This window comes from Dermacentor silvarum, chromosome 10 (genome assembly GCF_013339745.2).
Source record: "Dermacentor silvarum isolate Dsil-2018 chromosome 10, BIME_Dsil_1.4, whole genome shotgun sequence".
NCBI lineage: Eukaryota > Metazoa > Arthropoda > Arachnida > Ixodida > Ixodidae > Dermacentor > Dermacentor silvarum.
Window position 1 is genome coordinate 53503719 of NC_051163.1, and position 72089 is coordinate 53575807.

The 72089-nt window shown below is 47.0% G+C and overlaps 2 protein-coding genes across 2 annotated transcripts; one reads left to right on the plus strand and one right to left on the minus strand.

The window, feature by feature from the left end:
* Positions 1-7020: 7020 nt before the first annotated feature.
* On the plus strand, positions 7021-8421 carry LOC119431537 (chitinase-3-like protein 1). Its single transcript, XM_037699019.1, has one exon. It carries the CDS (start codon positions 7021-7023, stop codon positions 8419-8421), a length of 1401 nt encoding a protein of 466 aa, XP_037554947.1.
* Positions 8422-11973: 3552 nt separating this feature from the next.
* On the minus strand, positions 11974-45574 carry LOC119431538 (mediator of DNA damage checkpoint protein 1). The gene is made up of 18 exons (XM_049657907.1): positions 45266-45574; positions 43733-43802; positions 41425-41477; positions 41256-41348; positions 38354-38449; positions 36087-36155; positions 35257-35394; positions 30610-32406; positions 29248-30554; positions 28226-29135; positions 27641-27771; positions 26911-27469; positions 25655-25834; positions 23823-23891; positions 21240-21339; positions 20272-20427; positions 17874-17899; positions 11974-12543 (listed from the first exon to the last, which is right to left on the minus strand). Exons 1-18 carry the CDS (start codon positions 45338-45340, stop codon positions 12364-12366), a joined length of 6009 nt encoding a protein of 2002 aa, XP_049513864.1. The 5' UTR covers positions 45341-45574; the 3' UTR covers positions 11974-12363.
* Between the last annotated feature and the right edge of the window lie 26515 nt (positions 45575-72089).

Below are 72089 nucleotides of genomic sequence, written 5' to 3' on the forward strand. Positions count from 1 at the left end.
GGGAAGAGTAAACAAACACTAACATCTCATCACAAAAGCAAAGTAAGACTATCTACACCACAGAGTGTTAAACTTGACTTATTTTCCTGCTTTTTTTCTCCCCATTAGAGCAAATGCAATAGTGTCACACATGGAAGCTACTATGTTTCGGCATCTGTTCAAAAAAAAAAAAAAAAACACCGTCATACACTGCCAGAATACTTGGTGCAGTGGCACACATGCAGAGGCTCCGCCCTAGCTTTCCCTTCATGTACACGAGTATAGCGACCATTGCAAATGTGCCTCAACCAACCACTTTCACGAGCTCTCTCTTCACAATCAGTAACGTATTCAACCAAGTAGAACCACGTGGCACAAACTTCTCGCCCCCACAGAGTAAATGGTTCGCGTACTTGTAGAAGTCAGCGTAGAGCTGCCTTCGCCGGTTGACCACCAGGTAGCGCCAAGCGACGCCACCGACGGCGCCCAGGGTTAGGCAGATGGCAATGTGCTTCCGAAGGTGGTTCTTCAGAAGACCGTGGAACTGCGGTCGTGCCAGCTGCGACATGGTGCCACACACTGAAAAAGGAGAGAGAAGTTGATAGAAAAGTGGCGCAATTGTTATGGCTTGAACGGATTTCTGACACCCATTACTGTCGCTATCAAAGGATGAGGACTCCCAACTTCGGTGCCCTACAAATATCGATATTTAAAATTTAGCGAGTGTTAATAAGTTAAGCCCTGCAATGCTCAAACACAGTTACACATTTAAAAAAAAAATGGGACAAGTTGTCCCCCTGTATTTCTGGCCATGGAGAGTACATTTGTACAAAATAAATAAAAGCAATGAAATACTATTTGAGTTAGAACTTGATTAGTATAATGTTGAACTATCCCATAGCTAAAACTTCACTACAGCATTCCGAAAACGCAACTATGGGCGTTGCATAGTTTCCCGCACTTATATCTACATTTTGACGCATCGAGTTCGGCGTAGAGTACATAATACGCCGGGCGCTACAGGGTTAATAGCGGGTGACCACGCTATTCGTGCCCGACTGCTACCGTGAATAACATCGCATACTTGCTTCGACTCACTGCATTTGTGCCAAAGAGGGGGGGCACGTGATCTCAATTTAAGGAACGCAAGATCAATGTGCGACTCTCGCAGGCGATATATACATATACATAACAGCAGTATACGAATAGACTAAACTCAACGCACGGTTCTACCCACGACGATCAATTGCTTTGCCGCGACTCGGAAGTGGTTAGGCCTCGAACACAAACACAGCAGCCAGTCCCCGCTCGTGCAAAATCACCCTCGCTTGGACTTTGGCAACCGTTGTAACTGCTGCACTAAACCAGAATGATCGAAACAAGCACGTTGCTGACCTTCAGAGTCACCCCCGGTAACGCACAAGGTGCTAACGTATGAAGTTAGTAAAACATAGGCGGACAAGGTTAGGTTATGCTGCAGCAGTTCGAAGTCCCAGCAAATTATTTGGCAACGATTTAACCGCTAATTTACCTCAGACAAGAATTTCCTAAGCAAGACGTGCACCGGACCGAAGATGAAACACCACTCCGGCAAATGGCTTCCCAGCTCCGATAGCAGGTCCGCATATTCGTTCACTTTTAATCTGTGTTAGTTGACACTACCTGCTTTATAAACCTATATTCATATTGTGAGTTTTTATTTTTAACTAGTACCACTTTTTACTGTATAAATAAGCACGCACCTTTGTTTTTGGTATTGTTTTTCTCTTTATTGCGCGACACTTGTGTCGGGCGGCCGAGGCGCCTTTTTTGAAAACGAAGATTTTCGAAGGGTCATTGCGTTTCGTTCTTCGCGGCTTTGTGGGCGACACAAATTGTTACATTCTGCCCACAACACGTTTGTTTTTAGAGTTGCCTCGGCGACCTATTCAAATTACTCTAACGAATGCACTGTAAGTTCAGTACAATCTTAATTAATTCTTCTTCCTCCTTGGAGACGCTTGTCGGTTGCGAGACTGGCCCGAGGTACACTCCTTTAGCCAGCCACTCTGCGCTGGAAAAGGGAAAGAGGAGCATGATGGGTGACGACGACGACATTATAGGAGGATGTAAAACAGATAACAAGCAATTAGGTCTACTCGAAGCTTACCTAATGCGTTGGCATTCCTTCACGCGGACATGGGTCAATGTAGATGCGGGATTAGTTGGCACTCTGTCGGTCCATGACAATTTATTTTGCGCTGTGATCGAATACGCATGCCTCGAGGGGCGATGTTCTGCTTACGTTCTGCGTTGCACTGGCTGCATCCTCCCACTTTCGGTTTCGCGCGCGCTCTGATAGCCGAATTTCGATCGTCGTGCTACATACAGTTCCGCGGACAATCGCATCTTTCCAGATCCAAAAGTTGGTGTGGCTTGCACTCGCTTCAATTTCCCCAGTTACGATGAGACCGCTGAAACTAAATGTTCAAAAGCTAATTAATATACTTTTGTTAATTAGCGACTAATTACCACTTATCACCGTCACCCCGTGGTCGCCACCATTGAGGGAACCGTTCTTTTATTTCAAAGCGGCTATTTTAAATATGTCTTCGTAGAATTGCAATTTTTTTAACAGATATGCAAGTGCTACTTAGCTGGGCAGAACCAAGGTAATGTTGTTTGCCGTGGCTTGGGCGAATTAAAATAAGTCAGACATTTTTTTTTTCGTTTTTGCATTTCGCCTAATTACATAATTAGCTATTGAAAAGTGTATCGGCTACGTTATGTATGCGCGCTGCCTTCACCGGCAAGAATGTGTGCCGAACATTTCGAGCCCAGCTTTACAGCAAAAACGACGCTTGAGCAATTGTTAGAATGACCAATTTTGAGTTAATTTTAGCTCTGTATACTTGATGAGCAAGTCTATTTGACCACAGCGCACAATAATGTCAGAGGGACCGACAGAGTAGGTACCACAAAGCGCTGTGGTGTCTACGCTGTGGTGTTACAGCGCTTTGTGGGGTTTCTATACTCTGTCGGTCCCTGTCAATTTATTGTGCGCTGTGATCAAATACACATGCATAACCAACTAGCTCACCTGTTCGTCCTGAGCAAATTCATTGCTGAGCAAGTTCCAGCAGCTTCATCTCTCTACAAGTTCGCTCAATGACTGCATCTTTTACAAAAAAAAAAAAAAAAAAGTCGTGCTTTAACTGAATATACGAGGCTCACAATAAGCTACTACTAGCATTTTTCACACGAGGAGGACCGGACTTTCATCTGTATAATGCTCGTACTCAGATGTGTGATGTACGTGTTGCGGTGTGCCTCCTCTTACTGACGTAATAGTTCAGCGGAAACACGCTAGGTGGAGAGAGGTAAATAAATGGCAAATGAGACATCCACCCAATCGTAGCAATTGCTACAAAGGAAACCCGTACGGGTTCCTCGAAAGAAAAGCCTCGCAGTTGAAGAAAAATTCGTCCTGGTCCGGGACTCGAACCCGGGACCACCGCCTTTCCGGGGCAGCCGCTCCACCATCTGAGCTAACCAGGCGGCTAGCAGATGGCAGGGCGAAGTCGAATTTATCAACAACTCGCAGCAAGTGTTTGACGTAATAGTTCAGCGGAAACCTGCTAGGTGGAGAGAGCATTTCTGCCGTCGCCGTGATGTTCCGTATAAAGTCCAGGGGCGATACTAGTAGTAAGTGGTTCGTTGGGAAAGGGAAAGGTTGACGCTATCTTCTGCGTATGCTGTATGTGCGAGTGAAAGCGTGCGAGGGTGGGCCGACGATGGCGGCTCAATCTCGCGCGCGCAAGGGGGGAAAGCGAGGAGGAAGCGCGCCGTCTTCCGTCGTGCGCAGGGCACCGGGGGGAGGAGAGGGAGGGGGTGTTCTACTCCGGCGGTGGCTTCATATGGCGCGGGAGATGTCCTCTGGGAGCTCCTCTGGGAGTTGTCTAAGTATGCGTAAGCATTAATTGTGCCACTTGCTCATCTCCACGCAGCCCGGTGCCGTTGTGAAACTTGATCGGACCAGTATAAACGACAGAGCTGCGGCGACGCGAACTGTTGTGGACAGCGGGACAAGGTGAATCGATGATGCAAGCAAACTACTGCAGGCGGCGGCGCCAGGTGCGCTGATGACGTTCCGTTCATTATAAGCCGTTGTATCTCTTTAGCACCTTACCCATCCGCGCCGAACCATTATGAACCGTGATCAAGTGTACTCCGGCGGCGGCTGCGTATGGCGCGGCCACGGGTGCCCTATCTTGAAAGCGATCTGCGATGGGGACACAGTGCGCCAAGTGCTGTGTTCTCGCCGGTTATTTCACGTTGAAGCGAGAGGCAGCACGAAGGTGAATCCGCAGGCTGCAACGGGTCTTATCTTAAATGCAATCGTCTTACGTAACGGACGGACGGACGGGCATCCTCGTTGATTAGGCAATGCTTATGCTTATGCATTTAAATAATAAATTAGTAAGGACAGGAGAGGGCACGTTTGGTTCCAAATAAGATGCTTTTATCTACGACTACGATAACGCTCTGGGTTGCGCTCACGACACGACACGACAGGCATATTAGCGAAAGGCGCCGTAAACACTTCACGCATGTCGTCTCAGCTGAAGTGGGCTTCTCCGCACACTAACTCTTATTGCGAAAAAGCCAGCTTTCAAGGCGTCTCTGCACTCGAGTGGACACGTTCGGAAACCGCCTCGAGGTCCTCACGTGGGGGCTGCCACCTTTGCACAGCTTCTCACAAGCTTCGCCCGCTGCTGTGGTATACATAAATAATATAAATGCGGCCGTAATATGAGGCCTTTTTAATGAAAAAATATGTTATGCACCTAAAGAAGGCACAACGAAAACACATAAGATTCATATTTAGTAAGTATCGAAGACAAGATTCTTCTAGCTCATTGATGCAACAAAATAATATTCCCTAGTTAGAAACACGAAGGAAGTTTAGCCATATAATATTCTTACATAAGATTTTCTCCAGCAAAATTATAATAAATTTATCCCATTGTATAAACCAGCTCCAGCAAAAAAAAAAAAATGGAAGACGCTTAAGCTTCACCTTTAAGAGTAGAACGCGATAGTGTTATCGGGACCCGTTCGCATACGGCAAGTAGGCTTCATTCACTGCAACACTGAACGTGAGATAGCCAGCTTACAAAGACCAAGCTTACACCAATCCCCTTAAAGTCGGCTTCACTGTTAAACTGAAATGCATTGCTGGAAAGACGTTTTTCCAGGGGCAATATAAGTGGTCTTATATTAAAATGTGAAGGCCCTAGCACCTTTTGTTATTATTTTATTAATTGTTTGCTATTGCCCCGACGCGCGCAGGTCTAGTAGAAATGCTGGAAAAGGGGTTTGTGTTTGAGTTTCCTCGTAGCAGAATTAGGTTTTCTCGTACATTCAAATTACAATCCGACGCCGAATGGTAAAGTCGCACTTTACCATTTTTCTGACGGATTTTACTGTGAGAAATTCAACTTTTTGTTCACCCAAACCTTGCAACACGTGGAGGGCCTGCGCGGTCGATGTGGTTGGATGATTTTCTCCGCCACCCGCGATCACACGCCGGTTGCCGACGCCGGATTTTCTGCGACACGGGGCCCTAAACGCTATCGCGTTAAAACGCGAAGAAAACGCGAAGTAAACACCATCGCCCATTAGCAACCGTGTTTGCACGTAGTACAAGCTTTTATAGAGCGCAGCTCTTAGGCGCCCGTTCCTGGGTTGAGCGCCGGCGTAACCGCGCGTTCGTCGTCGCCTTCGTCCACAGCTGGCTCCGATGCCGCTCATCATGCCAGCGTTCCCATATACTGCCCCTCCCTCTGCGAAGGCGCTGACAGCACTGGCTCACTGCCAGTCGGTGCGGTGATATCGCTCTAAAATTCGATCTTTAATTGCCTCAATATGGCGCGAAATGAAATCACGTATCGAGCTACGCTCAAATTTTGCATTATAGGGAGTATCGTAATCGTCGGACATTTTCCCCTGAATCTCTCCGTTTTAATATTGCTTATATCGCAAGAATTGGGTTGAAGATGAATATGCAGAAGACAAAGATAATGTTCAATAGCCTGGCAAGGGAACAAGAATTCAGGATCGCCAGTCAGCCTCTAGAGTCTGTAAAGGAATATGTTTATCTAGGTCAACTACTCACAGGGGACCCTGATCATGAGAAAGAAATTTACAGAAGAATAAAATTGGGTTGGAGTGCATACGGCAGGCATTGCCAAATCCTGACTGGGAGCTTACCACTGTCGTTGAAAAGAAAAGTGTACAATCATTGCATTCTACCGGTGCTAACATATGGGGCAGAAACTTGGAGGTTAACAAAGAAGCTCGAGAACAAGTTAAGGACCGCACAAAGAGCGATGGAGCGAAAAATCTTAGGAGTAACGTTAAGAGACAGGAAGAGAGCGGTGTGGATCAGAGAACAAACGGGGGTAGACGATATTCTAGTTGACATTAAGCGGAAGAAATGGAGCTGGGCAGGCCATGTAATGCGTAGGATGGGTAACCGGTGGACCATTAGGGTTACAGAATGGATACCAAGAGAAGGGAAGCGCAGTCGAGGACGGCAGAAAGTCAGGTGGGATGATGAGGTTAGGAAATTCGCAGGCGCAAGTTGGAATACGCTAGCGCAAGACAGGGGTAATTGGAGATCGCAGGGAGAGGCCTTCGTCCTGCAGTGGACATAAATATAGGCTGATGATGATGATGATGATGATATCGCAAGAAACCTGTCATGAGCGCCGGAATCATCACTATCCAAGACGAAGGCGCCAACAGCCTCGTGTCTCGCGAGTCACGAGGTGCGTGAAGCCGGCGCAGCGCGTGGCAGGGAACAGTATCGCCACGTTCGACGCCCCAGGCAGTTGCTCAGGCATTTGCTCGATTCGATTCTCTGGCGATCGCGGCTCAATCCCCAGAAGAGACTTATAGGCATCGCCTCCGCTCCATCCAAGGGTTAGCACTCGCGTACCAGTCTACGCGTCTCCACCTGCCACCGGCGACATCGGGTCCCTCGTCCTGCGAACCACCATGGAAGATTCCAGAACCTCCCGCGAACAGCGCAACGCGGCGCGGAGGGCCGCGGAAGAGGAGTCCAGCTTGCGCTACCGGCTGCGCCACCAGAACTTCTGCCTCGCGGTCTTCCTGTTCTTCGCCGTGCTCACGGTGACGTGCGCCTGCGGAGCCATCGTCTACGCCGTGGTCGAGCACTTCTGGACGCCCCTACAAGACGTCGACGAAACGCGCTCCGCGGACACCGGAGCTTCTTCGGCCGGAGGCAGCAGCTCGGTGCTCGGGTCCCCCGCCGCCGAGATCGTCATGCAGCGGCTGCCGGACGCCAAGGAAGCGAGCCGCGGCGGCGCAGTCTTCTGCTTCGTCAACCACAGCGTCTCCTCGGGGTCTCCGCACCGGTTCTACGTGGACAACGTGACGGCCGCCCTCTGCGACACGCTCGTCTTCGTCTCCGTCGCCCTGCTGCCCCAGGTGAGCGGACTGATCTTCAGGCAACCGACCCGCGACGCCGAAGCGCTCCAGGTCTTGGTCTCCCTCGCCGGACCGTCGTCGGAAGCGTGGGCTTGCGTGGGCGGCGAGCCCTCGGACAGCGCCGACTTCGAGTGGCTAATGGCCGACCGCAAAATGAGGGCGGCTTTCGTCCACAACGCCGTGGCCTGGTCGCGCCGCATGGGCGTCGCGGGCCTGCTGCTCTACTGGAAGTATCCACGCCGCCAGAGCCGCTCCGGCTACAACAGCTTCGTCAACACCATGCGCGCCGCGTTCGAGAGGGACTCGCTTCGCCTGAGCGTGGTGGTGCCCTGGGCCACGACCGCGCGGCGGGACGGCTACGTCGTCCGGTCGCTGTACAGTCACCTGGACTTTGTCGTCGTGGACACGCACCGCACGGTGGACCCGCGCGCGTTCCCGGTGACCACGTGCCAGACCCCCATGCGAGCGGCGCTCAGGGCGCAGAACCACGGACAGGTCGGCCTCTCCTCGCTGCTTGACGACCTCTCGATGGACGCCGAGCACTTTCTCGCCAAGACGGTTATGAGCGTCTCGCTCTCGGCCGTCACGTTCACCCTGCGAAGACCGTGGCTCAGGCGCGCGCGGCCCGGAATGAGCGCCGTGGGTCCCGGCCGTCCCTTCGGCCGCACCAACCAGTCGGGCCTGGCCAGCTACTGCGACGTGGCGCGGGCGCTCTCCCAGAATGCGTCGTGGCGGCGGGAGACGCACGCGTTCTCTCGCTGCTCCCTGGCCCGTCTGGGAGATCAGTGGTATGGTGTCGAGGACCGCGGCAGCCTGCGCGCCAAGAAGTCCGTGGTCCGCAGGACGGCGGGGCTGGCCGTCTGGGACCTCCCCATGGACGACTTCGCCGGCGAGCTGGGGCCCGCGTGGCCTCTGCTTCGCGTTGCCCACGAAGTGGTGCACGGCTGATCGTTGAACCTGCTGGCCCGGCGCCATTGACGGGTGCTTGCTGGAAGGCGTGCCAGCCAGACACGCCTCCGGGCTACGGTGCGACTGCCGCTCCACCCATCAACGATTATAGTTTTTTTGTTTAAATGTTACCCACGTTTACTTACGAGTGAATTAAAATGAAATTATTATCGAATTCTTGTCGAAATTCTTCTCGTATGCTCCAGCGCGCTTTATGGTCTCCGGTATAGCTCATCCTATAGCTGCCATGTTGCAGCGACAAGCAGCGTGCCGCAGCCGAGCAATCCGGAAGCACGTCGCAGTGAAGTGGGTCGTAGTAAAAGAGGAGCTTTCCTGGCACGCAGTACACCGGCCGTGGCTTCGCAGATTTTAATCTATAAATCCGTGGGCATGTCTCCAGAAACACTGGTGCAATGTTGCATTTCATGTAGAGATTTCTGTGAATATAGTTCAAGTATCGGAAACGTTTGCAGTGCAAGAGCAACACAGGCACAAAGAACACATGGGACGACAGACGAGCGCACACTACCAACAAAGGTTTATTGACCACCACACCTGTTTATACTGCATTCATCTGACAGCTGCACAGAAGGTGTGCTGATACAGCTAGGCTGAACCTAATAAAGATATGTCTTTCAGCCTCTATTACTCGGCGGGTGAGTCTATGATCACTTCTGCTGACAACAGTACACGGATCAAATAGAACATGGACAGGAACTGCAGTGCATTGCTAACCAACCATCACGGGCCGTTTTCTTTATGTTGATCACGTATTCATTCAACCTTTCATTCAAACGTCTGCCTGTCTGCCCTATGTATTGCTTTCCACATGACAGTGGAATACTGTGAACTACATTAGTAGTACACCGAACCAATGGATCTGTGTGCTGCTTATTGCAGCCTCGTTGATCAAGAAGGTTCCTCTGATGGCAGAGCTTTACTGAGCTTATGTGGTGCCGAAAACACAACATTCACTTTCGAGTGGCCTGCAATCTTAAATCAACTGCAATCTGCAATGTTTAATTTAATCAACCCAAAGAAAACGGCACTGAGATGGTTGGTTAGCAATGCACTGCAGTTCCTGTCCATGTGAGATTCTTTTTGATCTGTGTACTGTTGGCAGCAGAAGTGATCACAGACTCACCCACGAGACAATAGAGGCTGAAATGATAGCTTTATTAAGTTCAGCCTATGTCAGCACACCTTCTGTGCACCTGTCAGATGAAGAGCTGTCCTTTCTTTGAAGATATTGTGCGCATGTGCAACGGTGATGAACGCGCAGTATAAACACGTGTGATGGTCAATAAACCTTTGTTGGTAGTTCGCGCTCGTCTGTCGTCCCATGTGTTCTTTTGTGTCCGTGTTGGTCTTGCGCTGCAAAACGTTTCCGATGTGCAACCAACAGGCCCAAATCACCACAATTTTGTAGGTCAAATAATCGGTGATCTCATTTCTAAAGGTACCCTGGGGTTCTTTTTGGGAGGGGTTCTGCAGTTACTACGGTGGCCATATTGCACGATTTTTTCTTTCGTCTTCAGGAAAGTGACTTTGCGGAAATACCTTATTTCTTCGGTTCGTTTAGTGCTTAATAGCGAATTATACTGCTTCTATGTTGTCTTTGATTTCGTGTTCTTTCTTGGCCCTCCTGCATGTAAAAACACCATGCATATATAAAATAAAACAAACACACAAACAAATAAATAAATGTAAATCATTGCCTGGGGCCCAACTTCGATTTCTGCATTATAATTTTACACGTGAAACTTGGAAATACTCTCATCAGTCTGTTCAACCGATTTGTGCGTTTCCTTCTCTACACTAAGAATAAAAAAATAATTAACAAAGAAAAAAAAATTTCGATTTTTACTAAAGAAAATTGCCTTAATACAAGAAACGGATTATTTTTGATTTCTATTTATGGCCAGAGACAGATTTCTTGATGTTACCATAATTGGTCACCGTACAGTGCAAAATTTGTCAATATACTGTGAGCACGAGATTTGTTCGTCTTTTTGCCATCTTCAATTGACATTGGTATGGTAAAGTGTAAAATGGGTCATCAATAATGCGAGCGCAAGGAGACTTGTTCCGTCTCTTTGCGATATCTTCAAAATTAGTACGGTAAGGTTTATGAATAAGGTACAGCTGCAATCAGGGGCAACTCGTGCTGCTCAATGTATGGATATACAAACTCTTTGAGTGGATATTTGGTTGCGTCGCATAGTGCCAGGTGTCTTGGCGCCAGATGTCTTGTCATGGGGTGGTCACGTCTCCTATTGTTCTACGTAGCGTGCTCATCTATACGATCTGTTACAACAGAATCCCAGAATTTCTCTTTCGTACCACATGGAATCTGCAATTATGGAGTAAATGTTACTCTCAAAAATTTCTAACAGTTTTCTGTAAAATTGCCATTCTTTTTCCCTCGCTTTTTTCACACCAAATTACCGCCGTGGTTGCTTAGTGGCTATGGTGTTGGGCTGCGAAGCACGAAGTCGCGGGATCAAATCCCGGCCACGGCGGCTGCATTTTGATGGGGGTGAAATGCGAAAACACCTGTGTAATTACTTAGGTGCACGTTAAAGAACCCCAAGTGGTCCAAAATTACCGGAGCCCCCCACTACGGCGTGCCTCCTAATCAACTCGTGGTTGCGCATGGCTGTCAGTACAGATGAAAGTTGGCAGAAACAATTTCTTTGTTCCCATGTACTTGGAACCAGTGAAATATTGCCAGTGGCATCCGTACAACGAATGCAGTGGCGTAAAATGTACGGACGGAGCAATCCTTGTTTTGAAGCTCCTAAACGATTCAAGCGCTCGCAGGCAAGTGAGAAGTTACTTCCCAGGTTCCCACAGCCCACGGGCGCTTTGTCTTTTATGCCGCATACTCCTCCAGGCGACATGTGGAAACTACGTCAGTACCAAACCACACGTCACATTGGTTCAAGGTTCAAGCTCTTGTCCGAGTCCAATTACTCTTTACGGAGATAGCGGGTTATGGTAAACATGGGAGAGAGTAAAAACACTGGTGGCTACATTTCGAGACGTTTTGTCCAGCAACAGCGCACGAAATGTTCATGTGTTAGGTGTTCTTGACGAAGCAGTAAAACAAAAGGGATCACAAATGGTTGATTGCACCGCTGCCTACGCTTTACACCAGCAGATAAGTAGAATATGTTTAGTCACTGCAGTAACAGTTCAGTGTATAGCGGAACTCTCCACAAAATGGCACCACCAACACGGCAGCTCATGTTTATGTGCCCATGGTAAACCATCATTCCGTGAATGGTAATTAAGTATGCGGACAAGCTAGAACACAAAAACACCACCAATTAGTGGCACGGTCAACAGGCCCCTTTAGATTGCCCTGCACTGCTCTCGCGAGGTTTACCTTCGGTCCGCTCGGAACCCATTCCATTCACGTGGCTCCACGGGTAGCTTTATGTGTAGATGAACATTCACCTCATTGCCAGTTGTCTATTGATCACTTGCATTTTTCTCCCCGTTTTCTTCCCCTCCCATCCATTGCAATAAATGTATGTGACAAAAATAAATTTTTTGTAAAACAGATTTATTGGGATCCTTTGACTATGCATGACAGCGCATGCGGTGTCAAGAGATAAAAACATCAGTCTAAAAAAAAGAAAAGCACAACAAACAAAAATTTCAATCAATGCTATGTGGCTAATATAATGTGATGGCATGATAGACTTGTCATTAAAACAAAACTGGGCATTATGTTACAGCAGAAGGCAATTTTATACAATATATACAAGAAATGCCAACGGTAACTGTCCGTGAGAATGTACAGTAAAGCTACCCGTCTATAAAAATTTTAAAAGAAAAAAAAAAAACAAACACGACACGAACGAACGAAAGAAAGAAAGAAAAACGCCAAAGAAGATGATGTCGAAGCACCTGCTCCCACCCCGCTTTTGGCTTTTACTCCAGGCGGTGCGCTTCAATGTCGAGTTTGTGCTGAAGCAGTCCCGAGAGCACAAACTCCGCGGCGACAACTGGAACGCCGTTGTTTCGTGCGCGTGCACAAGCTTTCAGGTCCTCCTTGCATGAGACTACAACAGTCGTGCTGGTCGAACTACGAGCCGGCAAGTTGTCCAGGTACTGGTAAAAAAAAAAGGGGGCAAGAAAGAGAACAACCAATGAGCTTTATTGACACATTTACATCACGCAGAAATCATTTCGGAATATGAAACACGAAGTGGAGAACAACAGGTCATGTAAAGAGAAACCAAGTAAATTTTCATCATTTCAGACGAACCTTATTTATGGATATACGGCCGAACCTTGTTTTGCGACGTTATGTCCGACGAAAAATACCTTCATTATCTATCTGATAATTGCCGTAAGCATATATTCATTGCACCCGTTATCAGCAAGAAACAATAAGTTTACTGCATTAACTCCAATAATTTGTTTCATCTGTGTTTGTTATATTGAGGTTTGATTGTACTTGGCACAACCTAAGAAATATACCCAGCAAACGAACAAACAAGACCAGGTAACCAGGCAGCCTAGCAAATGTCATATGATATCACTAACGTACCACCATTCCACGTGATTTCAGACAGTTCATGAAGGAGGTTTTGAAAGAATACATTACCAGTATGAATAGAAATTCATTCAGAATTAAATTATGCGGTTTTACATGCCAAAACGACGATCTGATGATGAGGCACGCCATAGTAGGGGACTCTGGAATAATTTCATAGTAGGGGACTCTGGAATAATTTGGACCACCTGGGGTTCATTAACATGCACTTAAGTATAAGTACACGGGTGTTTTCGCATTTCGCCCCCATCGAAATGCGGCTGCCGTAGCCGGGATAGCATAGCCAATTGCGAATAAATGAAATTTTCAAATAACGAGCTGAATTATGTCCTATGTGATTTGGTCTTTGAATTGAACAATCACTAGTATTCGTTAACATGAATAGTTTTTGTATAGTTTTCAAATACTTCAGAACATCAACTGTGCGCAATGAAACACCAAACTGCAGTAAAAGTAGGACAAGTTTCATGCCCTTGGGTATAGTATAAGCATAAAACACGAGAATTCACGTAGCCGAGCATGCTACATAGCTTAGGGAGCAGGACTTTGTACAGTGATCATGTGCAATCTCCGAAGGTTCCTGCACATGCCGACAAACTGCTTATTTGTGCCCAATTTGCGCTATTAGCAAACAGCGCTTCATAATGTGTAATGTAATGATAGAAACTTGCTAATGTTATGGATACTTGGACGAGGACATGAACATTGCTTTATGTTAAATGTGAAAATGGCTGTTTATTCGAAAACAACTATAAGTATTCAATAACAATAAGTTTACTGCATTAGCTCCAATAATTTGTTTCATATGTGTTTGTTATATTAAGGTTTAATTGTACTTGGCACAACATAAGAAATATAGCCAGCAAACAAACAAGACCAGGTAACCAGGCAGCCTAGCAATGTCCTATGATATCACTAACGTACCACCATTCCATGTGGTTTCAGACAGTTCGTGAAGGAGGTTTTGATTACCAGTATGAACAGAAATTAATTTAGAATTGATTAAATTATTAGGTTTTACAAGCCAAAACGCCGATCTGATTATAAGGCACGCCATAGTAGGGGACTGGATATATCAAGCATTGAACACCCGTTCATAGCCACATTCGATATATTGCACGCGACGGTGAGCCCCTGCAAGTGCGCTACTAACGGAAACGCGATCACTTCTCGCGTCACTGGAAATACTTGTTTTGGCAGATGCTGCCAAACATTGAATCTGAAGGGAAGTAAATGCCATGGAGAAAGAACGAGCAGGGTGCTCTCAGTTTTGCTCGCAATGCATACGGATGGCTCGTGCGAACTGGCCACTCGTATTGGCAAGAGCAGCTTGCCACTGCTTTAAGAACACAACAGGCCTCCCGGTCTAATACGCGTTACAAAAGAAAGCGTGGATGACTGACTGGCGCCAAGCATGGGATGCCGAATTGGAGATGCTGCACTCTGGCTTTGTCTTCTTGTAGACTAGGGCTTTCCCGCAAATGTCGATTTAGAATTCCGCTAGCTGCCAAAACGAATCTTACCCCAACCTGCACGTTGGACAAATCTTTACACTGCAGTATGAATTTTAACAACACCACCGCATGCCACAACCGCACTTCTCTGAAAGAACACCATAGCGGCAGTGGTGTGCAATACTCATCACCGTGCAATTTTAGGGTCCACGATGAATGCGTTTCACGTGTGCTCGCGCATTTACATGGGAATGGCAATAGACTCTGATGTTCCGCAACCTGAAAGCTACTTTTGAAGCTAACAGCGTATGTGTAGTGTCAGCAATCACTGTCTCGCAGGAGCCGGAGGGGAAGGGCAGAGAACACAGGGTTGCACCGGCCACGACGTGTCGGAGTGCGAAGCGGCAGGCAACGAGAGGTGCGCAGACTTTAGGCGGTCGAGAAGTGAGGACGACTGGTTCCAACAGGAAGTCGGTTCCGAAACTTCACACAGTCTGCCTGGCTTGTTGCCCACATACGAAGGATCGGCTGTTTAAATGGCATATTGTTGGCATTGTAATGGACACGCGGCAGGGCACATTCACGTGCGATTCGCAGTGAAGTGTGCCGATCGTGGCACAGTGCATATCCATACAGGCTAGTTTGCTTTCTCGGTGCATCTATTTCTACTTTTTCTTAAAAAAAAAAGCAAAAAGCAGTTGACGTGCCCAAGGCACACTGCTGTCTCACATCCAGGCGATGCAGGCTTTTAGGGTTAACGTTGCAATTACTACATCAAAGAGCATTCCGCAGCATGAGCGACTTGCAACATTAGTGGGCAAAATTTAAGTCAACTTTTGTGTGTTCAACACAGCATTGGAAAAACAAACCAGTAAGTTCCCTATTTACGATTTCTGGAAACTGTCTCAACGGTGCGAAGATCTCGGATAAGCTTCAGATAGGCATTATCTTATATTTCAGATAGGCATATCTACATTGGAGGTCAGCTAGGAGTATGTACGGCTGCGGTGGTGGAGCAGCCGTGCGACCAAGGCATCACTGATAAATTTTTGTTAAGGAAAGTTAGCAAACAGACCTCTAATATTTGAAGCATGTCAGAACTTGCTTAATACAGTTTCGCTGTCCTTCATTAGTTGGCCAGATTGGCATACATCTGCGAAATATTATTTTTTCCTTGTATCTGGAGTATTTAGGCACAGAAAGGTTCTCAAAACTTGCTGTGATAAGTCTTCGGTTCTTTATCTATGCAATTTAGTCATCCTTTCCCAACATCATTTAACTAGACCTGTGCGGATGCTCTTTAAGTCCATGATGCTGCAGCGAGCTGGTGTGGAAACTTCAAGGCAGCGTTGGCACCCACCAGTAGTTTGTCCTTTCTAAATTGCCAAGTCATCCATCACAGCCAAAGTGGCCATTTTGCTAATGAAGTATAATCTACTAACGCGACAGAAGTTAATACTTGTCCTTCGTGTCCCTTTGATAGGTCACTAATGATACACTAAACCACCTCAAGACTGGCAGATTATTGCAAAAAAGCAGTAAGAAAGAAATTAAGAAAAAAAAGGAGGGGGAGGGGGCAGTGGGGGGTGTTATTTGCAGAGAAAACAGACGTAACTCCATTTTTGAATTCTGCACCCAAATCAAATTGCAGATTTCACTCTCTTTGAAAGTTTCTGTGCATAGAGCCCAAATGTGCAAAGATTGCCATGTTAAGTCCCTAAACACTTTTCAAAGCAATGTTTTTAAAAATTATTTGCGAGCCATTACCTAGTGCCCAGCAGATGCTGCCAAAATACTCGAAGCCACGAGAAGCTGGTACACGAATTTAGGAAGGGCATTCGAACCATTTTTTTTTTTTCACTTTAGAGTGCAGCTCTTAGGCGCCCATTCCTGCGGCGAGCGTCAGCGTAACTGAGTGAATGAGCGCAGCAGATGAAAGATTGAACGCAGAGCACAGCGGGGGATGAAAGACAGCGATAGCGAAGAGAGCACGAGGAGGAAGGCAGAGGAGGGTGCAGTGAAAGCATGAGGCAGAAAGCTGAGAAGGAGGGTATGGCGAATGCGTGAGAAGAAAAGCGTTGTGCCGCACAGGGCGCGCACTGCGGCAACGATGGTTACGAGATGGCGCCAGAGTAGCGCGCGTCATCTAGGAGATCCGTCTGCGGCGGCTGCTGTGAAACGCGCCCATGTGTCACCCACGTATTGCTTCTCACGATTTCCCGATAAGCGAGGCAGTCGCGCCACACTTTGCTCCGTTTGCAACGTGCCGCACGAGACAGACTGTCCGTGCCAGCCAATATATTGCGAAATGAAAACATGTATAGATGTGCATTCAAATTATGCATTAGGGAGTATCATAATCGTCAGCGAAATTTTTTGTGTCTTTACTCCATCTTAAAGCTCTGCTCACCGTGGATTTTGGAAATGTAATGTGCCAAACTGATCTAGACTGACTTAACATTGTTGTTGAGTTCCTTTAATAAAACTTTGCTGCTGTCTAAGAACGAAAATATGAAAATTAAAATTTACATAATGATACAAAAAATTGTGGATTCCATGTTTCAAAGTGACACAGGGCAACGACAAGACTCTGCAGCAGCAGGCTCTGGATTATTATTGACCAGCTGGGGTTCTTTCAAGGCAAACTAAGTTTTGTACCACATAAATAACCCGGTTTCAGATAATGCAAATACAGAATAGCCTTCATCAGAAATTTTACGTTTGAGATAGAGTGCCACAGTGTATGCAAGTTTCCTAAAGGGCGCTATGCCGTCACGGGAATGACGGGATATGTGTCTGCGAATCTTGTGTTGGCTGGTGTTGACGAGGCTTCATCTAAAACGTGGATATGACTACACAAATAATGCGTTCTTGAAATAAAATCTGCATAAAAAGCTTTCATTCACCCATATTACATCTCTCAATAAAGTTTACTCACCTACAACGCAGGATCAAGCGAAGAAAAGCACGAACAGATGACAAGTTGTTTCAAAGTGAGCGAGAATCTTGTCTGTCCCCCAACTTTAGCGACCAGCTGACACTTTTTACGTTTCATATAATTTTACATCCAATAATAACTCCTCAAATTTAAACAGAACACGTTTTTGTGCAATAATAAGGAAATGAATCTTTGTGACAGACGGAACGGTGCTAGCCAGGCGCGTCTTCAAGGCATCCTGGTTCTCCAAGAGCGATGCCAATCTGAAGTCACAATGTACCGGCATTCCCCTAGCATACCACAGCGCAGCAGCGCCAGATTTCCCTCTAGGTAATGTAATGAGAAACTCTATGCCTGTGGCATGCTGAACATCTTGGAGGCCATGGTCTGGAATTCGTGCCATATCTGCTAATTACCAAATGCATGCGCCATCTGCTTGGGTGTGACTTAAAGGTATGGAAGAGAGATGCATGGAAATTAAATGGCTTACCTTGCCACCAGCACACATCACAATTTCTGAAAAAGAAACAGTATGCCAAAATCAGGTTCACAACATCGCAGGAAGAACAACGTTCATATGTTAACAAAGGGACTTAGACTAAGAGTTGTTGTGGCCCAGAAATTGGCTATAACAATGTCACATCCAACGCGAAAATACTTCAGCTGTACCCGATGTTTGTTATAAGCGTAGATTCACTACACTGCTGATATTGCAGAGAAACATTTTAGATTTACTGTTATATCCGATAACTTGTGACATCTGTGTTTGTTATATCGAGGTGCAACTGCACAGGCTTTAGCCGTGCCTACCGAGATTGGTGTAGCATACCAGCTGTCCTAAATAAATGTTTCTAAGAATTAAAAAATAATGTGGGGCTTTACGTGAACAGCACTGAAGTGCTCAAGTTAGCCATGAGTATATTTTCATTGTGTACAGATGACTATTTAGTTTAGTTAGGTAACCTTTAATGAACTTATCTAATCGTTAAGGTGTCAGCGCTGAAGTTGCGAAGAATCTCAAGATGCGACTGATAACAGCAACCTAGTTCCAGTGTGGTTCTTTTTCAGACAAAAAAGAAAGCCTGTAAAATTTAATAAGGACTGTGGAAATTGCAGCACTCTCAAACAAGATATGTCAAATGCGGGCCTGGCTTATCGCAGCGATAAATAAATAGGTGATCGCGCTATTTTCCCAGACCAAGTCAGTAACTTTCTGCACGCATCTTCGGTCCTTATTAAAAGCAAAGCACTGGCTTTGAACGTGCTTACAATGTACAGCGTATTAGATGACAAGGTTTACGTTTGGAGATTGCTGCTATCACTGGCGCACAGATGCACTGTCACGTGATATTAAAACTTGAGCTTTCTTTTTTCGTCGGTAAGAAAAAGGAGCACGCAAGATCTAGGTCGACTTAAGTGCTGTTATTGGTCGTTTCTCGACATCTTTCACAACTTTAGCGTTTTGGCACTGACACGTTCGAAGAAATTCATGCCTTTCGTGGTGTGAAGCCTTTGGAGGATGGTGAACTTCCCTCTGTGCATGTTTTACGGAAATAAGTTGCACAAGTTAAGTGAATCTGAATGTAACTTTCGACGCTGAGCAGGATTATATGTCGCCTTCAGACGACCAGCTAACATCTTCATATGTGAGAGCACTGAAGAAGAATGTGATGAGGAACTTCACGAGAAAGAATTCTTGGAGCCAGCATAGCGCTGTCTGGAATGCGAAAATAGGATGTGATAATCGCGATGTTGATGCGACCTCGCAATTCTGGCAAAGCCTCCAAGATCAGCATTTGTAATTTAATCTGAAGCGTAGTGCTGCGACCGAGACGAGGCCTCGGGGATTACGTGTAATCTCTGAGGCCATACTTGATGTCTCATTGAGGTTGCCAGACGAGATGATGGCGGCAGAATCCGCGTACGCTACAGTCACGGCCGGAGTTGGGATAATCGAATGTAGAGCTGGTGGCTGTCCGAAATATTGGTCGTCTTTACACATTAAGCTTACGGAGCCATTGGCGGTGCCGCGAAGCTGTCAGAATTACCGAGCATGTCCGGATTATCGGTGTCCGATTTATCGGTCGGCGACTGTACAGATTAAAATTTCGATTCTGAGGTCATGTGCCCAGCCTTCGCACTAATTCAGCATACCGATAGCTTTGCCGTAACCACAGGTACCAATTTCCATGCCTCAGAGCAAGTGGGCTAAAATTAAAATTTTCCCGTTGTTTCCCCAACTCATCCAGAGCTGACGAATTCCCAAAAATTCTGTTTACCTTGAAGGTAGACACCCTATTAATGTTTTCAACAACCTTTCTTGAACTTTTGCCTCCTACGCATAACTTTTTAATGATATTTGAGTACAAAACAAACTTGCTACATTTCCTGCAGCTGTTGTCATATTTGATGCCATTAAAGATTTGCAAATAAGATATAATGACATTAACCTTGACCGAGTGGTACAGGTATAATGTTTAAGTCGCACTGTTTCTGGCTCCACCAGTGGCTCTCAAAATGGTGGAATACGGCAAGAGTGTGTTTTGATGCACCAGTTAAGGCAATTATTCACCCGTATTTTCGTATGCATTTCTACTTGCAACAAAGTATTCTTAAGCATTTGTTACCAATCGTAACAAGCACAGAACACAAAAACAGGTGTTTAAGTGTCGACTACATTCCTGGGGTGAGAGAACGACATAGACATCTGATGTCCACTGTATTACACATTACCTTGTGCAGTGCCCCATTTTAAAATGTAGTAAGAAACTGGTTTTTCAGAATGATTTTCTATGAAATTATCACAATCTAAATGTTTGGCAAAAGTGAAAGACATAACACACTTTGGGCTTTAAGAGGGTATTTCAAACAAACCAACAAACAAATACCTTTCATGTCACTGGGAGATGGCAGGACACGTGGGGTGGCATGGACGCTCCATCCCCGAAGTACGCCACCGGCTGACGCCTTTGCCAATGTGTCCCTGAGGCTGAAGCGCAGGGTCTTCTCAGCCTTCTTGTCGAGCAACATATGGGGCATGTGGTCTGTGAATAGAAAGGGGATATAAACCAGCATGGCGGGAGAATATTAAACACACCAGAGAGCATCTACGTAAAAAAGTTACTTGTGACCATGATTACCATGTGACCACTGACTACCTCCTGCCAAAAACAACTGCTAAATTAAAAAAAGAAATGTGGCTTTTAGAGCACAGCTTAATTAGTCACCAGAAAAAACGTATTCGAGTTTCAAATTCAATACCTTGCAACTCATGCTCTAGGCAAGGCAGAGCAATAAGGTTGGTCTGATTGCATTCCTTGAATCATACAGAAGCCATTATTAGCCTATTTAGCAAAATCTAAGGAACATAATTTGTAAATCCTTACAGAAGATAATTAAAGGAAGATAAACGAAAATGTACCTTATATCCGAAATAAGCACATATACATGTATGCACAAGCTTTCAGCACTATACCTCGAAGAATAAAGATTCTAAAAATTTTTGGTCTATGACCCACATCCCCCTTTAATTGCCACCACTTGGGTTTCCTTAACGTGCACCTAAACCTAAGTACGCAAGCCTTTTTTCGTTATGCTCCCATAAAAATGCGGCCACTGCGGCTGGCATAGAACCCGTGACCTTGAGCTCAGCAGTGAATGACCTTTATAATTGCTAAAATATATATATATATATTTTTGCATGTGTGGAGCATGTGTGCTAGAGCTTCTACAACTTTGAAAATATAAGTCAATACATTTCCTTTTTAAAAGGACAACCGTATTAAGTTAAGGCTTGCACGACAACGTGTGGTCTTGTCATTCGTGGAAAATCTAGCAGGACAAAGCTTCAACTGACCCACAAAGGCTCCGGCCTCCTGGCACTTCTTTATCCAGGCTACGTCGACAATTGGCGTGCCCTTTCCGATGCAGCACAGTGCCTTGACCGTTCTTCGGAACTGTCGATGGAACAGCCAAAAAAAAAAAAAAAAAACAGAAAAAGGAACGGTCAGGTAACAATAAAGCACAGCTTTTTCTGGGTAAAACAGAATAATTTGTTACACAGTGAGGCACTAGCAGTAGACAAAGCAGGGAAGAAATAGGGATGGGATTGCTACCAAGCATAGGTAAACTTACAAAACAAACCAGACATAGCTAGAGTGCTAGATTAAGATATGGTGACACATAAGTGGCTCACACAGGCTAGATGAGTTATTTGTTGCCACACCAATTCAAAATTGGTGCCATTAGTGGTCATCACCTGAAGGCAAGTTCACTCACCCGAGTTGAATTCTGGGGTTTCTTGTGCCTGGGGTTTTACGTGCCAGAACCACGATTTGATTATGAGGCACGCCGTAGTGGGGGACTGCGAATTAATTTTTGCATTCGCCCCCACTGAAATGCGGCCGCCGCGATCTGGGATTTGATCCTGCGACCTCGTTCTTAGCAGCACAACACCATAGCCGCTAAAGCCACCGTGGCGGGTAAATTCACCCACCCGCAGGCGACGGTAAGTTGCCGCACAGTACGAAGTTGTTTACTGAGAAAAGAATGAAACTTGCAGAAATATTTTTACAGCTGTCCCTCGGTAACCTACTGTCACTTGTGAGAAGCCCTTTAACACACCCACTGCAACCTGGGCAACGGGTGGATCAACGTAGTTATACCCCATGTGCGGCTGTAGAAGGGCTTCCCTGTAGTGGGCAAGTGCCACCTTTCTAGAAATAAATGGAGAGCAGAAACAGCACCATTTGTCTCGAGCTCAAGAAGTTTCAAAGGAGCGCGGCTCACCACGGACTTAGCTGTGGAACACTATGCACCGGCGGGAGATGAAGTGCAACTCAACAGTGAGTCGGGAAACACAGCACTTGGGACCGCAAAAGGCGATGCTGCAGTCAACGTGTTAGCCATGGACAAATATGCCAGCGGGCAGATTCCCATAGAGCGCTGCCACTGGCCGATAGCCGACATCAAGAAGGGCGTTTGAATCAGTGCGCTTCTTCCTCTCTTGCTGTTACTGTGTATACTTATTGACGCAGTTTACTGAACAGGTGGAAGTAAGGGAAGACTTGTGTTTTGAATTTCGATGAGAGTTACGTATTTCCAGAAGAAGCCGCCTACCGTCTGCTCATGATCGGCTGCACCAACCCGAATAGGAATGAATCTTTGGCCAAACTGCTTATCGGTGCCGTAGCCGTCGGGTCTCGCTAATTTCAATTGGTTGTGAGCTCTTGAACAGCCTCGAACCATGCGATACTTAAGGTCAGACCACACGTACACTTGCCAGCGTGTGCGCACAATCCTAGCAGCTCTTAGCTTCTAGCAGTTCCTGGCTAAACGCCTTGGCAGACGTCGTTTTGTATCGAGCTATTGACAGCTCTTCGAAATGTGCAGCAGTTTGGACACTATACTATCCGTCGGTCAAGTTGGTGCAGGACAAAGCCAGTCCACACATGAGCGCACGCACTCCAGCCCTGTAGTGCAAATATAGCAAATGCACTACGGTTTCATGTAGCTGTAACTGCTATGTAGCGTAGATACTGCGGCTGCTGCGGGTGCCACGGCGAGCCCGCCCGCTGAGCTCACTGCGGCTTCGCTGAGGACAACTGCATGCTCAGAGTGGTCTCTGGGCAACATGGCTCCAGGCACATCGTGAGCCTGCTCGAGCGCCAACATCCAAATGGAACAGGTCGTCTGCTTGCAGAGTTGCACTACTTCGAGGTGTGCTGTCATCATGGTCGAAGCTTGTTACGAGCGAAAATGAAGACGGCGTTTCGTTTAACTCTAGGAAATTGTGACTGCGATAGAAATTAGTGTGAAAGGAAATGTGCTACTTGCCACTCGGTGCAAGAAAACATAGCCGTGCATAGCTATCTGGTACACTGTAGCAAAGCAACGGGACAAGATACCGTGAACTCAACCATAAGTTGAGAGAAAGCCTCAGAGTGTGGTGCGTTGTAGGCACCAAAATCGGAAGTAACTGCATCTACATGAACATCCAAAATCAAATTTGAACTGGGCACCACAGTGACATTCAGTGGGTGGAGCGTTGTGGGCACGCCCCGCTTCGCTGTAGCCTTCGCAGTGCAAGGCTATCAAGAAAGAATGGGAGGAGCCCCGCAAAGTTGGTCAAAGGCAATCTTTGATTGCCAATAACTGCACTTCTGCTAAATGCATTTAAGCACTTTCTGTTGCAAAGTATTTCTGAAATAGTCTATTTTAACTGCAAATCAATTTCTCGACTTCAATGAATAGTGGTTCAGGGCCCCCTTAAAGGACTTAAATTTGTGTCCAACAGACCCCAAAACTTTTTTTTTTTCAAATAAGACAAGACTTCACTCAGATGCATTTAATATTAGCATCGAATGTGTAAGCAATCTGTGTAAGCAATCAAAACTGTTTCAGCCAGGAAAATGAAGTCGCATGCCAAATGGCTTCTCACCTTGTCGGTGACCAGGTGCGTGCACGTAGAAACATTGGTTGCGATGGTACCACCAAGGTCTCTTACCACCTGCTTTGGAACCAGAAAGGGATGATAACTTTCAACTTCTAGCGCGAGTGACAGCCACAACACAAGAACATTTAAACTAGGAACCAGTGCCCAGCCACTGCCACTGTGCTACAAGGCAGCCGATATGTGCTCTGCAGGTAATGGTGCCATGACCATTAAACTGTACTGAACACAAGAAGAGCATGGAAAGAGCCTCACTGAAAAAGTACTACACTTTTGGGTTGCATGGCAGAATTTTACAAAACGAGCACACTATCACCTAACACCTGCAGTACATTACAGTAAACTTTATATTAAATATCCGACAGCCTCAAACTATTTCCGCTGTTAAATATCTGCTGAAAGTACAGTTGAGCCTCGATATAACAAAGTACACCTAAAATGTCTCCTGCTGATATCAGCATGGAACAAATATATCCTTCTAACAAACACTGAATATATAATGAAGATTGTTTCGTGGCGGATGAGACTTACTACAAGGTTATCCTCATTCCATGAAGTTTCATGGCATAGAACGATTGAAAGTAGAGAAAGCTTGTAGGGATTCATGTCACTGAAAGGCTGGCAGACACAAGTAGGAACAAAATAGTCAGTGCTCGTGTTGCCTTTTTTGTTTCTACTTATGTGTGTTAGCTTGCCTACGCTTTCAGTAATGTGTCACAGCATGGTGCAAGAGCAAGCTTTTTTATTGTTTAAAGTTATCCTGATGGTAAGATAGAGTGATAGGAGAAAACGGAGATTCAACTGCACATTTTGGAATCTACCTGAAGCAGTTAATGAAATGATATTTGCCCATTTCATACCCGAGCCTCTGGCATAAAGGAAACTGGTGCACGTGAGTGCGCCCTTGTGCACTCGTGATATGCAATACTCTTATATTGGCTTGTATTTCTTCCTTTATTCTTCATTTATTTTAAATGTACTGGCAGCTTCTAGGCCAATTCCCTGTTGTATGCATGTGCTATAGTATGGATATCATAATAATCATCAACATGCAGCGATCATTGCAAAGACCTAGTTGGCATTGGCACCATATGTACCGCCTGCTTTTTGGTTAATCCCCTGTTGTGGGTATGTGCTGTAGCATGGAAACCATCATAACATGTGGCGTTCATCCGGAAGAGCTGGTTGACATAGTGCACGAAATGCTGTTGAGAAAGCTTCAAACAAGACAATGCGACTGCAGGTATACAGAAACTTGGAGTGATCAACAAGGACAAAGAAGGAAAGCCTCAGCATGGAACCAACGTTGTTCCTTGAAATTTGTCAAGGGCCCTGACTAAACAGGTCCCCTTGTTTAATTAATTACTACAGCATACAGCCTAAATTTACCAATAGGACACGAAGGAAACAACGCTACAAACAACCAGCCATATGTTCTGTCGCTTTCCACATCTTGTTTGTGAATTTAGGCAGTACTCTACAGTAATCACAAGCCCCAACTATCGCAGATGAAACCATTGTTCACCCCTTGCCAAAGCTTTGGCTACAGGCCCGACGTCTGCCTCGTTCCCCAACTGATGACCACGGTGAGAAAGCTTGTTACATTCCATTTCCTATACGTTCCACATCGTGCAATATGTAGCAGTATGCAGCAAAGGAAGCGCTACAGGGTTAAGTAGAGATCACAGGGAGAGGCCTTCGTTCTGCAGTGGACATGAATAGGCTGATGATGATGATGATAATGCAGCAAAGGATAACCAAATATCACAATCGTAGATATTGTCAACCCCCATGGTGGTATGCAAAAGAGGCATTGGTACCTCTTCTGTGCTTGTGCTGTCGATTCCGGTGAAGAGCACCTTTGGCTTCACCTTCACGGCTTTTTTGGGGGCCAGCGAAGAGTCCGCCTGTTCGTCCCGCCGAGACCTCGCTTTCCGTGGCACTTCAGGCTTGACTTCAGGTGCATCCGCTTTCCTCTTGCCCCGTTTCACTGGTGCTTCCTGCAAGCACACATCAAACTCATTGAGAGAACACGGAAGGGTAACAATAAAAATGGTCTGTACTTTGTCTCACAGATGCCGTGCAGTGCAGCGAAGGGTAGGGCTTGCGTCAGCCAATCAGTAATGAGAGACAGCTTCGTGTTCCCAGAGAACGAAGGAGGGCATGCCCATTGTATGCACACTAATCCTTAGAAGGATCATAAAGCCTTCTATGAAGTTTCTATTCATTTGGCTTCATGAGCAAGGTGATCAGAGGCGGACAGGACAGCAAAGGCGCTCTCTGGTTCTATTCCTTGGTTGGCTGACGAGACCGATGGCTCTCAATACACTGCATGGTTTTGGAGAGCTAGACTGTGGAAAGTTTGTTTAAAAATATATATGTATATATTACAGCTGAAATTTGTATGTACTATAAGTGAGAGCATTCAAGTGCTAACTAAAGGCAGAGTTTTACTGCTACAGTTTTCCTCATGCCAAACAGATGGTGTCCAAAGCACAGTGGACATGTGTTCCCGACTCCTGGAGTCACTCTTCCAGTGCCTTTAGCTCACAAAGCGTGGCTTTATGAAGTTTTGAGGAAGCTGCTGCTCAGACTGCGATTTTAATACCACCAATTAGTGCTGTTATGATGTCACTAGATGATGTACCTCAATTTTTAATGGCAGTAGCCAGCATGTATTGTATCAGGGAGGCAATATGCTGCTTCACCAAGAGAAAGGAGACAGTGTGTCACCCGAGTGCTCTGTGTTATCACGCGTGGTGAAAAAAAATACAGCACGGCATAAGGAGCAAGACACACGGGACAGCAGTCAAAGGATGGCTGCTATCCTCTTCAAGATAGCAGCCAAAGAAAGATCTAATTACCTTAGAGATGAGTCACCTACCGTACTTCCTTCCACTAGTCAATGAAGGCAATAAGAAAAACGCAATGAAAATGAGGCAACTGACGCAATTTCAGCAAGGCAAGCATGAAGAGAGCTAGAAAGAGTAGTACGAGAGGTATCAATGTGGTTTCGGATATACACTAACTCTTCGAACGATATTAAAGGGAAAGAAAGAAAGAGAAGGGAACACACCTCTACCACTTCCTGCTTGACAGCCACTTCCTTCACCGGTGCCTTTTGCCGAGACTTTGGCCCAAGCTTCACTGTTACCTCTTCCAAAGTCTCTTCCTCGTTGCTAGAAGCTTCATCGTCCGACTCGTGCCTTGGTACACCAAAGCTCATCGAGGCGACGTGCCTCTTCCTGTCAATCCTTCGCAGGGAGCACTGCGGAGAAGTCTCTTCCATAATCTTGAGCACAGGCATCACAGAAGTTGGCGGTGGGTCTTCTTTTTTGCCAGTCCGCCGCGCATCCCTCTTTCTTGTTACCGGTGCGAGAGCTGGCATCTTAAACGGTTGACGTCGAGTCGTAGACCCCGAGCTCGAAGCCTCAGCCTCCGAGATATGTTCTTGCTTGAGCTCAGTGACCCTGCGCTTGGGCTTTGAAGAGACTTCTGCAGAGTCATTGTTGTCTAGATGCTCGGTTTCCTCTAGCTGGACTTGTGCAGTTTTCGTGCTGCTGCGCCGGGATGTTCCAGGACTCGGTGGCTCCGTTTTTACGGAAACTTCTAGCGGAACTAGCTGCTGCAGTGCGCTTGAGCAGAGAAAGGTTTGTTGTTCTTGATGGCTTTGAACTTCTTGAGTTCGATGGTTCGGGCGCTTCGGAAGTCTCTTTCACATTGTTGTCCTTGGGGGCGTTCTTGTTGTCACGCTGATTTCGAGTTGGCTTCGCCCCTTTTCTCCCACGCCAGGTTTGCGAGCTCACAGGTTCGGCCTCTGTGCCACTGTTCTCCGAGGGGTCTTCTGTAGCTTCTGGAGTCGGCACGACTTGCTCATTTTGGGACGGTACGGCAGCATTTCTGCCACGCCGAGTTCTCCTAGTTTGCAGGTCGTGATCTGCAGATCCAGGCTCAGGATTGGTTTCCCCTGCGCTGGCAACACTTTTGCTCGCTGCCTCTTGAGACAACTTTGTGCCCTTCCTTCCACTCCTCGACGGTTTAGTACTATGCGCTTCCGACTCAATTTGACTTTCGCCAGGCTCCATGGAGGGAAAGTTCTCCTGGGTTTCAGGTTGCTTTGTGTTTCGCCTTCCCAGTTGAGAACTTCGAGAGGTTTGCGATTGAGGCTCAGTGGAAAGTGACTGCGTTGAGTCATTCAACCTGTTTTGAACAGGTGGCTCACTTTTTTCTTGTGAATGTTTCACTCTTCTCTTTCCCCGCCGAGACGTTTGTGGGCTCTGGGATGATTCCACACTAGTCAAAGAGACATCCACCGCTGCCACATTGTTTGCCTCCTCGTCTTGACCTGAACGTGTCTTCGCGCTAGCTTTTCCACGCCGAGAAGTTCTTACGCCTTGTAACTGTTCTTCAGAGTTTCCAGCTACCGGGCCATCCAAAGCAGTCTTGTCTTCTTCTTCCACATCTTGCTGCAACGACTGCTTCGCAGTTTTTGCACTACGACGGGAAGCCTTTGACAAAGAAGGAACGACATTTCCTTCAGAAGCCGTTAATTTTTCTGGAGTTTCTGATGGTGTTCCATTAATGCTTTCTGTGTCCTGTGCTGAAAGGTGGTCCGTGCCAGATTCGTCTTTTGAAGCAGCCTCATCTACCCGTTTAGCATCTTGCTGTAGCAACTGCCTTGTGCCTCTAGCACCATACCGGGGATGTGGAACGGCTGTTTCTTGAGAAGGTGTTAAGCTCGAGGACGTTTCCAGTGGTGTTCCCTCAATGCTTTCAGTCTCCTGCGCAGAAAGGCGGTCAGCATCAGGCTCCCCTTCCGACTGTTCAGTGTCCTCCACGATTTTGGTATCCACTACCTTAGGCGCTGTCTTTCTACCAACAGTGCCGCGGGGTGGACGTCCATGCCTGGGTTTGTTCGACTGCTGTGGCGACTGTAGCGCCTCTGGCTGCTCAATATCGCCTGGAGAGTCTTCGGCCAATAGCTCAGTTCCTGTAGGTGGCCTTTCTTGTGCCCCTCTTCGAGTGGTCTTGCGGCGTGTAGAAAGCAACTCCTCCGCCGCTTCTGGTCCTTTTCGCTTTCTCGAGGCCACCCCTTCCTTCGGGTCTTTTGACCGGGGAGCTTTTGACGAGCGGGGACGTGGAACGGCTTTTCCTCGAGGTGTTAAACTCTCCGACGTGTCCGATGGTGTTCCGTCAATGCTTTCAGTCTCCTGCGCTGAAAGGCGGTCAGCGTCAGGCTCCCCTTCTGACTGTTCTGTGTCCTCCACGATATTGGTAACCGCAACCCTAGGCACCGTCTTCCTACCAACAGCACCACGGGGCAGACGTCCACGCCTGGGTATGTTCGACTGCTGTGGCGACTCTAGCGCCTCTGGCTGCTCAACATCGCCTAGAGAGTCTTCCACCAGGAGCTCAGTTCCTGTAGGCGGCTCTTCTCGTGCACCTCTTCGAGTGGCCTTGCGCCGTGTTGTAGGCAACTCCTCCACCGCTTCTGGTCCTTTTCGCTTTCTCGTGGTCCACTCCTTCCTTCCGGTCCTTTGACCGTGAAGCTCGAGGTTGTTCTTCGGCTACGTGTTCTGGCTCTGATGTGGCAGGGGCTATGGCTTTGGCTTTGCTTTCATCTGCCAGGTCGGCCACTGTCTCTTCCTGTGCTTCTGCAGCCTCCTTTTCCTCGTGTTGGCCCTCTGTCTTTTCAATGTACGCCTGGCATTCCGCCATCACTTCTGAAAAGGTGGGGAATGGTTCAGAGAAACAGGTGTCAATGGTTCCACTCGTGCAATTGTTGTCGCCGTCGACCAAAGATGGTGTTAGCGAGGCCGTACTCATGACGTCCTCTGCATTCCCGCCTTCCTGGTCGACCAAAAGCCCTCCGTTTGGTGGACACTCTTCATCTTTGTTATCATGAGTGCCCTCACCATTCTCTGCCTCACCCTCAGAGTCAATACCACTAGGCTTCACTGAAGGCTCTTCATTCTCGCCTTTATCTTCACTAGAGTTGGACACAACTTTTGGTTGGCTCGCACTGGCCAGATCGTCCTTCGGAGGTAGAGGAGGAACTTCTGCGACAGCTTTGCCCTTCAGCCCACGCCTTGTTCTGGATCTGCCCACTTTCCCTTTGTCCTCTGCATTCCCGCCTTCCTGGTCTACCAAAAGCCCTCTGTTTGATGGGCACTCTTCATCTTTGTTATCATGAGTGCCCTCACCATTCTCCGCCTCACCCTCAGAGTCATTCTCACTAGGCTTCACTGAAGGCTCTTCATTCTCGCCTTTATCTTCACTAGAGCTGGACACAACTTTTGGCTGGTTCGCACTGGCCAGATCGTCATTCGGAGGTAGAGGAGGAACTTCTGCGACAGCTTTGCCCTTCAGCCCACGCCTTGTTCTGGATCTGCCCGCTTTCCCTTGTGGTTCTTCCGTGGCAGCATCATCTTTGGGAGCGTCTCGTTTGTCGTTAGCTTCCTGTGAAAGCGTACTCTCCTCGAAATCTCCCGATGCAGAAGTCCTTTTCTCCAAGGACAACAGGGACTTCATCCTTGAGCCAGCATTTTGACGCCCACTGCTCCTTCTTGCCGGCGCAGCAGTTTTCTCTATGGAGGCTTCTTTTTCATCACTCGGAGATGCCACTTTCCTCCTGGTTCGAGTCGTTTTTGATGGTGGTTCCTTCCTCCCCTTTCTTCTAGAAACTCTACTGCTTTCTTCCTCGCTTTCGGACGCTGGTTGTCTTCTTCAAGTGTCTTCTCCTTGCGGCTGCAAGCTTGTTCAGACGTCAGAGTGCCAGAAGACTCGCCAGTGTCTGCTGGCATTTCCTTGCTTGTGCAGGCTTCAGCAGCCTGTTTCCCTCCTTGACAGCAGAATCCTGAATTGTACTGTCTTCCTTGTCAGTAGCCGTTGTGTCAACATCTGTAACCTCGCTCATGTGAAGTACGGGCATTTCACCGTCTTCAGTAGTCACTCTGTTTTTATTAGTATCTGCGCTTTCTTGCGGCTCCGCAGGTACCTTTTGTGGGCTGCAAGTGGTTATAATGCTTGAATTCTTGCTGGTATGTTCATCCCCACTTACCGAGAGCTCAGCTAGAGAAGCATCTGAAGTCTTTGCACTCAAATCTCTGCTGTCGTCTGCTTCTTCAATGTACGTTAGTTTCTTAGATGCCTTTGAATGTGAGGCAGCTTGCTGTTGCTGCATCCATTCAGCTCCTGCAGTGCTTTCTTGACTGGGAAGTTCTAGAACAGTGTCACATGTGGGCTTCTTCAGACTCATCCCCCTCCTTGGTCGCTTACCCGACACCTTTCCGATGCTTCCGATAATGGGTGAGCCGCCAATGGCACCGCCAGGTGTCACACAGTCTTCATAGACAGACGCACCGGTCATATTAAAAATGGAAGACGAGCGCCGGGCTGTTACCATGCTTGTGTCCCCATCATCATCTTCGGGATCACTCTCTGGAACAAAGCCAGGGGAAGGTGGTGGAGTCTCATCTATCGTAGTCTTTGGTGATAGTGGTGGTGTCTTGTCATTGTCATCTTCTGCTGCCACTGTTCCTCTCTCTCTACGGTACTTCAGCAGGGCATGAACTTTTAGGGGTGGAGATTCGTCCTTCTGGGTCGGCGCGCAGAACTCCTCCTCCTCCTCGTCATCATCACCGCCGTCGTCGCGGCACGGCTGGGATGCTTCACACAGGACGAAGCTGAGTTCAGACGGACCACACAGGAGGCGCCGGTGTCTCTCTTCTGGTTGAGTGGGAGCACACACGGACTCTTCCACCATGTTGTCTTCTTCTGCGTTGTCATTGAACGACTGTGTGACGGCATTGAGCCTGTCCTGCTCTTCCTGATTCACGTCCGCTGCGTACGGCTGTGTTGCTGCATTCAACCTTTCCTCTTCCTGGTTGACGTCTGTTGCATATGGTTGTGTTACAGCATTCAGCCTCTCCTCCTCTTCCTGGTTGACGTCTCCTGCATATGGCTGAGTCACTGCGTTCAACCTCTCCTCTTCCTCCTGGTTGATGTCTGGTGCGTACGGCTGAGTTACTGCATTCAGCCTCTCATCCTCGTCCTGCTCTGTGTATGCTTGTGTCGGCGCGTTCAGACGCTCGGCCTCCGCAGATGGATCATTTTCGTATGCTTGCGTTGGAGCATTGAGCCGATCTGTTTCATCCATCTCCAGGTCGATTATTTCACCGGGGTTTGAAGAAGGCACTTCGGGACGTTCAGCATTGTCCGTGTAAGGTTGCGTTTCTGCATTCAAACGACTCTCTTGGTCTGCTGTGGCAGGCTTGAAAGTGTCGCCTGCATTCCCGCCACAGGTGGCATCGGAGTACGGCTGTGTCGGGGCACACAGAAACGCATCCGTATCTTTCGCTGCAGGGGCATTAGCACCTACAGGAACCTGCGCAGCCGGAGCTCCCGCTCCAGCACCCTCTTGGTTCGTCTGAGCGTCGCGGTCGGCACCCGCATAAGGCTCGGTCCCTTGCGAGCTGTCGGTCTGAGTGTAGTCGAGCATGGGCATCTCGGGCATGGTGAAGCTTCCGCTGGACTGGTATTCACTGTTGCATGTCTTTGCGTTTTGCGACGACTGTAGAAAGTGAACAAACAAAAGACAAAATGGAAATGCAATTTATGCTCTTTCACATATGCTCCACTTTCTAATTTAAGTGCACTGCTACATTCTGCAGAGCAGAAGAATGCAATGGATTAGTGTAATGCCTAAGCAAAACTGACATTGTCTATGCGAGCTCTGTAGAAATCAAACTGCACGATATTTTACAGTGGTGTACATTTATCATCTTTGTGCATTTTGGTTACTCTAACGGACCCTTTTCATAATAGGAAAACTGGCTTCCCCACAAAGCAGATTATCAAGCTAATGTAGTCATTTTCTGCAATCAATGCATAGGACCCAAGTTTGTCTTAGGATATGTATACATGTGGCTCTCATGATAAAACCATGTACAAGAGCCAAGTGCCAGCATGTGCCAGCCAGAATTTTGTCTTCATTTAAAACAAGACTGGCGCCACCAATGGATGGGCAAAGGTGCAATGCAGAAAATGTACTTGCAAATTATGATAATGGTAATAAATACTTCAATCTGAAGTGATTTGTTCTTGCCTTTTAGTGTTTCCATTAAAGGGAAACTAAAGAGAAAAATAATTTTACCTGTATTAGTAAATAACAAAAAAAAAAGTCTTTTTATACTTGAAAAAAAAAAAAACTTCATAAAAAAAAATGCAAGAACTAAAGACGGCCAATGACTCTGCCCTGTATTTCCCGCACCAAGTTGCCATGATGTTATGGACTGTGGCGTCGTCAGCTCAGGCCTAGTTATGCTTTTTTTATGAATAGTGAAACTACAATGTCATTATAAACTAACCAAGTTCCAATAACTTTTACTGTGCCACAACTGCCCAAATACAAAGAAATACAGTTAAACCTCGATACAACGAAGTCTGTAAAATCGTCAATCAGCTTTGGTGTACTGAAATTCGACCTTTTATGCAAGTAAGTACAGTCGCCAATCGATGCTTGTTTTACACGGAAGGGACCACGAGATCTTCCGAATAATCGGGCAATCGAAAAAAAGGCAAATTTGAATGAGAAGGAAAATTCATTTTCTCGAATTTGAGAGTCGGCGACGAAAGAAGGCGTCATGCTGTGTCAACTATATCTTCACTTCGGCGGTACAAATTAAGCGAGGACAGCCACGCGGGGCGCAAATGCTTCGTCTGCCTCTTGCTTCAACAAGTCTCCGAAATTCGAGATTACGCAACCTCCTGTACTAAGTGCGCTGGAAGACAGCGCACACGATGCCACACAATCTCTGCACGCTCACCCTTTGCACATGCGCTCAGCCGTGTTAACAATCATGTGCAGCCACAGCTGTGCTAAAAAAGGAGACGCTCATCAACTTGCCCCCCACTCCCTCTCTTGCGCTTGATTGCGTTACCGCGACCTCGCTCCCCCCCCCCTCGCTCCCCATTTTTCAATGGTTGAAAAATGTTTTTCAACCATTTGATCATCTGGGTTTGCAGAAGTTTGCATTTATTGTCTCGGTGTTCCTTCGTGGTGGCAGTGAAATTTCGTTATATTGAAATTGTGTATAAACACACTTTGTTATATTGAGGTTCTATGGACAATAAGTTATCAAAAGTGAAATGCTTTGTTACATAGTGAAGTTCTTTATTGCAGTTTATTATACCGAGGTTTAACTGTACTTTAAAACCCATGTCATTACACTGACATACGAGCACTGGGGTTGTGACGCGAAATTTTAAGAAATGGAACTTTAACGGGAGGTTAAACGCAAGAGAGCACGTAGGACAACAGAAGGAAATGAAGACACAGCGCTGTTGATCTACGTGCTCTCAAGCGCTTAAACCTTTAAGACGCTATGTACACGATTGGGTACACCAAGATTGTGCAACAACAGCAAGAGCACTGATTAAAGTAAGGATATTTAAAATGTATCGCATATATCTTGGAACACTTATGATTGGAATTGTGCTGCAATTTTGTGCAACATGCACAAAATGTCAAATGAGTGGGAAGGTAAACGGTCGGATGTTCTTGCTTGGTGTCAGTATGTTGTATGTAGCGGGTTCGCTTCCTTCATTGTTTTTCATGATGTCATGCACCAGGCATAATTTTAAACCTGCTGGATAAGTGCTTTTCAAGCTTTTCAATACACGAAATAGTTCATGTTTTCATATTTGATGTTCCTGTAGTGAGTTTTTGCATGGAGTCCACATTCTGTAAACTTGACGAAACTTACTAAAGAATTCAAAGTTCTTAATCTTTTCAGCAGCAGTACACTTTCTACGATTCTGAAGATGCAAGAAATGTGGGGAAAGTAAGTTTTCCATCAACAGGATAAAGTGGCATCTGAAAGGGTTAACCTCAAGTTATGCAGTACCACGGCCGCTGGATAAAAAAAAAGGTGCGGCCTGCTGCGTCGGGCGCGCTGCTATGGGAGCGAACGTGACGGCCGTAGTTGCATTGTTGGCCGCTTGGCTGTGCCGAACGGCGCTAGCTGAGGGGGATGGAACGCTTCGGCTTGCACCGTGTTCCTGACGCATTTACTATGCCGATGCCAGACAACAGACCCCGGCGTGTGGCGCCGCGGCAGGCCGCACCTTTTTTTTTTATCCAGCGGCCGTGGCAGTACCAACTAGCCCACCAGTCTGTTTTTCGGAACTTTGACCTTTATTTTCTCTTCTAATATTCAGCTTATTATTGTGAAGTTAACGAAAATGTAGTTCTGGAAGAACACTTTATTGGTGTAAAGTGACTGCGTGTTTCTCTTTATCGTCCCTTAAAGGCTTGTGTAGGCGCAAGCAGAAACGAAGCATGCCAATTAGTGCCATGTAGTTTCTGACGGGACAAGAAAGGAAGCTAACCAAATACACTCCAGCAGATTTGTTCACATACCTTAGATGCAGTCTTGTTGGAAACTTCCAACTTGGATTCTACTGCAGCCCCCGTTTCTTCATCAAGTCCGGCTGCTGCAGCAGAAGGCTCCGGCTTATCAGCATTGTCGCACGCCTCGGCATCAACACCCTCCTGATCCTAAACAAAGGAGTTAGAAGAGGACAACAAGATAAAGATGTATCTCATACCCAAAAGTAAGGACATCTGACACCCCACTATCAAATGAAGCAGTTTACAAGTAGCATTAACCTTTTGAGTGCCGAAGTCTTTCATTAATTTCTTGTAAGGCTTTGAACTGATATATATATCTTATATGTCTAATATCTGTTTTGTCACGGTTGTGGACTTGCAAACTTCGTACTGCTTTTTTTTAAAGCTCCAGCTATTCGGCTATCAAAAAAGTCTGGACTTGAATAAAAATTCTGCTTTCAACGGGCAATAGAATTTAAGAGAAAGATTAGCTCGAGAGCTCTTATTTAAATACATAGAAAAGAGCAAGTCATTCTTCTCGACAACTACTGCACCCAATTCGATTAGGTTTGTTGCATTTAAATAAAAAAAGTTGGAATGCTGCAACTGTAGCAAGGGGAATTTTGATTTAGGCCGTTGGTGAGCTGCTTTATCAGGGTTTTAATAGGATACAGGCATAGCTGCTCCAACAATGCTGCCTTTCTTTATTGTGCAATTATCCCCCTTCCACAAATATATAAACAAACAAGCCATGCTGTGCACCATATTGTGAGGCAGACTTGAACTCGTTAAAGCTTGCACACGGCGCGCACGGCACACACATCACTCCAGCATGTACAAAATTGAAAAGGAAATTTTACCTTGGAAACTTCAATGGCTGTCAGAAGGGATTCCGAGCATGTGTCGGAGCCGGTGTCACTCTTGGCACCCTACGAACAAGAAAACACGCAATGGTATATGCGGAAAAAAAAAAAAAAAAACAGAGAGAAACGGGTTGGTTCTGCAAGGCGAATGTGCCAAGTAGGTGCATCAATGACGAAACGAGCTTGAATATGATAGAGTCACCTATATTGCAAATTTTCCAGAGTATGTCAACCTCATGGCTTTCAATGACATACACTTCCAGCCTTAGGCAAGGAGCAGTCGATGCAGTCACCACATTGCTCTGCTGCTGAGGCAGGAAAAGCTGAAGGAGAAAGGGCAGATGATGGAAAGGATCACTGATAGATTAATGAGGTTCAATGTCCCAAAGCAATAGAAGGGCTGCGAGAAACAGACAGATCTGCATTGATTCTGACTGCCTGGGCTTCTTAAGTCTAAACCCAAGTGCTATAAACGGATGCTTGTGTATTCCACTCCCATCGAATAGTGGCTGCAGTGGCTGGGACTTGAACCGGTCACCTTGTGCGCAGCAGCAGAGGGTGGGTGAGGCAAAGGAGTTCAGAGCCCCTCCACAGTGGTCGAACAAGGGTTGCCTCGGGCGGGAGCTTAACATGCAGAGTTTCTTACTAAAATTACCAGAGAAAACTCCGGTGCTGCTATGGTTCAGCTAGCATGGGAATGATTGTTAGTACGTGGATTTGTCTGATCTTCATGCCTGAAGCTTTGTTTAAAGTGCTTTATCTGCATGGAGGAAGGAAAAGCTTAGGAGAGGCTCTGGCCAGCCTGGGTGTGTTGGAGAAGGTGTGGTGAAAGTCACATGCTGTTTTTCACAAAGGAGCACTGGGATTGGTGGTCCAAACATCCTCGTTTCCATAGCAATCGCACCTGTAAAGCTCTCTCTACTCTCAGCCTCCAAAAGTGAGAAGCGTTTTCAGCTCGCGCACAGCACATTCCGTTGGCAAGACAAACTGTGTTTGGAGTGCGGTGTGTGAAACTGCGAGTGCCAGCTAGCAACACAGGCTCTCACGTAATCGCAAGGCGGGTCTTTTCCAGCCTCTTCAATGTGCCACGAAAAAAACATAGGGGCGATGCCTGCTTCAATAAAACTGTTACAGAAGTTCTGTTCCGACGTCTACCAGCAAATGCATGCTCCCGTCAGATCTTCACATTGCAAGTTCGAAGCTCACGCCCATCTGCTTTCAAATACGCGATGCCAGGGCCCCTCCTATTTTGTTTTGTTCCTCCATGTCTGTCTGCTTTTAACAGCCTCAATTTCGAAGCAATTCTATATTTCTAAATGTAGAAAGCAACGAGATTCAACACACAAGTAGGAGTACTGCATATCGTTGCTTTTATAATGCAATAGTTTGTTGAAAATGAACAACTTCTAAAGTTGCAAAACAGTCTGAAGGGGGCAAAACAAGGTTAGGTTTACGCAAATTAATGTACTGCTAACCATCATACCTATGCTGGCTGTACTGCCATGCGTGCAGTTCCCCTAGAGACTAGCACCACAGTTCCCTCTAGTAATTGTTGTAGCAAATTAGGCCTAATGCATCTCTTGCTCGACTGCTGCTGATTACTTCCAAGTCTCCGTTTTCCTGTGAACATGGCCTTTTTTTTTTGATTTGGTGCCCATGTAGAAGTGTTCGTTCTCGTGCATTGTCCCATCTACTTTGCTTGTTTCCCTACTTCGTTACAATGAACCGACTCGTCCAAGTTAAATCTTAAGTACAGAGTAGTCTGCCGTTGAGCTGCTAGCCGCACCCTCACATTACGTTCAGCTGAAAGAGTACGCCCTGACAAGGCAGTGTCCTTCAGTTTCAATTCTCGAAAACTGGACAAATTCCATTCCACGTAACAGATTTTTCTTTCAGAGAAATTTACATAGGCTTTGTTTTGGCAAGTAGGCTTTATTTTATAAATAGATTTGCCAATCCGATAAATAAATATATATGCAATTACTAAAGGTGAAGGAAATGCGGTACAGCAATCTCAACCGCATAGCATCGTAGAGATTCATGTCTACAAGCTTTTTCTTACAGTTGTACCTCCCACAACCTAACTACTTTACCGTTTCTTGGGCTCTCATAACTGTGATGGCAGCTCTTTCGATAAATAGTTTTCAGTTGCATTTTGTGTGTCCTCGGTGCTGGTCAAAAGTGCAGTGAAACTCATGTTCAATGCGGGAAGAGGTATCTCACACCTTCCCAACTACAAATAACCCTACAGATGAACTGCTCACATTGTTTTGGTCATACAAAATGCGGGCCCTGAGACCCGCTATGCAGAACTCCTCGTTGTAGTCCAGGTTGTACTGACAGTTTGGCTTCAGTGTGCGCTGCAAAAGGAGACAAATACAGACCTGTAAAGTGAAGCTCTATTCCTAGGTGGCAGGCTCAAAGTAAACGTCTGAACTCAATAAGACACCTTTTGTGCTGTAAAAATTTCATCAACACAAACAGGATGCCACGGAGTGACACTGAAGAACTAGAAAGACTGCCAAATGTGAGAGTTAACAATCTGCTATTGCATGAACTTGGGCTCAGAAAGACGAGCAACATTCAAATCACAACGATTTCGGTGAGCATGGTTGTCGGTTGTTAAACTAAGCTTATGGGTTAAACTTGTTATTTATGCGGTTAATAGACTAATGAGCACACATACTAGAACAAATTATCACACAAAATAATAGTTACAAAATTATGGGGTGTTGCGTGCCAGAACCACAATACGATTATGAGGCATGCCGTAGTGGGGGACTCCGGATTAATTCTGACCACCTGGGGTTCTTTAACGCACACCCAATGCATGGTAGAAAGGGCGTTCTTGCATTGCAGCCACCGCAGCAGAAATTTGATCCCTTGTCCTCAGGCTTAGCAACACAACACTAAAGCCACTATGCCACAACGAGTTTCTTGCTCGGGCCATAAACATTTGTATTAGATTTTACTGTATTAGTACTTATATCAGTATTAGTTTGTTTGAGCCTACTGTGCTCTAGATGGTGCAAGTGATTGGTCACCAGATATGAATAAATACATTTGTATGAAATTGACGAATACAGTGGACTCTGGAAAAATGAAACTCGCTTGAACAACGTTTAAACTACAATTTTTGGCACGTAAAACCCCAGAGAGAAGATAAAGCAAATTTAAAATATTTTCTGCCAGTATCAGTGCGTAATAAGTAGTATAGTATTTGCTTATATCAAATGCCATATATGAAGGCGTTTTCATGTCGGATGCAACCATGTTATAACAAGGTTCGGATGCCCTGTATCTGGCCCTACATTACAGAGTAACTGCTGGTACTCGCGTACATTCAAGAATGTATGTAGAATACTATTCGAGACATGTGCTCATTCTGATCAGACATGCCTCCTCCGCCATAGAATTGGCGGCAACGTCTACGTAATTTAGGATATTATAGACAAATCTTGCTAAGTGTTAGTCCAGTAAAGAACAAGCACCGGCAAGTAGTATAACGATGACATGTGGCAATATTACACAGTAGGCTCCACTTAAACAGAACTTGAAGAGGGAGAGAAAAATATAGTTCCATTTATCAGAAGTTTCATTTCTGCAAAGGATGCAAAAATCCCGAAAAGTCATTTTATTTCAAGAGCGTCGAGCGTTTTAATTTCTCTGCAGTTAAAAAATGTTATTGCACTTTGCTTGAAAAAAATTGTGCAGCTTCTTTCGCACCAGGCATTTGTTCATGCACTCTCGCTTTTTGACTGTTGCCATCACGATGCATCAAGGAAGGCGAAAAATAGGCAGTGTGAACGACGCAGAGCAGCTGCTAATGCCACGACAGCGCAACTTGCTCCTAGATTGGATTTCCTTGACGTTTGGCATTACCAATTGACATGCTGGTCGATTTACTCATGTTTTCATATGAAGTAAGATGGCCGACGAGGCAGGTGCACTTTAGGATCCAGTTCAGTTTACCGGAGTTCACAAAAAGAAGCGTTCCGTTTAAACGAAGTTCGTTAACATTATTCTTATGGGTGGCCAACCAAAGTTGGTACCCTAGTCCAGTTTTTCCAGCATTTCAGTTCAAGCGAGTTTCGTTTTTCCAGAGTCCACTGTATTCGTCAATTTCGTACAAATGTATTTATTCATATCTGGTGACCCATCACTTGCACCATCTAGAGCACAGTAGGCTCAAACAAACTAATACTGATACAAGTACTAATACAGTAAAATCTAATGCAAATATTTATGGCCCGAGCAAGAAAGTGCTTCGGTCATTTGATGATGATGAAGTCAACGACGTAAACATTGCAGTAGTGTTTTGAAGTATATTGTGGTGTTGCCCGTGACAATATAATATGCATTTATTTTTCACCCTTGGAAAGTTTACTTTTTAAATTAAAGTCACTTGAAAAAGTGCTTAGGCGTAAGTGTTGCTTTGGTATTTCCTGGCAAAACAAAATGAGTTTTTGAATATGTTACATGAAGATAAATTAGTTTTTTTTTTTGGAATTGGAAAAATGCTACTAGTATTATATAATATTTGAGCTAATGCTTCAATCTCATTGTTGAGAACTGTTGGTGCATTTCAACAGAGGCTCAAGATATGCCCTTCAAGCGCTGCAACTGTGCATGCCAAGGTAGTATATCAAAAGCAACACCACTAATGTAAATAATGGTACATCAAACTTGTCGCATACTTCTCAAAACACTTCTGACTGGACTTGTGGTGCAATTTGAATAACGTGCAGAACGTTCCAGTAAAAAGAGTTGCGAGATTGACAACTGGGTGTTTGCTCTTAGGTATCTTTGTGTCGCCTTGCAGTGGGTTGATTTCTTCCATTGCCTTTCACAATTATTTTACATGAGGCAAGCTTCCGAAATGTCTGGACAGGTGCTTTCTAAGTATGCTAGAAGTGAAATAGTTGACGCCATATTTGACGTTTCAGTAGAAAGTTCTCACATGGATACAACACTCTGTAAACTTGACAAAACTCAGTGAGGAATTAGAAATTCTTAATTCGCTCTCAGCTGTACACTTTTCATGGTTCTGAAGATGCAAGATATAGTGCAAGACTTTCAATATTCAATAAATTATTTTATGCTTCAAGGAGATATGCAAGACAAGTACTTAAAAAAAAATCAAAATTTTGTTTTTGCCGAGCTTACTTTTCCAATCTTGACTTTATTCTGACTTCCGAGGTCCATGATAGTACAACTGTCGCTGCCAACATCGATGATGGCGTGCTGCTTGGAGACGGCCTGCACCAGGACAGTAAAAATGCAAGAAGTCACACATCAATTCTGTTAGTACTAATGGGATAAGACAATGACTCACGTAATTCTCAATGATAACATCACAGGTACGAGAACGGCCGACCACGTTTGTACCTGGAATGAAAGAAAACAACAATTTCAAAAATAATAAACGTAATAGAACAAACGAAATACAAACCACCAGGCATGCAATTTGCTCAGCAGCAAGAAAGCCATGTCCGAAATTATCCACAAAAAGACTGTGCCGGACTACTGTTGTGCAGAACTATTTGAATAAGCCATGAAGTTGTAGATCACATTTGTCCGTTTCAGATGCTTTAGCAAATGTTCATAGAAGTGAGATATCTGGCATTGGTACAGATTTACGGATTTGTAACCTGCGTGCTTCAATGTCTCTAAAACTTGTCAATTTTTGTACAACATTTCAGAATCTGAATCGAAATTCTGCTTCCTACAGTAAGTAGAATTTAGCTTTCGTTCAAATCAGCTTGGCAGTTGCCTAACCAGAGCATTATAACATTTCATGTGTATCTGAATAGGGAAGTTTAAGTTGGCTCTGGAGTAAAGCTTTCTCTTAAAGGGGCCCTCACCAGGTTTGAGCATTGCAAACAGCTACTCCGGTGCATAGACCACACGGTGGCAATCATGTCTGCAAAGTATCAAACGGCTGCACGGTGCAAAAAGAGCTGAAATATCAAACAGCAACCCGCGCGCCGTTCCTTTCAAGGGAGCCCTGCTTCCAGCCAAGAGAGCCAAGGCACATGCATAAATGCCTCCTCGTAAGCAATATCATTATGACATGTGATCCCGGTAAATCCTCCAGTGCATAAAGCGCAATCACGCCACTACGAGCGCCCCACGCAGCAAGAAGAGAAAGGGAAACGGGTTGGGGCTTGTGACAAAAATGTGACATGGTCCCTCGGCTATGGCACAGGAGAAGCCAGATAAGAACCCTCGCTTGTGCATGCTAGTCGAGACAGAAGGAAAGTCTATATGTTGGCAGCATCACAACAACAGTTAAATTCCTCCTATCTCCTCTAATAATGAACCAATTGGAAAGATTCCTGCGATAAGACGCTCCCTAGACGCCACTCTACGACTTCCAGTGCACAAGCAAAATTTGCAACAACATGTGGTGAGGGGCTGTAAAGAAGTACGTGGTTATTTTCAAAGTTGTGAATACCACTTGCTTTTTGCACATGAAAGAATGAGACTTAAGCATGAAGGCTGGAAAACATGAGGTACTTTCATTTGACATTAAATATGGCATGAAAACGCTGAAAGTGGCATCGTCGCCATTGTTGCAACATCATGAAGACAAGAAAATTTTGGCGACACATTTAAATAAAGCTTAATATGACGACGTATATATATAAAAAAAATATTATATACCTATTTTTAAAAATGAACATGAGGGTTTTATATGTTACTTCTGATTGTGCTCACGTGTAGAAGCCACAGTAATTGCAGGCAAGGAGTAAGCCACTCCATCGCAGCATATCAACGTGTTCAGCTCCTAGCTACCGAAAGTAAAACTGGTTCGCAGAAACAAGTATTATGGTAAATTATTTAGGGCTCTCCAACTCGGGCTAGTATTCTCTCTACAGTTTTGAGGATTTGGACATACATTTACCAAGAAAATGCAGAAAAAAGAAAAAAAAAGATCAGTACTCCCTTTGAAGGGATATTAAGGAGAAACACATCACCAGTTTCGAATAATGGAGTATCCTTTCAAAACTCAACTTTAATTTCACAGTAAGAGCTCGAAATGCTAAAGGCATTTTCACAGCACATAATGTGCAAGAAGTGCTTCCCCACAGGCTGGCAATGCCACATAACTTCAAGCTCGAATTATGATGTGAACGCAGTACGCTCATCAGAGATTGTGACAAAGGTGACATAATGTGGTAACTGTAGCAATTATAATGCTCACAATGCATGTCAGGTGCGCAAGAACCATGCATATGGATAAAATGTGTACGGGTCGAATTTGCTCACGTGTAGCAATAAGGCTGGGAACTATGCTGATAACAAAAAATGGAAAAGAAGCGAGAGTGCTGTGCAAGTTTCTTTTGACTGCGATTGTGTGTGGCCACTACAGCGATTGCAGGATGAGGCAACCCATTTTTTAAAAATGATTTCTTGACACGTCTACTTTCTGACTACGAAACCGATTCATAGAAACAAGCGTTATCGTAAATTATTCAGTACGCTCGATGCTTGTCCATATTTTTTGGGGTGTAGATGTTTTGGACCTTCAGTTATTGCAAAATTGCACAGTGAAAAACGTCATTTCAGTACTTGTTAAACGGTTTAATTAAACGCCAACAACAGGAACTGTGATGGATCAAAGCCCCACTCGAAGTTACCTGGCTTCAAGTGGAAAGACTGGAACGCCGCTGGCGCGTCTTGGTCGTGGAGCTTCAATATGGCCCGTATCTGAAAGCGGTGAATTACGTTTGAAGTATAGCATTTTTTTACATGCACCTTGAAATTAGAGTTCAGGCACACTCTAGCAGCATATAAGGAAGTGTCTTTCCATACAGCAAAATCTATCGGCGAATATGGCAAATCAGTTTTGCGGAATCCCGCAAAGTAGAGGAAGTGTCACGAGAAAAGTAAAAGTGTCATCCACCTGAATACAGCACGAAGCTACAAAGGAAACCACAAGCAACTTCCCCTTTCATGACACTTCCTCCGCCTTGTGGGCTTCTGCAGAACTAATTAGCCACATTCATGATCCCTGTTCTTCGACAGTCGATTAATTTGCACTCGCACTGCGATCTGCTAGCCTCCAGGTTAGCTCAGATGGTAGAGCGACCGCCCCGAAAAGGCGTTGGTTCCGGGACCAGGCTGAGTTTTACCTCGGAAACCCCCTCGGTAGCTTCATGCTACATTTAGGTGGACGACAGTTTCTCTTTCAATTTTCCCTGAAAAGGTTTTGTTTTGGCAGGGGGTGGCACCTCCTGGGCTGGGATCGTGAAAGCGGGGAGATGTCTGGGCAGGCCGCATACAAAACCGAAAATTTCGGGGTGGCAGCGCGTGCCCCGTGTACTCCCTCCTCGCTGAGCCACTGCTGCCACCCCTATATCTGTGATCAGCACGAATCAACTGAATCAACTCCGCGGCACCGTACTGGCTGTCCGCTGGTCGAAAGCCGACCGCTTGCGGTAGAGCGGTGCCCTCTTCCGGATGTGGAGAGAGGACCGTGCGGAGTAGGATGTGTCCGGCTGTCTCTGCTAGGTATGAGCAGCCTCGACATAAGGTCATCTTGCATGTTTGAACTAGTTTACATTGGTGGCGCCGCCATCTCTCAGCGTACAAACCACCGGTTTATTTCTGTTCTGCCAAAATGCGCATCACCGCAGATTGTAAGCAGTCGTGCGCGTACGCTGGCGTCCCACGTTGCATGGTCGAATAAAAACTGCTAAAAAAAAAATAAAGTCGCAGATCGGTTTTTTGACCGATGCGGCTGAAAGCAACTATCACCCGTCAGTCTGCAATGTTTCACACTGATCAAGTCTCGTCACAATCGTTATATCATTGCCCTCCCAACCCACCTTTCACTAAGCAAATTCTGACGCCGTCCCTGAAAACCAGTAAGGACCTTGCGAACAGCGCGTTTGACAGAGACGCTAGGGCGAGGACTCTTGCGTACCTAGTTTAGGTCGTGGTTCTGCTAAATTAGTTTTACATCGCAACGCTAAAATAGGAGCTGGTGAAACCGAAGTGCACCTAACGAAACGTAGCAAGCACAAAGGAGCAAAGAAATGAAGTAATCGGCGGGGGAAACGACACAGCCATAGTAGGATGAAACTTCATGGTCAAAAACGGACACCGCGAGGGAGACGGACGGACGCACGCCAACGAGCCGTGGTGGCGGGAAACGGTCAAACACGCACCTCTCGCTCGGCCTCGTCCTCCGAGTCGTCCTGGCCGTGGATGACCTGCGTCATCTCCAGGTCGTTCCCGTCCATGGCTGAGTGCTTGTCAAACGGATGTTCACTGCGCGAGCAAACACGACTGTTCAAACGCCGCCAAACAAAACAGCATTGCAGCCTGGCGACTCGGCAGCCTAAAAAACCGTTAGTGGGACGCACGAGAGCACGCAGCGCGCGCGTCGTAAGGAAGCTGAAAAACGATGATGATAATCGATTAGATGCCCACAACGGGGAATTAGCCAAGAATCGGAAGGTACATTTAAAATAAGATAAGGTTAAATGAATACATAAAAGGCACTAATTGAGTTAGTAAAAAGAAACAAAAGAAAAATCATGCAGCATTGCTTGAAAGGTTTAACCGCCGCTATGGCTTCTCGGGGCGCTGTCGTCGTATGGCGTGTAAAGGGGCTTTAATGGCGTGGGTTCTATGCGTTGGTTCTATGGTTGAGCCATAGAGAAAGAAATTCAATTCCTTTCTCTATGGTTGAGCCAGCAGCGCGCCAGCGTGTGGTGCAATGTGTTCGCGATATTCTAGACGTGCACAACGTGCATCGCAGAAGTGGGATGTTGCAGCGCTATGCTTTCGACAGCAGGCACACGTTTTGTACGTGGCTGAAAAATGGGCACAAATCATGCGCGGCAGAAAAAAAAAAAAAAAAAAGTGTCGTTTTTTTTTTTTTGTTTTTTTAAGCTTCGAGGTATGCTTTGCGACTGAAGAAGCCTGCCCATAGCATAAAACGGAGATACACAGTACTCACGAGTGCGCGATTCGACGCAAATAGCGTTTATCGAAAAAGCACTCAACGCATAATCAACGGCACAATCAATGGATAAGTTGTGGAAACAGCGCGCGACCAGTCAGCCGCACATGACACAGGACGCCGTCCCGTGTTTCCGTATGCGCTGAAATATCATGCAGGACCTAGGGAATGAAAAAAAAAAAAATCACAGCATATCCACGAAGTGAATGATGATGAGTGGGCGAAGCACCGGGGGATCATTCAGGTAAAACACAGCTACGGACGAGAGATATAGAGAGCGCGCGTCGGGAACGAGAGAGAAAATTACACCATCTTCCCGTAGGGGAACCCTGAGTAGTATGCGAAGCAGTCATGGGGTCGACTCAAGGTAGTTTTATCAGCTGTATAAACTTGGACATGCAGCAGCACCAGCAACGCGCAGAACTGTTGTCGACGCCGTCGGCGTTTTGCCCGCGTTCGCACCGAACGCGCGCAAAGTGGAACAGGAACCGGAAGTGGAAGCGGAACCGGAACGCTATCTAGTGAACACTTCATAAAACTACAGGTGGCTACAGTTGGTCTTTATTCTATGGCTACATACTACATCGGAGGAAGGACAGACCCACGCCCTATGGAGCTTCGCCCCTAAAAAAATGTGTTAGCTGGTGCTGCCGAGTTTCAGATATTATTTCATGTTACCCGCCACGGTAGCTACGGCGTTGCGCGGCTGAGCTCGAGGTCGCGGATACGATTTCGCCACGGCGACCACATTCCGATGGAGATGGAATGCAAAAAAAAAAAAAAAAAAGAAGAAGAAAAAGAAAAAAAAAAAAAAGAAAAGCTCATGTACCGTGCATTGGGTGCACGTTGAAGAACACCAGGTGGTCTATATTATTAATACGGAGCCCCTGCTACGGCGCGTGCCTGACATGATTAGATCGTGCTTTTGGCGCGGAAAACCCAAGGTAAAATCACATGATCTCATTTTAAATTACAACATTCCACATCACGGCTGCTGTTCGTGGCAAAAATTCAGAGCACGGCGAAGCGTGCGAGCCACAGTGCGGAAGCACTGACACTGTTTATTCCGGAAAGGTATTGCTGTATATATCGCACACGTGCGTGACAAATGAAACATGCTGGGCACTTTATGAGAACACAGGTCAGTTAACACGACAAAAGGAAATTAACACGCACACAAGGAAAAAAATGCAAGAAGGTTAAACGAGACTATTGCACCACGCCGCTATTACTTAATCGCGTAATCTATGAAAGATTATTATATTTCTGGGGGAGAGCCATTAAGGCGTGATTGAGACAACTTGAGCTTGCCCCTTTTTTATGATACGCTTATCTTGCTCGTCAGTTGGTCTGGTAGGGGCAAAACTACATTTGTCGCCAAACATTGCCAAATATGCGAGATTGAAGTTACGAAATTCGCACGACGGAAGACGGCGCGCTTCCTCGCCGCTTTCCTCCTTGCGCGCGCAAGATTGAGCCACTATCGTCGGCTCACCGTCGCACGATTTTACTTGCACATACAGCATGCGGCGCACGGCGACGATGTTATCGGCCTTGGACTTTATACGGAACATCACGGCGACGACGACGGCAGAAATGTACCTGGAGTGTCCATATAATTGCTCTCGTAATAAAAGGCTCTGTCAGATATTCCCGACGTCAGTCATTGACGTATGACAAGTACAACGCGTTCTACGCTGTCATATGGTGCCGCTTCTTGCTCTTTTCGCACGCACATGCAAGGCTTGACGAATGGATAAAAAGCACGTATGTGCACATGTAATGTACGCGAAACTTATAAACTCGCAAAGAAAAGGCGAAAAGGTAGCCCGCATTCGGTTGCAGCTGCGCCTACGCGTATACACGGCTGCATCGGCTGAACGCGCACCCGGCACACATACCGCCGCATGTTTCATTGCCATTTTGTGCAGCTCCTCGTTCCCGCCAGTCACACTACCCCTTTTAGCTAAAGCTTTACTTCTAGCCACATGAACTTGACGCCAGCGTTATGTCTGACTTATAGTCTTACTCGATCCACAGGTCTCTACCAGCGAGTCGGGTTAACCCGACTAGACAGAAATCGGGTTAACCGAGCCCGACGTATGATGTATTTTCGGCTCCCTGAGCCGCTTCCGCCGCATTGCATTCTCCTGCTTTGCTGTTACTAAAATTTCGCAGCAAGCTTGCATTTTATGGTCCGGATTATTCAACACAGACTTACCGCTCTACTCGTCTGCTTTTTTTTTAAGAAGTTGCCTTCGCTTGCGTCGAGTGAATAATAAAAACGAATCTCAAAGGCCATGCTTTTCCGTACTTCAAATTCCGAAAGTGACGTGACTGCCATGTTCCAAAGAATATTCGCTTTGCGAGGAATGAAGGTGATTTCTCCGTTTTTTTTTCTTGACAAGCCAGGCAAGTAACAATAACAGGATGATTTGAATCATAAAATACAATCTTTTTGTGAAATTTCTGCAAAGGCAAAACAGGGGTACGCTCAAAAAATGTTTTCTGCGATTTTAAGAGAAAAACGTACGTTCTATTTAGGCTCACGAAAGAAGAAAATTTTCATCTTCCATGACATTGCTAATGGTTAAAACACAGTGCGATGGCGTATGTTCGACTCGAGTGTGTAGTATTAAAAGCATGGCCTTCGAGATTTGCCGTTGCTGGGGGAAAACACAATATTTTGTCAAGCTGTCGCAGAAAATAGTGCCTTTTTCTCTTCATAATTACTCTATATATTTCTTTCAAGTCGCAATAATTTATTTATGAGATCATATTGATGTTTCATGTCACAGAAGAAGCAGCTGTTCAAAAACAAAAACCGAAACCAACTTTTTTTTCTCGCTTTCATTAAGCCGCTCGCAGATGGCAGCACTTGCGGCAAACCCAACCGGAACCACCGGGCAAAACGTCACGTCCGGTTCGCCTCCGCAGCGCCCTCCCGTGCGCGTGCGGGACGGAGGGAGGGAGGAGCGTCGCTCGCTCGCTCGGCTCGCCGACGGTAGCCGCCGGAGAGGAGCGTCAAAAATCGGGCTGGCCTCTAGCTGGAATCGGGCTGCTGCTGCCCTGCGTTATACGTGTGGTGTGTTGTGCGTGTGCTTGGGTGCTAGCGCGCGCGCGCGCGCTAGAGAAATTCGCCCTGTGTGTTTGCCGCTCGGAAAGGTGCCGTGCGGGTCCCCGTGATCTTCCGTCGATCCCGGTTATTTTGTGCGTTCGCGTGCGCCCGAAACCGATGTGTTGCGTGTGCCCCGGAATGCGGAATCACCCCAGCGGCTGCGACGGTGCCCTGCTGCTGACTTCCTCGGCGGCGGCGGCGGCGGGATCGAGCCAGTGTTAAGAGATCGAGAGGATTCTCGTGTCTACGAGCCCGACCCGGGGTTGCGACGATCGTGTAGCGAAGAAGAGCTCAGAGAACTGCGGCCACCAGCTGCGACCGGAGAGACTCGGCATTGGAAAGAGGGAGCAGCGAATTTACACGAGGGGTCTGCCTGCGAATAAAAAAAAAAAAAGGTGAGAAGAGCCAGTGCCGGTCGCATTTTTCTGGTCTTGCACGATATCGCGGCGCGGAATACGCTTCGCTTCATCATCGGCGCGCCGCCTTCAGACCCGCAAATTTGCACGCTTTCAGAAGAAACGTCGTGTATGTATAGTTCGGATCACGGACGAACGGGAGCAGCGGTAAGACAGAAAAAAAAAAAAAAAAAATTCAGAATGTGTCGGGAGGCTGGGCTCTCTCTAGAATTACCGGCGAGTGCGGCGCCTTCCTTGAGATACAACACAGCCCGGGCTCGATATTCGGCGCGGTTAGAGCTGCCCCGTCGGAATGGCGACAAATGCGCGATCGGAGCTTCACGGCAGTGTTTCCTTCTACTCTTCTTTTTTTTTTTTCTTTTTTAAATTTGCGTTCGCCGAAGTGTTGCCGGCACGCGCTCCGATCGCAGTCGTCGCAACGTACGCCCGGCTTGCTTCTATCACCCTATTATTACACATATATTTTACGGTACTTCCGCTGGAGTTGTCGCAGCTTCGGCTTTCTCAATTTTGGAATTTCCCTTCTCACCAGTTCAGGCTAGGCACCCCAACGAAAGCAACGACGAATCTGCTGGAATTGTGCCGGTTTCGGTGTGGGGTCGATCGGGTCCTGCGCGGCGGTGTGAGCTTGCATTCGCTCACCTCTTCCGCAAATAAAATAAAATAATAATAGATAAGTCCCAGGGGGGGGGGGGGGGGGGGAGGCTTGGCTCGTACGCACGGATATCCGAAGCGCGCGTTTGTTTTGGTTCGGAGTTGGCGTGCCGCCTCCCCCTTTCCCTTTCCTACACTTCTCCTCCTTCCACCGTCACCACGGCATTCGCGACTTTGTCTGCTACGCCGTTTTCTTTTTATCCTTTCTTTCCGAGGCCCGAGAGTGTTGTTTTCGTTTTTCGAAACTTTGACGTGCCTTGGATGTCCTCTCTACGATCGTTCCATCTTAATTCGTAATTACTTTCACTGTCTTTTTTTTTTGTGTGTTTTCTCTCGCATTCCTGTGCGTACGTAAATAGAGGGGAGAGGGACAGTCAACCCTATCGGCCGACGAGGAGCAGCCGTGCCAGCGTTTGCGGTGTCGTCACGCGACAGGTAGGCCGCCTTGTGACACGCGATAGCAACCGCTCGAGACGAAACACGAGCACGCAAGATTGGCGCGCACGTGTGTGTGTGTGTGTTGGACACACACGTCGTCGGTTATCTCGTGATAGCTGCTGTCGTATCCGTAGGTAGGGAGATTTCGCGCCAAGCGCGTTGCGCTCAAGTTGAAGTCGTCTCCTTTCAAACTGTTTAGGAAATGTGCCGCGTGTTTTAAAATGAGCTCACAGAATCGAAGGGTGCAAAGGGGAAACCGTAAACAATGGTGGAGTGGATGAGAGGAAGGGCATTAGTACAACCGCGTTGCTTTTAAGAGCGGCGGCAGTCGTAACACCACCAAACCCATCCTTTCAAAGAGGAGGTGATGAAAGAAAATCGCCTGTGGCAGATGTAGCACAATTTTGATCCTTGAGCTGCATTGCTCGAAGAGGCGGACATTGTTTACACGAGAAATTGAAGTGCATAATTGTCAAACATTAAAAAAAAGAGCAGAGCACTTCCCAATATTTTAAATAGTTACTTCACCTCACATATTGCAATTAATTAACAAGATGTAGTCGGTGAGTTTGCAAGGTGCATCCATGCACTTGGAACGATTGCTGAAAATACGTAGCATGTATTGGAGGTATGTGTCATCAAAGCGTGCGACGAAATGCATTGTGGTATTCCAGTTATTTCGGTCTTGCCGCCCGTAAAAAGGCGTAAAAACAACATAGTAGTTTAACCGCATAACTTGACGGCGGCCTATTTTAAAATTGCTGCTGTTTTCAAAATTTGTGCCAAGTGGACGAACTTGCGCTGGCTTCAAATGTGCTCCGAAGTTATCAGGCAAAAACTGATTACTGAAAACTTGCAAATATATAAATTTTACATTTCAGTTTCTTGCGCAAGTAATGTCCACCACTTGCAGCTGTCCAGCTCAAGGATTATAATTGCTCTATCGCAACGGGTGATTGAAAATATTGTGTAACTCACTTTAAGACACCATATCTTTTCTGTAGCGTTCATGGATTGCATGCCATCTTAAAGAATATGTTCCCGGTTACTTTTACTCACAAAGGTGCGCATATAATGACATGACAAAATGACATGACAATGCTTCAAAGTGTGGGCCCTTACATGAGAGGCATCAAAGAGTTCATAAAACAAGCACTGGTGGAAAACAGCACAAGAGTAGTGCAACACAGACCTTGAATAATGTTAAAAAAATACATCGTGACACAGCAACCACGATCACCCGATTAATCGTTGCAACAAAAGGCCCAGCCAAATTATTACAGTACGTGGATTTGTCTGATCTTCGTGCTTGTGGATTCAGACGTCCCTGTGGCTTTGTTTACTTCGCTTTGTCTTATTTTAGTTGCTCAAATTTCGAAGCAGCAATCCTATCTTTCTAAGCGCATGGTGCTATATAGGTCTATGCGCCTTTGCACAATCGTTGTGAATCGCGGCATTCATAACGCACTAATTTTGTTGAACATAGTTTGCAAAGTCGCGCAGCCGTTAGAAGCCATAAGGTCGAAGCTTAGGGAAATCGATGTGCTAACCATCTATACCCATGCCGCTTGAACCGACCTGCTTGCCAACGTTTCTATAACATATCTACAACGTATCTATAAACGCTGCTGCTTGCAGTTCTCTTAGGCGCTAGAGTCGTAGCGTTACCATGTAGTAATTTTTTAGGAGACTCTATGCGATGAATTCATGCTATTCTGGACACTATCGAAATTCGCCGCGTGCTTGTGTGTTTGAGCCAATCAGAGAGTGCGTAGGCGCTTTGCGAGCCAATCAGAGATGACAATATGGTGAATCAGACGATTATGGCTGGATTTGACATTTTGCGAGAAGAATAGAGAGTTTTAGAATAGGGGCCCCAAAGAGCTTGGCCGGTGTTAGCGTTGAGGCATGCAAGAGTGAAGAGTTTTAGAATAGGGCTTTGCGTTTGCGAATAGCGTCTTGCGCTTGCAGCGCCACTACGGTGTCAAAGAAAAACTATTATAAATATTAAACTATACCATTTTATCATAGGAAGAGTAATTTTGACTTTCGTGGTTTTGCGTTTAGTTACAATTGAGAGGTTATTCTATTAGCAGCAATCGATTTGTTGCGCCTAATTTTGAGTAACCAACTTGACGTGCCTTCACCAGCCAAGCTAATCCACGTTAGGCCTACGAGCCATGAAATCGAATTCGGAATCAGCGGCGTCTAATGAATCAATCTTCATTACACACGTTAGTTGCGAGAAAGCGATAACCGCAGTCACTTCTCCTAGCTTACGAACTTCACGCGTTACCACGAATCAAGCCAAGTTTGGTACTCGGAGAGCCGTCGCTTCGATGGGTGCCGCCGTGTTTGTTGACGCAAAGCTTTTGGGGCTGCTTTTGGGGCTCCCGCTAAATTGGTGAAATAGCGTGCCCAACGCAAAACCCAAACGCAGTTAGCGTCTCGCGCATGCCCAGTGGTGTCGACGCTATTTCTTTGGGGCCCCAAAAGGTTTGGGGCCCCTATTCTAAAACTCTCTAATATAGCACGCCGTGTTTCCAAGTATAGAGAGGAGCACCATCGGAACACGTGACATCAGCAAGACGAGACCACGAAATGCGAACCTTCTTGCGAGGTTTAAGCACGTGAGAGAACAGTGCCGAGCATGCAAAAAAAAAAAAAAAAAAAAAAAAAAAAAAAAGCTCCCGAACGGTGACCTTCACCAGGAGGAGGCGTTTGCCAGTCCTAGCATTTAGTATCTATTAACATACGGACCAAGCTGTACTTACAGTGTACATAAGGCGGAAGCAGCGGTGTCGTGTGTTTGCGAGAGACTATCACGTGACTGGTGGATGTAGGGTACGACCGCGGTTATTGGGGCCATATGTCAGCATAAATTAATTGGTTAAGCGCCGGTCTTGATGATCTTACCCAGATATATACCGCGCTCTCGCGGCCTTTTTACAACGACCTACCGAAACAGCGAATCTTTTTTGGAATATATGCCGAGGCTGTATGCGCTGAACTTCACGATGCTCCAGGAGCTCGCAGAGGCTGCGGAAGTGCTGGAGTATGCATGGGGCCACTTAGTATGGGCGGATGATATATGTAAGTATACGGAGGATGACTGGTGACGCGAACATAAGGAAATCACGTGGTGGAGAGAACAACGGCACTTCGTAGTAATTTAGCTTGTTGCGTGGAATCATATTTGAAAGATTTCGATGGCAAACAAGGCGCAGCAGAATAACGGTTAAACAAATAAGAGAGAAGCGCGATGACACGTTAAGCGGTATTCTCTGTCGATCAATTTCGGGGAGGCTGATTGGCCAAGCCAACGGACGGAACGCCCGTCGCTCCGGCCAGGCGTCTTCCTAGACGTTACGCCACGCAACAGTGAAAATATCTCCTAAATTGACCGGCCGATAATACAGCCCGTGGCTTTATCCCGTTTCGTTTCAGCAGACACAAAATAATCTCAATGATTAAATTAACCAATCATATCCACATCCATTCACCCCTCCCGACGTGTGCGTCCGTTCTGTGTACATAAACAGTCGAACCCAGATATAACGAATTATTCTGTATAGCGAACAGCCGTAAGATCGCCTTGAAAATTTTTGCATCAAATTTTTATTTCAGATATCGAATTCCCTATATATCGAACTTTTTTTGTGATCCCCTTCAGGTTCGATATATCCGGTTCGACTGTGTATATCTCGCCAGGGTGCCTGTAGTAGTTGCCCTTCCCCACAGAGCGCGATGAAAAAAAAAAAAAAAAAAAAAGAGTACGTTGTTTGTCCTTGTGAGCCATGGAAACGCGTTCGCAGTCGACATGATACAAAAGTAGCGCATTGTTTCATTTACGCGCACCTGCGAAGGAACACTAATGTAGGGCCGTAAGGGTGAGCAAATTCACGGGTCCTATATACACTCTATATTGCAATAATGTAGCACTAGAGCACAAGCTACAACTGGCATCAACCCGCAAGAAGTTCCAGCGTACGTGACTCAGCTAATCATGGCGGCCAGTGCCAGATCACGGGGAAATGGGGTACATACATTGCCCAAACCACCAGAAAATTTTAGTTTTACGTGAAGCTGTTGGTATATGCGGTTGTTCTATAGCAGCAAGAACGGAAGGCGAGCGGGGCTTCGAAAAAACGCAAGTAGCAAATAGCGTCTTTACGTTTGGGCTCCAGATATATCGGGCACTGTACGGTTTCGTTGAATCACGACGTGTCATCTTCAGAATTTATGAACAAGAGGGCATAGACATCTGTTTACATAGTTACGGGCAAGTGTCTTACACAAATCCAAAGTATAGTTTATCCGTAGATTTTGGACATGTCTCTGCTTCATTGTATATAGGTTGCCTGGTTATCTATACGGTAGTTATTGGATAGACGGAACTTCTTGATCGGGCGTCTCGGATTTGGCGCCGGTATACTTCATTTGGCGGTTGTTTTCGCGAGCGCGCTCGCACACGCGTGCGCTCTTTAACGCTCGAGAAAAGAAGATAGCAAAGATAAAAAGACTGCATCCGAAAGCACCGCACGCTGTTACGGTGTGCAACTGTTCAGCGCACCTTTGAACGAACAGCTGCGTCGTCCCATTCTGAAATTCGCTGAAGGTATAACGCAGAAGCCAAACTGCGGGGGGTCGTCTGCAGCGCTGCCGAAGAAGGTACGAGGCGTACGCAGGCAATAAATATCCTTGCGCGGCGGGATATAGTTCCGGGCGTAAGTGTCCGAATAATGGCGGGATTAGATATTTTTGTTTTTGCTTGGTATATATGATACGTTACAGCGATACGCGACATGTTAGAACCTCTGCGCGTGCGCGTCGTATACACCGCGAATTAAGTAGCCAATGAGAAGACGCGGCGCGGATGAACACATCTCAAGAGGCATTCGGCCTTAGGAGTCCTGCAGCTTCCACGGTCCTGCAACCAGCTTGTGAGGCGGAACATTTAGGTGCCTGCCAGGTCGCTCGTTTTCCAATTGGAGCGGCGCGGTTCCTGCAAAGTTCAGGGCAGTCGCCAAGAGATGGCGCTCGCTGCCGACACTATATACTTCCGGCATGGTTGGAAAGGGAAGCGAAATATTTATTATAAAGCAGTGTATTGTTTCAAACCATAACACTTATTCATTTTTTTTACTCGAGTGTGCGTTAGAACATATCATCGTTTGAAATGCGTTTCAAGCGGCCCATATAGCGCCGGCATCCGGCGTTCGTCGCTTCCGTATGGTGTTTGCATGTGTGACGGCGATTCGAGAGCCAATAAATAGCACGTGTTCCAGGTTACGACCACCCACAGCAGTTACAGAAATTTAGAGACCTTTTTTTTTTCTTCGACAACGGTATACCATTATAGCGGCGGTATATACGTTAGGATCAATTCAGTAGCCACTGAGTAGTAACTGCTGTAGGAAACTAAAATTCAGCAACGTATATATGTACTTAAATGGCAATACTCAGAGGTTGCGATGTGTGTGAAGTGGTGCGTATCTGATTCACTGCAATTTCTCGGAGAACGAAAGAATATTAAGTGGGACATTGATCAATTTCGCGCCGTTTGCACTTAGTATGTATATCTTTCGGAACTGTTGCTATGGGGGTTCAGAATTTACGGGGTTAACTGGTGTGCTTTACGTGCTGGCTGCACTTGAATTTAGTAATTACGGCGTGTCTTAACATTGTAGGTTACATTGCAATTAGACAGTTTAGTTGAGGCGTCTGTCTCTTGTCTCATAGATGCTGCTGCGCCGTGATTAGCAATCGCAACGTTTCCGCTGAGACATATGGTATAAAGGCTCATTATGCATAATATGCATGATGTGATGGTTATCTATCATAAAAGCTAGTTATTTCAAAAAGAAAACGATATCTATCCCTAAGCTTGTGCATTTCACAAGGAATCGTGCATCACTCGACGGAAGATATGCCAAAGCTTGGGGTATCGCAGAGAATACGTTAATTACTCTCGGAACCTGTCATAAACACCTTTATGGGTGTAAAAACAGCCTTCTTTTAAAGTTCACATAAGCACGTTGCACGTAGAGTGCTTGAAGTGTGCTATAACGGGTGTATAAACAGTGTTTATTTAAGACGTATATTGTAGGCGAGAGATGAAAAGACAAGCAAGAACGGTTCGGCGGAGGCACTTTGGAAAGTTAGCGCTCAGCAACGAGTAAACACGTTGAAATACTTTAAAGGGTGCTAAATGGGAGTTTTTTCTGTGTTTACATCATCTATTACACGGATAAAGTCTTCGACCGGCTTATATTCGACTTCGCCGCGAGCAGCTAATTAAATGTGTGTACGACGTGTGCACGTCGGCCTCGCAGTCTCAGCGCGAAGTAGATCGTCAACAGGGCCGGTTTGGCCTCCAAACTGACGTTATCTGTTCCAGTAAACGGCTTGTATACTGACGCCTTCGCGGCGGCCATGTTGTACCACGAAGTGCGCGGCGCAAAGCTGAGCCTTGTGATCCGATCCGCTTATCTCTGTGGCCCCGAATCTTGTGGACGGAGTGAATGGCGCTTCGACATGGCGTTCGTTACGTAATGCGCTGCAGCCATCGTTTTCTTGCCGGTCTCGGGTACCGCGGGAGAGGGAGCACGATGTCAGGGAGCCCATCATCATCAACATCATCATCATCATCGTCATCTATTTATGTCCACTGCAGGACGAAGGCCGACAGCGCCTATCACATGGTGAGGGCCTATTCATATACCCCCTCCCACACGCACGCACGTCATCCTCATCATCGCCAACACCACCACCACCATCATCATCATTGTGATTTTTCTTTTACGTCCGCTGCAGGGCGGAGGCCTCTGCCAGCGACATCCAATTACCCCTGTCTTGCGCCATGCAGTTGATGATGCCGTGTGAAATTCTGATGCCGCGTGAAACAGGCAAAAAAAAAAAAGTTCTGAGAGCCAGCGGGGCTATTTTAGTACAGGTGCAACCAAATTAGGAAGGCCCACGAAGCTTCAACATTGATCCATCCTCACCAGAACAGGAATTGGCTTCACACACACACACACACACACCACACACACACACACACACACACACACACACACACACACACACACACACACACACACACACACACACACACACACACACACACACACACACCACACACACACACACACACACACACACACACACACACACACACACACACACACACACACACACACACACACACACACACGCGCACGCACGCACGCACGCACGCACGCACGCACGCACGGACGTATATATATATATATATATATATATATATATATATATATAATCACGAGGCTTCTAAACTGTAACACGACGCCCCCTCCTAGTCTTTTCTTTCCTCCACACCAGGTGTCGTCTGGGCGGCTGTTTGGGCACTGTCAAATTCCGCCATATTAACATCTGATTGGCTCAAGAATGACAACGCGGCGGAGTTCGACAACTTGGTGTCATTTAACTGCGCCCAGAATAACAGCCCCGGTGCACGGTACCAGGTCCCGCGATCTCTATCTATGTGAGAGGGCAGCAGCTAAAATCGTCGTTATAGATTCCCGTACCTAGGAGGTCGCGGCACGAGACAGTTCTTCGTAAACGAGTGCTGATGGTGTTCAGTGCATCAACACGCCCTGGATGGTACACGATATCAATTTAAGTACCAACTAACCTTGGACGATGTACCGCGTAGTCCTGCCGTGTTTCTTTTTTTTTTCTTCTCCCCTCTCTTTAAGAACGCGGATAAACAGTTTAATTGTGACATACCGGTCATTTTTCAACGTCGTCTGCTTTAGAAACAGACGACATTTTCGCACGTCGTCTGCTATAGGAAACAGACGACGTTTTTTCCCACGTCGTCTGCTCTGCAGTGCAGACGGCGACATCGCCGAGGACCATAGTAATGCCTCGCACTCTTGGTCGGTTGGCGCTAACTCGGGTGTTTTTTACATGGTTGCACCGTTTTACAACGGAGATAAAAAAAAAAAGTGTGCGCGAGAAAGAGGGATACCGCATAGCTCGCCGTGGCATGCGGTACGGTCGCGCGTCTGTGTGTATAGATGCATCGTGCAAGACCGCGGCGAATGCCTTTCTGCGCAGTTTTCTGACATCACGGTTCGCGCGCCTGGAGTCGTCTTGATCACCGTTTAGCATGGCTCGGTCGTCTGCGTGACTCGCATATACCGGCTTCATCGCCGGCGCCTCGAGCAAAAAAAAAAAAGAAAAAAAAATAATAATAATAAAAAGAAAGGAACACCCTGAACGGCACTTGCCGCCTGCACGTTCTTTTTCCTTTTTTTTTTTAAATTTCTTCTGCGCTTTCTTCTTTCTTGTTTTAATTGGTGGCGAGGAGGAAACCCAGAAATGCGGATTCGATCGCTCTTCGTCTTCCTCCTGCGTCCTGGCTCGTATGCGATGAAAGCGCGGCGAGGACTGTGCGAGGCACCGTCCTGTACAGCGCCCTGAAAACAGCGCTGCCATCGCTTGACTTTAAGGTACACTAAACAGAAAAGCCAAGTCAGTTTTGTCTAATAAATTAGTTTACTAAAGCTCCATTTTTAGTTAATTTTGCGTTACGAAGTGGATTACTGTATACACGAGAAAATAAATCCGCCAAAGTTTCGCTTTCTATCTTTTTCTTTTTTTTTTTTAAGTTTAAGGTTTCGCGCCGACAACTCGGCGCCATTGCGCAAAGTGTGACGTCGTAGATTTCCAAGTTTCTTTTTTTTCTCGTATTTGGGACCGGTGTGGCACGGTTCAATGTTCTAGAAACTGCCTGAGTTCAGTTATTGACGTCTGATGCGATCTAGTCCAACTTTATCGGTGAAAAAAAAAAAAAAAGATAAAAAAATGTGCGTATTCAACACACATCTTGGAGTCAATGTGAAGCGAAGCGTTCGCGAAGGGTATATAATCAAATGCTGTAAACCTGCCCATTTCACTCCTGCGTCTTTGGCTTAAAGGAGACTGGCTTAAAGGCTTGGCTTTGGCTTGGCTTAGAAGCTTGGCTTAAAGGAAGCGCGCGCGCACGTACCTGTGCTGCGCAATGTGACAACTCTTATATCGGCTTGTGTTTCTTCATTTCTTCTTATTTATTTTAAGTGTACCGCCCGCTTCTTGGCCAATCCCCTGTTGTGGCTAATGTGCCATAGTATGGAGTTCACAATCGTGATCAATACGCGGCGATCATCTGGAAGAGTTAGTTGGCGTTGTCACGATAGGTGTATGTATACGTGCGCGACTGTGACTGAACAGTAAAGGGTCTTTTAATCGAAACCATCACGCGAATGCCTGCGGCTGAGTTCAGTGACCATACTGAATGACGAAGCGCTCTTTTGAGGAAAAAAAAAGTTTTTGAGGGCCACTTGAACGATTGAAAGCCTTGAGTGCCATGTAGTAAAACGGCGATAGATATGGCCAGATAAAAAGCCCGACGATGATACCGGCGACGACGCGACACGTCTGGTTTCGGGGTATCTTCTTTGTGTCCATATTGATGTGAACCGGAAACACTCGACCACATTTTACTTGCTTGGCGGGGATTTTCCTTGCCAGGAGGAGGGACTTCTCAGGGTTGCTGTGAATCAAAAACTTCGGCCTCAGCATGAATGTTCCCGTCCTTGCTTTGCTTCGGAGCTTCCACGTTGGGTATACAGCCACGGGACTTGAATGAATTAATTCTGGGGCTTTACGTGTCAAAACCACGATTTGATTACGAGGCACGCCTAGTGGGAGACTCCGGATTAATTTTGACCACCAGGGGGTCTTTCACATGTCTCCCGTGCAATGCAAGGGCCACGGGTGTTTTTGCATTTCGCCCCGATCGAAATGCGGCCGCCGCAGCCGGGATTCGATCCCACGACCTCGTGCTTAGCAGCGCAACACTATAGCCGCTACGCCAACGCAGCGGGTAGCCACAGGACTTAATGCAATGCTATGAACGAATTCGTTCTTGACTGACACTGCTCCCTTTTCTAAGGTAACATGGTAACAGGGAGCGCGAAATTGACAAGGACGCACGATCTACGAAACATGAACGCAAACTTCAACTGTTCTAATGCAAAAAAGTGCTTTCACACACAGGCGCGCGCAAGCACACACGCAAATACAAGCACACAGACACAAACGCACACACACAAGCACAAACACACGTAAACGCATGCAAAAACACACACGCACACACACAAAGCATAAACACATGCATGCACGCAAGCACAGGCAGAAGAACACACACGCACACAGACACACGCACACACACCCAAGCACACACGCACGCACACGCAAGCAGATACACATGCAAACACACGCACACGCACGCACGCACGCAAGTACACACAAGCAGACACGCAAGCACATGTACGCATGTAAGCGCCTACATGCACGTAAGCACACACATGCGCACAACGCAAACACACCCGGGCACGCACGCACACACACACAAGCACAAACACTCGCAAGCACAGGCATGCACGCAAGCACGATGTTGTGGGATCAAATCCCGGCCGCGGCGGCCGCATTTCGATAGGGGGCAAACTGCAGAAATGCCCGTGTCCCGTGCGTTGGGGGCACGCTAAAGATCCCCTGGTGGTCAAAATTAATCAGGAGTCCCCAGTACGGCGTGCTCACAATCAAATCGTGGTTTTCGCACGTAAAGCCCCAGAATTAATTAATTCAGGTCCTGTGGAACATTGACGCCTTCAGTGGATAGTGAACTGCGGCACGAACGCTGGAACGAAAAAAAAAAAAAGAAGGCTGGCGTAACGTCATAATAACGTTAATGTCATATAGGCGACCTCTGGGGCCGGAGGTACTCTGATAAACACGACGATGATAGAGCTGCGACCGAGGACTAGGTCATGTTGTATAAGGCAACCCGTAACACGTATTGCAATAGCACTCGGTCACATAATCATCATTTATTAATTTGATACTTCAATCATGATCTAAACCATCGTCATCGTTGTCTTGCTGGGTAAATATAAGCTAATATGATAATGATGACGATGACCCGCGTGGTCGCGTTAAAACTTTAGACTGCGAAATTAAAAAAAAAAAGGAACAAGAAGAAAAAGAGAGAGAGAGGGAGAAAAAAAAAGAACTTAATGCGCGAAATAACGATTCCACACGTTTGCGTCATTCGAGGAGCCCGGCGAGCGACTCCCTGGGGAGGCCGCAGGTGGCGGCGGATAGTGATTGATGCGCACCGACTCGAGTGCTGTGTCCTTTGTGCTTGTCATTCAGTGAGTCGCGCCGGCGGTATATAGTGCGCAGCTTCGACCGCGCATATAAGCCCCGCGCACGCGTTGACCGAGATTGAGAGCGCGCGCAGATGCAATTGTTCGAGGCATCACGGTGACGGCGTCAGCGTGGCGTCCCAACAGACGAGAAGCCGCTTAGGTTGTATAGCAACCCGCGATGTGAAACTCCATTGTCTCCCGCGGTGGCCGCGCAAGAAGGGACACCTTCTGTGTAGAAAAAGGTGCAGCGTATACGCTAGGCCATCTTGGCAAAATGCGCCGTAGACCTCGGCTGTAACCGGGGGGCTAAGAACCTCGTCAGGCGTCAAGACAGCTGTACTTGCATTTCGGAGGAATATTATAGTCTATTGTTTCTGCTAATCAACATATATATTTAATTTATGCATCTACGCACTGCAGACCACATGGCCTGAGCAGGAGGGGCCAGTACAAAGCACGATAAAAAAAAAAAAAAAAAAAAAAAAAAAAAAAAAAACAGGTCTCACACACTGTGGGAATCGACCGTAAGCGAAGCTTTCAGTAGTGTTTACCTAATAAATTAACGGTGATTGGCGGTGATTTTAAGGGCAAATGTTTAAGTTCATGGGCACTCGGTGCAATACGACAATACGTCACGAAGCCATTTATTTAAAGCCCGAAGGACGAAGTCTAGACAAATCCATGTAGTACCCATTATTACCGTGATGGCTGAATAAATGCCCTGCTTGCGGCTTCCCCTATAGTAATTGCTTGCAATTCTGTGGGTAATAGCGCCGCGTTGCAGTGCACTGGTTACGTAGAGGTAACTGGTACAAATTTTCTCGGCCGTTACGAGTGAAGAATTCGAGGCATCATAGCGGTTATTTGTTCCATGCCGGCTTGGTATAGTGATTAGATTTCGAGAGGACCAGTCCGTTATCAGACACCGCTTCTCCTTCTCCTTCTTGCTCTTTTTTCCAGCCTTGTCATTGGTCGACTGTCCGTGCTGGGTGTCTTGATCACGCCCTGTCTGCGACGCCCCTTCGTGTATTATACGTTTCCTTATCGTTTCGTGCGTATAGAGAAGCGCCTATCTGGTACAGGCCGGCGTGCATTTATGAGGCCGCCTTTCGGAGGAGTGGGACTGTGGGAAAGCGCCGCTGTAACCCGCTTACTTTCCATCATTTTTTTTGTGCTTTAAGTGCCGGCATGCGCTATTTCTAGCGGCGTTTCGGCAGCGCGCCGAAACGGTTGTGCTTCCTGCATACTGTAGAATCAAAATTTATCTCTTGAATGCAACGAATTTCTGTGTTTCAATAGAAAAGTCGGAGTCGGCCCCAAGGTGAATCTTCCTTTTTTACGCGTCACATACAAACACATTACATCATATGAAGTTACACGTTTAAGTTAATGTTGCTTTGAATACTAATTAGGTGTTTTCTTTAACAGTGGAGTGTACTGTGCATAGTGTACGTATAGTGCACATAGTGTTGATTTGTATTTATGGTTTCTTGTTGTCGTGTGTTAGGTGTAACGCGCCTTATTCGCATTTAATGTTGCTTACTTGAGGGGAAGACGAGCGTTGTGCCATGGCCAGACCAGGAGTGCAGTCGAGCTCACTGTTAAAGCGCACCTTTACGAAAAATTAATTAGATCTATAGAAATCCCGCCGATATTTCTTGTGTGCGAAGTCTATAGAATGTCACTAGACAGCCTGCGGACTAATGGGCTTACACTTTTTCCCAGTATGCCCCGCGAACAACACGTCTGAAAGTTTTGGCCCAACAGACCAAAAAGAAACATACTTGTCAGTAACTTTTGTTTATTGTCACAATGTGGACTTCATGACAGCCTAAATGACATGTCTCTTAGAAGAGCGGTCTAGAAGTGACGGAAATCTCGTCGTCTTCGAAGACTACGCACTTGAACCGGTACCGTTGTCACGCCTCGAAAGAGCTAGAAAGGAAGACAGCTTCGAGAAGCTGAGCAAAACGAACACAACCTTTTGAAGCATTCGCACAATTCGATGCTGCCGCCGCGATAATCGTGGCGCGTAATCCTGAAAGAATCGATGTGCGCATCCGAGGTCAGACTGGCGCGTTAAGGGAGTGGAACAGGTCGTCGGTACGCGCGCTTGTTGCTGCTTTCCTATACAACGGCACGACTCGGCGAGACCTTAGAGCACGTAGCAATTCGTAGAACAACATCGCCTCCATCTATACTTTGTACACCCGCTAGTACACCCTCTTTCATGCGTACGCGTCACCTTGCACGATGGCTAATCACGAGACGAAAGGCCGTAAAACTCGATACTTCCCTCCTTCGATAATGGGGTGGTGAGCACGTGACCTACGGCGTGCGTTCGCAAATCGGGTCGTCGTCTGCTTGTCGTCTGCTACTGCTGCCGTTGCCGTGGCCGCGGTGTCGCGCCTTAATCTCGCGCTCCGCGAGAGGCCACGAGAACCACGCGGCGCGTTTCTTGTGTGTATAAGGTAGTATAAGGCCGGTAGCTGCAGATAGCCGGCAAGCATAAAGCGTAGTCGAATTTGAAGCGCGGTGCGGAAGGTTTTGGGGATGCCGGGGGCAAGGGGTGTTCGTCGTCGTTTGTTGTACGGCGCTTATGCCCGCATACTATACTGTATGTAAGAGCGTGCGTGCGCGTCTGCTAAGCTCGCTCGTGATCGTACTCGGTGTATGCGCGACGACGGCTGTTCGCAGCGCGATGGAGGAGGCCGATAACCGGCGTTGTGCTGGGTGACCCCATTCCGCTAAGGCTGTTTCTCCTACCGCGGCTGCGCCAGTGAAGTGCGCCGCAAGCAGCTGTGCGCTAGCACTTGCCCTCCGAACGTCGTCTGCTTCTGTACTTTTGCTATGCCCTATGCTTCTGCGTTCACCACCTATTCACTCTCAGATTTTTTTTTTCGTCGTCTGCTTGTGAATGGGATTGAACATCACCACTGTAGTGGCGAAAACGGCGCGTAATTCGATTGCCGCTGTTTGTATATGTAGTAGCGGGTTATGAAATTAAGGGCTGACCGGGGCGTTAGTGTTTTCTTTTGCGTAAGAGTGAAACGGAGCGTTATCGAGGCGGCAGTAGCAAGGCTTTTAACCGAGCCTGCATGCGAGGAGTCTCGCAGAATCTTGCTTGTTACGGCCAACGATGCCCCGTAGTCTTTCGTCGGGTAACGTGGCGCTGGAAACCTCCCGCCTAGCTCTAGAGCCGCAAATCCCCAGCAAAAGCATATTATTAGGCTGTAACTAAAACTAACCCAAAAAATAAGAAAAAAAAACAATAGTGGTGTGCAAGTTTGTAAATATCGAGATGAACACAACGAGTGTAAGCGGAACGGCGACCTGATTGGGCGCAAATACTGGTTCTAAACTAACGACTAAAACAAACCACTACAAGAGATATCAGCGAGGAGCTTTGTATTGAGACTATCCTTAAGCTAGAATCTCCGTGGGACATCTTTGTATGACATAGACGTGTTTTTTGGGAGTATTCATGACATGTCCCATTCTAGACGTCCATAAGATGTCCGTAAGACAACCTCGAGACGTCTATCCTATCCCAGTTTACATTTAAGCTTATAACAACTCACCTTAATGTGCAGTCGACTCCTGCTAAATTGAGCTCGGTTAATTCGACTTTTCGTTTAACTCGTACGCACTGGGAAGTACCGGCGTGTAGTCTGTCGATGAAGACAGACCACCTCAAGCAATAAAATGGTTTGAATCCATTCATCCAGCCGCTATTTGTTAATTTCACCCTTTCGCATAATTTGGCCAAAACATGCGGTCCCGCAAGGTTTTGGTCGAATTAACGGGTGTCGACTGTATGCAAAGCATACTCATTGTGTGGTGTGGATGCAATCGTGCCTCGATATGGCCCATAATCAACCAACTGCTCTGACCATTCACGTACCGTCCAGATTTTTATTGCTCGTCACCATGGAATTATTGAGGCTTTTGTGCATATGACTACAGATGTCGATTTCAGTTTATTCGATACACAGAGGCGATCCAAAGTTAAATCAAGGAAAAAAAAAAGGAAGCGAATTCTGTATCCGATATGAGCGGATGTTTATTCTAGTTTTTCAGTTTGCTTATGCAATTGCGTGGCTTTATCGGCTCGGCTCATTATAGTTACTCCGTAACGTGTACCGTATACACTCGTGTTAGGGCCGCACTTTTTTCCCGCGATTTGATGGGGTGCGGCCCTTCTACGGAAGTGTGAAATTTTTGGTCAATTTTCGATCCACGTACGGAAAAACCTATTTAATCGTGCCATGTTTACCTAACGATGGGATATCTGGCGTCTAGCTGCGGACATCCTCGCTAGATGTCTTCATCGGTATCGCTGCTCGGGCTCGGCTCGTCGCCGTTGCTCGGGTCATCCGCACGTTCATGTATCCCATCGTCCTCAGTGCCGTCCATGGCATTGGAAATCCCGGTGACCTGAAAACTCTTTACAATAATGTCCGTGGACACCGCAAAATCCCGCGAAATGCGCCGTACGCGAGACGCGACGACGCTGCCGTTGGCTGGCGAGATTTTTTTTTCTTCAAAATTTCGACTGCCAAGTTGGGGGGGGAGGGGGTGCGGCCCTTACACGAGCGCGGCCCTTAGTCGAGTGTATACGGTAACTCCGTCATGTTTGAATTACACTTAATGACTTTGTAAATATTATGTGTGAAATTTTGTAAATTCTCGGCTGCTTCGAAGTCGGTGGTTTAAGTGAACACTTACGGGAATATTGCACAGCTGCTCCAAAGTTTAATGCCGGCATGTGTCTTAAGAACTGGCGTTTCTTGTACGCCGAGATGTGGTACACAAGCGCTAACTTTTTCTATCATAACAAGGAACGCGTCAGGAAACAGCACTATATCGTTCTCATATCACGATAGATAGATAGATAAACTTTAATGCAAAGAGAGAGTTTTGTCTTGCCCCAATGGGGCATCGCTAATGGTCGGGGCCCCTAGTCCAGGGCTCCGCTGGCTCTTGCCATCTTCTCTGCTCTCTGGATCAGCTTGAGCTGGTCGTCGAGGGCCGAGCTGGACAGCAGTGCCTCCCATTGCTCCCTCGTGATGTTCGTGTCATGGTGATAGCTACATAACCAAAAAAGGAAAATGAAAATAGGTGAAAAGACAACACGCCGGCAGGTGGGTGTCGAACCCACGTCTTCCGCTGGGGGGTCAGCGCGTTTCTTGACGAGCCATCTGATGAGAAATCCATCCAACACTGCGGACAAGCATTCGATAAGAACATGCTGTCGGTGCTATGTCGGCCGTTCTTTCCGCCAGTTCTTGCAGTCCCTGGCAAAATTAGGCATGCAGCCTGTACTATACAAGTGCTGCAAATGGTCCTGCAGTGTGGTTCGCTCGCTCGCGCATATACTGTTGCCGATCTCGCCGCTAGTTCTCGCCGTTATAAGACGCTAATATGCCGTGTGGTCGACGCTCGCGCGTTCTGGTTAAAGAAATTACTCGAGGGTGCATAGTTTTTCTGGCTGCAGGCACGAAATGTTCGGAAGTTCAATTTGATTCCAGCGGAATCCACGTCCCGTAACCTTTTGACGCTGACAGTGCATTCTGAGCTAGTACATTCGCGAATCTAGAACGGCTGAGAGCGCCAGACATGTGGAAACCGCCGTCACCGCGTGACGCCGTTCGGGCCCACAAAAGTATATGTGCCTTGTATTTCGCGCGTTTATACGCATGCGCATCACTGGGGCACCGTGAGGCGAGGCGCGCTGCATGCCGATAAGCTTTCGGAATGGGCTTATTTAGGACGGCTTATCGGTGGCTTAAGTAAGCTCATGATGCCGGAGGTGGGGGGGCTTAGCCATTGATGACCGGGGTTGGACGGTGGAGCGAGCCGGCTGTCGCCGCAGCGTTTCTGGTTTTACGAGACTTCCTTGTCCGCTGCGGTGGATCAGCGGTTATGACGCCCTGTTACTGAGCGCGATGCTGCAGGCTCAATTCCTGGCCGCGCCTGCCGCTGTTAGTAGTGGGCGGAATGCATTGACGTTTGCGTATTGTGCACGTTTATAAAAAAATCGTGTAGCCGCACATTCATGTGGTGACGGATTACCAGCGAAGCTGTTCAGGCTACATACACGAGCTGCATACATTATGAAATCATTCGTTTCTTTCATACGGCAACAAACTACGTCGACACAAGCGCCGCCGTGGTCCCGCAACTTCCATGCCTCTGCCGCAACCGCTGCTGCAGCCGCGCCGGCATCCTCCGACGCGCGTGACGTTATAACCGCAGAAGCGCAGACCACGTTCACAGGCGCCGTCGCCACACTCTTTCCCTATTTTCCTTACCGGTCTCTATTCCTGTTCACCCCCCGTGATATGGACGTAAGCCGCCCGGGGTACCCCCACCCCCTCGGAACGCATGCGGGGAATGCATACGGGGGCGGAAAACAGCTTCGCAGTAAAAAAGGCCGAAAAAGAATGAGAAACGACTCTAATCCTTGACTCAGGTGTCTGCTAGTGGCACTCGCACCCCGGCGTGTTGGTGTGCCCTGGTGTAGGGCAGGAAACCGAACTCGTAGGAGCGAGCGAACGGAACTGGCGGGAAACCGCCACTCACAAAGGAGCGGGCGAGGGAGTGAAGGAGGACGAGGAGGGCGCGACGCGTAGCCCCCTAGCAGACGGCGCACGAAGCGCACCTTACGCGCCACTCCGCCGCTGACGTGAGAGCATGTAACGACCGCCGGCGCGCAGCCGGTGCGCGCGAGCGAGGGACGGAGCAGGTGCGCGCCGGGAGAGGAGAAGCGAGAGAGGAGGGAGTGACGCCACCCCTCCGCTGTGTTAGGCAGGCGTCAGGTGGTGTGTAGCTCTAATGAGCTTGTTTGTATTTTAATTAGTAATGAGCGGCTACCCCTGGTTTAAGTGTGACGTCACTGATGACGTCACTTCTGGCCTTGGAGTTTCACGGGAACCTGTACTGATGCGGTGGGTATCTAAAGTGTACGATTGTGTACTTTGGTGTACGGCAATTAGACTTTCCTTAATACTTTATAATTATTCCTGCCAGTTAGCTCTACTGTACTAAACCTGTGCTCTGATGTCATATATATCATCAACCATAAGTAGAACCATCGATATCTGTTTTTATTTCTTTTATTATTTTTAAAAATTTCGTCCCACCTCTGTGACAAACCGGAAATCGGTCCCTGACCGGAAGTTGCTGCGCAAGAAACAAAGAGTGTCACTTGGTGCTCGTGCCACTAAAAAACTTCAGGAGGTCAAAATTAATCCGGAGCCCTCCCACTACTTCGTCGCCTATACGCCAGTGTGCGTTCAGCTTCGGCACGTCGAGAGAGAGAGAGAGCAAGGAGAGGTAAGGCAGGGAGGTCAACCAGAAGAGCGTCCGGTTTGCTGCCCGGCACTAGGGTTAAGGGAAAGCGGGAATAGAAAGAGAAAAATAGGGAGTGAATGAGTACTGAGTACACGTGCATGTCGAATCCGACAGTGTCTTTTTACATCGAAGCTGTTAAGGGCTAGGTTCCCCAGGATCGCGTCCGCGTGTAGAAAAAAAAAATGTCACAGTTTCGCCCTAAGGGCGAAGCAATGAATGCGATAGCAACACGGCAATGCCATACGAAGTAAGGTGAGCGGCTTTGGTAGCAATATGAATTGTAGTAAACATGAGCTGATTAAGTTAGCAGGTGTGCTGCGGCGTAAGTAGACCGACATGAAGAGAGACTCGATGACCACGAGAAGGCGCGTGTGAAACGGTGGTGTTGATGAGAAGCGCTTCCCGTGGGCAGCGCGTGCGAAGGGACACACCTGTAGCGCTGCACTGCCGACCCGGGCAGCATTGCATGTGTAGCGTGCGTTGGAAAATGTGGCCCGACTATTACTAACTGATTGAACAAGCGTAGTGTGAGCGCGCACAAACAAACATGAATAGATCACACTGAATGATTGCAGACAACGACTGTCAAAACGCTGGCAGCAGGCGCATACGCCGCAGCAACGGGCGAAGGTACGTGCGGTCTATCGCTCAACGGAAACTGAGCGGCGAATGCACGGCGCATGAAGGTCAGAGCCGTGTGGAGATAAGCGATGGTGCGAGCGAGCGACGCGCGCGGTTGTTGGCAAAGTAGAAGTGCCCCCCCCCGCTTCCTCCGGCGCTGGCTTCCCGCTTCCTTGCTTGCGCGTGGGAGATTGAATGCATTCGCTCTCCGTGATAGCGCGCGTCCCCGCACGCTTCCGCTCGGGCATACGGCGCGCGGCGAAGATTTTATCTATATATAGGGAACCTAACGGCGACGCCGACGGCATAAATCCGGTTGAAGTGTCCATATAATTGCTATCGCAATAAAAAACTATCATCATCAACATTTGCTTTGGCTCCATGTGCGTGGCGGTTTCCCGCCAGCTGTGCCTCAGCACAGGTGTCAGAACGGATGATGGATGGCCCGTTGTTATACCCCTCGCCACCGCCGATGCCTCTTTCACAATTGTCGCGATACTCGGCGACGGCACGTCCCACCAATCGCTGTGCCCCTTTATCTCGTGACGTAGAGATCGCGTTAGCGCTTTTATGAGCAGTTGTCCTTTGGACTCGCGATGGGACGGACGCTCGTTTAACCACATCTTCCAGGATCGTGACGTCAGGATCCTGATTATGCCGTGCAGTGTGCCGCGGCTATGAACGCTGTGGGTCATACGCTAGTTTATGACGATGGGGTGAACTTGGCGCAGCAAACGCACTACTTGGCTATCGCGCCGGGCGAAAACAAGACGCCGGTGCCCTTGCTCTATTGACGAACATGCCGAAGAGGCTCAATATAATCAATAATGATAATATATGAATTCAGCATAGCAATATTCACTGCAGCAGACCCACCATAGTCACAGCTTCCTGGCTTCCATCTTCACAGTAGTGGAAGGGCTCTGATTTTCTTCTTATTTTTTTATTCTTACGTAGCTGGAGCAGCCCCATCGTGCACCGCCAACAAAAGCAACGCGGCAGACTGACTTAACATCTGGAACCTATTTTATCATTACAATACCCAGGAACGCGCAGCTGCTTCAGCCAGCTATCAATTACCAGTGACACGGGGGCGAAGTATATAATATAGCTTATTCTCGTACACCTGCGTGTCCGGCGAAGCTTGCATTTGGCTTTTTTCTTCTTTTCTTCTTCTTTTCACTGATTAGAGTGACGCGTGCGTCTGAGTTTTACAGTCTACGTATACGCTGGCTCGTCTAAGGCCACGTAATTAGTCCCTGTACTCTGTTTCACAATAAGACTGCAACACGGCACGAACATTATCCTCTGGCGCTCGAAATTGCAGCAGGCGACGCTCTGGCGCCGGGGGACACCGGATGTATAGGGGTATTCGCATTCGCTCGCGGACCCCTCTCCTGATTTGCTGACGTCAGCTTTAGGCTTCCAACTCTAGGGCTGAATCACTGTGATGCCTTGGAAGTCGGGAGTGCGCGCCCGTTCGTGCCCTTAAACTCTACGCTGTATAAGAGTTTGCACCCTTTTATGGCTTATCTTATCTTGTTCCCCAACACAATAATCTTCGTTTGACCCGCCGTGCTTGCTTAGTGGCTATGGTGTTGGGCTGCTGAGCACGAGGTGGCGGGATCGAATCCCGGCCACGGCCGGCGAATTTCGATGAAGGCGAAATGCGAAAACACACGTGTGCTTGGATCTCGGTGCGCTTTAAAGAACCCCAGGTGTTCCAAGTTATTCCGGAGTCCGCACTACGGCGTGCCTCATAATCAGATCGTGGTTTTGGCACGTTAATTAAGTTTGCACCCTTTTATGGCTTATCTTGTTCCCCAAACAATAATCTTCATTTATCTTTCGGGCCTTTCCTTTAACCTGGCGCGCCCGGTACTTACAGGTCACGAACGGTAAGCGCGTTATCACCCTGCCATAGCATTCTCGACAGCTAATAGCGAGCGCAGAATTTTCAAGAAAGAAAACGCAAGCGATAACCATGCCGCTTATTTTTTGGGGACAAGATATGCCCTAGAAGGGTGTAAATTTCGTTTTAGGGGGAACTTTCCTGGTGAGTCGGTCAGCAGCGAGTCACCAGCCCTTCCTCATGTCACGTGGTTTTCTACGTCACGCCAATCCGCTTCTTATCTTTCTCCGCTCCGGTTCTCTCACCCTGCCAGTTCCGTGCACATACAT

Excerpts from the sequence above, each read along its gene's own strand:
- LOC119431537 (XM_037699019.1), top strand. The coding sequence starts at position 7,021 with ATGGAAGATTCCAGAACCTCCCGCGAACAGCGCAACGCGGCGCGGAGG.
- LOC119431538 (XM_049657907.1), bottom strand. The coding sequence starts at position 45,340 with ATGGACGGGAACGACCTGGAGATGACGCAGGTCATCCACGGCCAGGAC. Across the intron at positions 20,428-21,239 it reads GGAGGCCGGAGCCTTTGTGG|ACCACATGCCCCATATGTTG; the intron begins GTCAGTTGAAGC and ends TTCTATTCACAG. Across the intron at positions 17,900-20,271 it reads ATCTCCCAGTGACATGAAAG|AAATTGTGATGTGTGCTGGT; the intron begins GTATTTGTTTGT and ends TTTCTTTTTCAG.